This window comes from Littorina saxatilis, linkage group LG7 (genome assembly GCF_037325665.1).
Source record: "Littorina saxatilis isolate snail1 linkage group LG7, US_GU_Lsax_2.0, whole genome shotgun sequence".
NCBI lineage: Eukaryota > Metazoa > Mollusca > Gastropoda > Littorinimorpha > Littorinidae > Littorina > Littorina saxatilis.
The window spans coordinates 39522419-39579918 of NC_090251.1; the positions used below are offsets into that span (position 1 = coordinate 39522419).

Genomic DNA, 57500 nt, shown 5'->3' on the forward strand with positions numbered 1-57500 from the left:
GAAAGACAGAAAGATAGGAGGAAAGAAAGGAAGGAAGAAAGAAAGAAAGAAAAAAAGAAAGAAAGAAAAAAAAGAAAGAAAGAAAGACAGAAAGATAGGAGGAAAGAAAGGAAGGAAGAAAGAAAGAAAGAAAAAAAGAAAGAAAGAAAGAAAGAAAGAAAGAAAAAAGAAAGAAAGAAAAAAAGAAAGAAAGAAAGAAAGAAAGAAAGAAAGAAAGAAAAAAAGAAAGAAAGAAAAAAAGAAAGAAAGAAAGAAAAAAAGAAAGAAAGAAAGAAAGAAAGATAGGAGGAAAGAAAGGAAGGAAGAAAGAAAGAAAGAAAAAAAGAAAGAAAGAAAGAAAAAAAGAAAGAAAGAAAGAAACACACACAAGCAACCATACAAAGCAATAACCAAACAAACTTACGCACTAGTTCCAGTCAGAGGCAGCACGACAAAATAATTCTTGGTGTCGTCTGCCATGTTTCGTCTGCACACACTGCACAGATCTCTCACTCTTACATTATTCAGTTGACACGCACCCCAATAGTTCCTCCATTTAGCAGATACGTCAAGCTTTTAATTAAAACTGCTCAAGAGAAGACATCATCTATGAGCGTTCAGGTCTTTTGTGTACAGGCCCAAATCTTGAATCCAAGCAGATACTCAGTTGAGTCGGTATAAATGGATGTGAAGGTTCACTGACGCTGAATAGAACCCAGTCATACGTGCTGTAAGGGAAGAAGAATGACTGCTATACACCATCTGCAAATAGTTTGCACTCAAAGGTGTTCAAGTATTCCACCTCTGATTCTCGCACGCGCCTTCGAATCTTCGAGCGACTTATTCTATTTATTTTGCGTAACAGACAAAATGTCTGTCTCAACCTCACTTTGCATGCGCAGCTATCCAGTTTCTATTCGTAAATGAATAGCAGGTTCACTGACGCTTAACAGAATCCCGGTCACGTAATGAAAAAAAAAATAAGGTTAAGACTCTGCTGCGAAGAGTTCTACTTGTGATTCTCCTTCACGTCCTAGCAGCTTCAAGCGGCTTAACATAATTATCCACCTTTATTCAAAAGCCGACATTTCCGTCGTTCCATCGCGACTATCCAGTGGAGAAATTGGATATAACAAGTTACATCTGAGCTCAACAGATCTGAACCTAGCTGTCACAGGAAGAGATACAAAAACCGATGTACACCTGCTGCAAACGGTTCGTTCTAAAACAATCAAAACTATTCGACTTCTGAGTCGCTGCTTCACCAAGCAGCTGTGATCGAGTTCAACTAAATGTCAATGTTAGATGCATTTCTTATTCACATATAAACAAAATTCACATTATTTTCCCCATTGTGGCACAAATCAGTAAAACACGTCAATAACCTTTTGCAACTTGAAAGAAGATAACTGCAAATATTGCTATTTCATATGTTACGTGGATTTCCATTGGTCAATTGGGCAAAACTGAGCTCAGTGCAAAAGTGATATCGACGACATTTCCGTCGATATCAGTTTTGATATCGACGACCTCTTTATTGCTTCTCCACTTCAAAAACAAAAACACCAACATTTAAAAACAAACAAATATATATGAAAATGTAATTATCCCAGAATTTAGTTGAGCAAGTGACTAAAGACTTTTTGAAAGAAAAGACATTTTGAAATACTGAAAAGTACAAGAAAAGAGTGAACAAAAAGAAATAATAATCAGAGGGAGGGATATGGAACAGCCAAAACTGAGACAAATACTTTTGTAATTTCTTTACAGTAAATACAAAATGTCCAGAGAATTAGCAATATATCTAACATTGACTGACTGTGTGACGATATCTTCTGCTATTGGTCTGTTTCGACAATGATATCAAAATCTCGACCTCCGGTCTCGATTTTGATATCACTGTCTCAACAGACCATAGCAGAAGATATCATCACATAGTCCGTCAATATTGGGTATAATCTACCAGTGCAGTAAGCCGTAAAACAATACCACGGTGAAGAGTTTTAAAATCGCGACGTATGTCAGGACGATAAACGCTCAAAATGGCTATGAATATTTATGTGAATCAGAATCAGAATCAAATTTCCTTTCACGCGTGGCTAAACAAAATATGGAACAGAAGGGATGTAAAGGGGGCAGGGGGGAGGGGGGGGGGGGTTGATGGAGTGTGCGAGATAAAAAACACAAACCCACACCATTCAGTTACCTGCTGAGGATTAAACGATGCCGAAATCAGTTATGTGTGTGTGTGTGTGTGTGTGTGTGTGTGTGTGTGTGTGTGTGTGTGTGTGTGTGTGTGTGTTAGGGTCTCTACAGGGAATATTTTCTCTCTTAATTCAGCAGTTCTCCCACCTATTATTCCACGCGTATTTTAACAGTGGCCTAAGTTGATTTTTGTCTGTGTTTCACAAAAGGGTCATTCTCAGAGGCATGGTCCAAAAGCGTGACATTCTCATATAGTCATTGATAAATAAAGTTCAAAGAAATCGTTGAAAACGTCATGTGCAATATAATAGGCTGTGATAAAACTATAAGTGGACGAAAAGCTCAGAGAAACTTGTTGGTTTCCCTTATATGGGGAGCGGGGATATAGCTCAGTTGGTAGCGCACTGGATTTGTATTCAGTTGGCCGCTGTCAGCGTGAGTTCGACCCCAGGTTCGGCGGAAATTTATTTCACAGAGTCAACTTTGTGTGCAGACTCTCTTCGGTGTCCGAACCACCCCCCGTGTATACTACATTGGGTGTGCACGTTAAAGATCCCACGATTGACAAAAGGGTCTTTCCTGGCAAAATTGCTTAGGCACAGTTAATAATTGTCTACCATACCCGTGTGACTTGGAATAAGGCCGTGAAAAGTAAATATGCGCCGACATGGCTGCAATCTACTGGCCGTATACAATTTCATCTCACACGGCATCACTGCAGAGCGCCTAGAACTGTACCCACGGAATATGCGCGATATAAGCCTCATTGATTGATTGATATGGAGCGGCAAAGTATGTAACCGTCCAAAACCATGTTCGGTCGAGGCATTGACAATTAGACAGACACGGAAGTAAAACTGCAAGTCTCGCGCTCAATAACCAACCATTTCTACTGTTGTAAGCATTTCTGGTTCCAGGCTCACGACAGGATGAAATTGTGTTCAAGTAGTTTAAAAAAAATTGTGTTCATTATTTAATCAAATGCAAAAACGTCTTGTTCTGAGATTTATGTTGCAATTACCGGCAAACAAAACTATATTATTTAGTAACAAAAGCTGTGTTTGTGTAGCAGTCATGTGTACAAATAAAATGTCCCTGCAAGGTAGATCCAACACATTGTTATTGTGTGCCCATGAGTGGTTATCTGTGCCGGGTAATTCCTGACACGATGCTTCGACCGAACAGCATTTTGGGTCCGGTCAAATAACTGAGTAAAACAACGATTTTTTTTAAAACGGATATTGTGGTCATAAACATGCGCATAATCTCTTTGCACCTAAACACTTTATTTGCACTCTTCATTCTTAGTTTACTGGAGATAAACGTCTGTTTTTTGTCAAGAGAGGAATGTCACAAAATGGCGGCTTTCAATCAGCCGATTTTTAGCAAACTAAAATGTCAAACAAATTAGCAAAGAAAAAGTAGTCAAATTTGGGTTGAAAACATATAAATGTATTCCCTGAGACACAATACAGATACAGCATATAGTTGATTTGATGGAAAATGATGGTTGTATTCCTTTCATGAAGTAGGTCACCCCCCTCTGGGACAGTAATCTGAGAATGACCCTAAAACCAAAACTCAAAAAAGAAGAAAAGAAAAAAGAAGAAAAGAATATGGCGATATCTAAACAGCAATTGAGCTGATTGGTCAGCATAACGCCTAGTGTTGATAATGTGACTGTTTATCATTTTAATCTCTCGAAGTTTGCCATAAGCTGACAAGGAAGGACACTCAATGTGCAGTGTAAGTATCGATGACATGCTTTATTCACACGCACGCTTGTCTCTAAGCCAACAGGCACCTGATAACTGTAAAATGGAACTGCATATTCGGGGAATAAAATCATCAGCAAACCGCGTTATTTTAAACGTCTGCACACACACACACACACACACACACACACACACACACATACACACACACACACACACACACACACACACACACACATACACACACTTTTCCCTCCAGGCCGGTTTTGTAAGGCAATGCATGCAAGTACTTTATCAAAATAAAAGTATAGCTTAAAGACGATGCGGTTTCATACAAATTCAATGCTGCACCAATTTTTGTTTAAAACGCATACAAAAACAAGGCAATGGTCGGAGTTAAATATATATTTAGATAAACCTTAAACCAAAAACGTCTGCACGCTTATGAACCCGTGATTTGACTTCGCTTTTCAATTTTGCGCCTTAAACAAAACGTCTACACATCGTAAACGTACATTGCGCCCAGGCTGCACCGGCCTACATTAGGCACACAACAATAGTCGATGGCTTAAGATCTTAGCCATTCCAATGATATTTAATCCTCATATACTCTTACCTGGTTATTGACATATTCTTTCTTCAAATACTAGTTCGGGTCAAACGCGAATACACGAACAGGTACTCGGAGTACGTTCAGTTTTAAAGTACACCTCGTTTTAGTTTAAGAAGTCTTCTTGTTGTATGATCTTATTGCAATATGCGTTTCTTCTTCTTCTTCTTCTTCTTCTTCTTCTTCTTCTTCTTCTTCTTCTTCTTCTTCTTCTTCTTCTTCTTCTTCTTCTGCTTCTTCTTCTTCTTCTTCTTCTTCTTCTTCTTCTTCTTCTTCTTCTTCTTCTTCTTCTTCTTCTTCTTCTTCTTCTTCTTCTTCTTCTTCTTCTTCTTCTTCTTCTTCTTCTTCTTCTTCTTCTTCTTCTTCTTCTTCTTCTTCTTCTTCTTCTTCTTCTTCTTCTTCTTCTCTTCTTCTTCTTCTTCTTCTTCTTCTTCCATGGGCTTAGACTCCCACGTTCAGTCATGTTTTTAGCACGAGTGGATTTTTACGTGTATGACTGACTGTTTTTACCCCGCCATTCAGGCAGCATACGCCGATTTCGGGGGAGGCATGCTGGGTATTTTCGTGTTTCTATAACCCACCGAACTCTGACATGGATTACAGGATCTTTTCCGTACGCATTTGGTCTTGTGCTTGCGTGTACACACGAAGGGGGTTAAGTCACTAGCAGGTCGGCACATAAGTTGACCTGGAAGATCGGAAAAATCTCCATCAAGCGACCGTGATTCGAACTCACGACCTCCCGATTAGGAGGCCGACGTCTTACCACCACGCCACTGCGCCCGTCCAATAAGCGTTTCAATCGGATTGATGCAGCTACGTTACCGTGCTACCATCGCCACCGCCGTCACACACACACACACCCCCCCCCCCCCCCCCGACCTCTCCTCGATTGCTGCTGATGTCGCGGACTAATAAATTATGAGGTGTCAGAAAACACACACAAAAATGAAATAAAACAAACCTGGCAAACAGAGAGACAAATAGGCAAGTCCACCACACACACATACACACGCGCTTTGACAACACATACAACAAAACAACCATTGAAAGTATTGCTACATAATACAACAACAGAGCCACAAACAACTTCGCGAACACACACACACACACACACACACACACACACACACACACACACACACACACACACGCACACACATACTCACACACACACAGACACACACACACACACACACACACACACACACAAACACACCCACACACACACACACACACACACACACACACACACACACACACACATACTATACCACACACAGAAATCACACACAAAAATCACACACAGAAATCACACCAGACAGAAAGCCCTCGTCTATCTCCAAACATGTGCTTGTTGATGGCCGCAGGAGCGGTCATCTATTGGAATGCATTCGGAGAGGTGACATGTCTCGTTTGTTATTACCGTTCTCACGAGATCAGTTACAGTTTTTTTTCTCTGTATGTATGTCTTTGTGTCTCCCTCTGAGTCTCTCCGCTTCTGTCTTTCTATGTCCGTCTCTGTCTATGTGTATGTGTGTGTGTGTCTCTCTCTCTCGCTCTCGCGCTCTCTCTCAGTCTCTCTCTCTCTCTCATCCGACTCCTGGCACACAGGTCAAAGCAGAGGTTAACTTGAGTGCACGTGTACCCAGCAGGAGGGGGGTGATTCGGGTAAGAAGTTGGGTAAGCACTTTGGTCTTCAGTCTTTGGGTTATAGCTTTCAGTGGAGAAGATGCCAACATGAAATTGCACTATGCTCTACTATTTATTGTCCTTGTCTATCGGACACGAAGAAGGGAAGCTACAATCGCCCCAGACCATACACACTCTTTTGTTTTCCTGAGCCTGGACCATTGAGACGGTTACCTCATAGATCTGTTCATTCTTCAGTTTGTCGGTGTCAAAAGTTATACCCCCATTCCACACAGCCGTTCTAGGTCCCGTTTCCGTACCAACCAACGACTGCTGCCACAACAATGGAACGCTGCGTTTTTGGCATCTTTCAGCAGCGTCTATTAGTCTGACCATAGTGGCAGCCGTCCTTGGTCGGTAAGGGAACGGGACCTAGAACGGATGAATGGTATGACAACTCAGTGTGTGAGAGCGCTACCGTTGCGTTACCGTTGTTTTAAGTTCCTTTAACGATCCAAGCCTTCCGTTACCGATGGGTTGAGGTTCCATTACCGTTCATTCTGATCGGGAGGGGAACGGCTAAAAAATTGAACATGCAGCCCAAACTCAGCCGTCCCTACCGACCCTACCGTTCAAAGCAGTTCCGTTAACGATCAGTTACGTTCATTGCGGTTCTCTCCCGATCCCTCCCGTGCCCGCACCGTTCCTTGGTCGGTACGGGAACGGGACCTAGAACGGTTGTGTGGAAAGGGGGTATTATAGACTCGACCACTTGGGTTATGGTGGAGAAAGATGGAAGATTTCTGGATATAATTGAAGAGGAGTAGTCTTCCTTTTAGAAAATGTGTACTCTGCCTTGCAGATTAGAAATTTGTGCTGTCGGGGCTGGGTAAATGGAGTGAAGGGTAAGGGGGTGGGGGTGGGTAAGCGATAGGTAGGAGAGACGAAAGAGAAAACTGAACAGGGAAAAGCCACTGCCTGAAGTATTCAATAAAGCCACACACAACAAAAAGAAAATACCACATAATGCAGGTTTTCAATTCATATTTTTGCAAAGTATCTGCACAAGCATGTGTGCCTCTGTGAGTATGTTCGTGGCTGCTTTCAAGGGGTGCCGGTATCCTCAGGAATTTGAGGATTTCTTTTATCTCTCTTTTTCTGACACTGTTGATTTAACGTCATTTTTACAGGACAATGTTTTTTCTTTCAGTTATAAGTTGTAGTAGTTTGACCTTATTGTTTTAGGACAAGTATAGCTCGTTCACCAGTAGCAAAGACTCACTCAGTCCGTCAGTGTGCCTGAGTGTGTGTGATGGGGGGGGGGGGGGGGGGGGGCTCTCTCGTGACCGGCCACCTGCAATGTACTGACAGGTTTGCACTGGCCCAAGGGTGTCCGTTCATGAGAGGGACTGCTGTAACAGCAAAACTAGTGTGATACATAAGTAATCAATTTATCCACTTGACTATTTTTATTTTTTTATTTTTTATTTTATTTTATGCTGCTTGTTATCGCGCGCATATTTCAACATACGGATTCAAGGCGCAGGGATTTATTTATGCCGTGTGAGATGGAATTTTTTACACAATACGTCACGCATTCACATCGGCCAGCAGATCGCAGCCATTTCGGCGCATATCCTACTTTTCACGGCCTATTATTCCAAGTCACACGGGTATTTTGGTGGACATTTTTATCTATGCCTATACAATTTTGCCAGGAATGACCCTTTTGTCAATCGTGGGATCTTTAACGTGCACACCCCAATGTAGTGTACACTATATTCACAACAGGGACCTATCACTCTTCTTTGCATGTTTTTATGCCTACGAATTTTGAAATACTCTGCAACACATGTAACCCAAATTCAACATGTGCCCGTACAATACAGCTTCTTTTATGAAAACATTGCTTCGGCCATGTTGATTTTAATCAACCAATTTTCTTGTTTTCTTCTCTTCCTAGGTTAGGTTCTCACAATCATGCATAACATCTTTTAAGTCATCGCTGTATCTTGCCAAACTGCCCGTTGTTTTCGTGGACAGCGTCTGAGCTTTAAAATGTCCAGTAAGGGCTCCTTCTTCCTCTTTCGTCGTTTATCAAAGACATCTTAGCAAAGAACAAATATGGGTTCAGCGCTGCATTTAAAGGTACGACCATTATTGCAGCAAGAACGATCACCTCGTTGGCAACGAGCTCGGAAACGTTCCCAAATCCCATTAGGCCCAGCACCGCTATAGCAAAATGGCTTAAGATTTGTGTTACGATGATGGTGCTTACTCGACGCGTTCTAGCGACCTCAGCTCCCACGCTGCCTGTACTGTCCAAAACAGAGCAGCGACCAGACAAGAAACCCTTGTCCTAAAGCCAACGTATTGCTGATCAGTGTAAGATTTAGCACTGTTCTCACCCCGAAAGCATATCGTCCACTAGGGACATCCCCATCTGTTGCCAGTAGTTTGCGCACAGATATCGATGCCGTTCTGGCTGTAAAACTCTCAGTGTGACGTAGGTGGCAACACCGCGACGGCAACAATGAGGGGTGCCACAGCCCAGACCACGGCTGACTTAACCACAGCAGCGCGTCAATCGACCTTGATCTGTATAACTGAAGAAAAGAGGGAGACAAGTCTCTCCAACAAGAGAAAGCATGTGAGAAAAAGAGACACTTATTCGAACGACAGAAAAGACAAAAAACCATCAAAAATACAAACTGGACTGTACCTCTACATTCCTTTTCCACAGACAAATATCTCCTTGTGTATAGACAGCATCGGCCGCACCGACAATGAACAGCCTGGTGAACCCCCACTAAAAGATCCGCAACGCTAAGATAGGTCAAAACAATGTTAAGCCCAGTCGACTGTGCCGTTTTGCGCACCAAAACCCGAACCGACAGAAACAAAATTGATCTATTTCCCCAATATATCATGGCCAACAGAAACCCGGCAAAGCAGTGTCCGATGACTCTCTGATTAAAGAAGGTTTTCACGGGACGACACCTTGCTAGGGCGGATCCAGGATCTTAAGGAACTTTTTTGCATGACCCCCCGGAATTATTTTTTTCAAGGAAGCAAAATGGGATACGTTTTCAGAGGGTTCCGTCTGATAGCAACGTGAACAATGGCCGGGGGAACTTAAACCCGCCATGATGGACCACGTTAATGTCACTGAAAGACACGTTCAGAGTCTAAATGTTTGGATAGTTAAAAGTGCGAAGACGATTTCGCGAGAGGTCTATAGATCGCAGGTGAATATGTGCTGCGCAGGTGAATATGTGCTGTTCCGAGAATAATCGGCTTTTCGGCTTCGACGAGAAGGAGAGAGTTTCCAGCGAGAACAATCTCCCGCGGATTCTGCAATTTGTGCAATGTATCCATATGAAGGTAGTCACTGCGATCCAACACTCTCAGGTTGGGCAGGTCCAGGCAGCTCACTTATCGTACACGACGCTAGCCTGAGCCACGTCAGATACACGTTGGTGCTGACGTCATCCATCGTCATGCCGGACCCAAGGCAAAAATAGGCGTCAAGGGTAGCGCAGCTGAGGAAAGGAGGGGGCGGGGACAGTGTGTGTCGTCAGTGTGTGTGTGTGTGTGTGTGTGTGTGTGTGTGTGTGTGTGTGTGTGTGTGTGTGTGTGTGTGTGTCAGTGTGCGTGCGTGCGTACGTGCGTGGACGTGTGTGTGTGTGTGTGCGGTTTGACTAGCGTGGTGGGTGTGTGCGTGCGTGTGTGCGTGCGTATGTGTGTGTGTGTGTGTGAGTGTGTGTGTGTGTATGTGTGTGTGTGTGTGTGTGTGTGTGTGGGGGGGGGGGGGGGTTATGCATTTGTGGCTGTACTGTGCGTCACTATTTGGCTAATCATTTCAAAGCTGATCAGTTTTCGTAACGAGCAAGGGAGAAGACTGCATAATAACTACCACTGAAAAGAAACCTCGCTTCTCTCCCTTGCACGTTTCACTGGCAGTGGTCACTGGACCACATCACACATCCACCCCATTGAAGTCGAAAACTAAATCGGGATTTTCATTTAATGGATTTCTTAATTTGAGCATATGTTCATCGCCAAATCCAATAAAACTGTATATTTCTGGAATCAGAAAATGTAAAGGAATAGATCGAAGAGTATTGTGTGAGCCTTTGTTTAAAGATTAAATTAGGTGCAAAATCAGGCAGTTTTCTTTATTTTAAGCAAATTTTCAATCAAACACTACAAAACTGCACATTTTTAGATTAAGAGAGTAATCAAGAATTATAGCAATATACATTTTATAGATTAAATTTTACTAAAAACTTAAAAAAATGGGCAGCATTTTCATCAATATTCCTCATGGACAAATGTTTAATGCACCAAGGTGAAATGCAATAGTCCGAACTGAACCAAAGACTGCTTGGTAAAAATGTTGAAGAAATAGCTTTGAAACTACAGCTGTCACAGTGCCCCCTCAACTTTAAGTAAAACGCACAAATTTTCTCATCAAATAGCGCTATCAAAAATCGGAAGAAAAAGCACCAGTAAACGACCTCGAGAATCAATTTTCTAATTGTTCATACAGATCCATCTAGTAGTTTTTGAGATATGCTTAACACACAAACACACACACACGCACACACACACACACACACACACACACACACGCACACACACACACACACACACACACACACACACACACACACACACATATATACTCACACGTTCTCACATACACACCTCGTTAAATCATTCACTCAAGTATTAACTTAATGAAAAAAACAATAAAAACACAGTTAATTTGCTGCTAAATTGGGGAGAAAAAAACCAGGACCCCCCCCCCCCCCTCCCATGCAGGATGCTATTCCCCCCCCCCCCCATCCCCCCTACCCCCCCCCCCCCCCCCCCCGAAGTCCGGGACACCCGCCCTGTTGTGAACTGTGGTGCTTCTACTATACCCCTGCCCATTTGACCAACAAACAAATTCTTTCTTCTACAACTTAGAACATATTGTTGAAAGGGACATGACATTTTTAAAATAATTATGGTTCTTTTGTTAGTTCACAGCAGCTGCAAAGGAGGGAAATGATAGACACTTGAGCATGTTCTCAGGTTTGGAAATTAAAGTAAGGCAGAACCTGTTCAAAAGTGTGTAATTTTGACAATGAACTGTGAAAATACTATCAGTTCGTGAGGACTGTTCTTTTCGCTCCTGTAGGCTCAGCGGGTATCAAAAAACAGCAGCGACCATGGCATGGTAACATATTTACGCATGAAACAAACTGGTTAGAGATTATCAGAGGCATTCAGGGGAGACCAATCTGGCGAACAGTTCGATGTCCATCCAAAACATGTTGACCTAAGCCGAAGGAGTTAGGTCTGCAATGGTGTAAAACATTTATCACGCTGTTGTTAAGCTGATATTCAATCGAGTATGCACGGCATTTGTCGAACGAGAAGCGATTTGTTGCAATAACTCTAAGGTGCTTGCATTTTGATGGATGAAACTCACAAGAACGAACGACAGAAGCCACAAAACACCCAACCGTGTTCATTTGAACTTGAAAATGTGGTTGTGAAGCCTGCATGGAACACGTTGTGAAGTGTCACACCGGATCTGAAAGTTCCATACAACTCTTTGCTGTTTCTCGAAAAAGAATTCCACAGGCTTCTGTTTCGTCTGTATGTCTGGTGAAACTGATTTTGAGCAGTGGTCGTCTGAAATTTGTGTCGCAGTGTTCCGTCGCAGTATACTAAAACTGCTCATACGTAAGCATGCTGTTTTGTGGGTCACAAGCATCAACAATTGTGTTTTCTACTTTCCATCAATTGATCCTACTTCCATTGCTTTACGTCATTGTGCGTGCCCGTGTTATCAATTTAAAAGCATTTCTTTCTGTGGCCGTACGTGCGTGTAGGGAAATGTCCATGTATCTTTCAAAAGCATACTGTAAATTTATCTTTTGCCGGTTAGGTTTTATCTAATTAAGTCAGTTAACCTGTTGAGCAGAGTGACACAAAGAAAACAAAAACAATAAACACACAAATGCTAGTGACTGTACACAAGTGTAAAAGTCGGCCAATGAATAACTGACTTTGTTTTAATTTCTTATCAGACTTCACTATTTGCATGTGGACCTAGTTTAACCCCCCATTTCGACCCCTCATGATATTGTGTTGTTTACTTGCCTTCTACTTCTAGTAATTACACAAACATGTTTTTAACTTAGGTTAACCTATGAATCAGTATATTAGATCAGTTGCAATTGCAATTTGCATGCAACGTTAACCTCCTTCAAAATTATTAAAGTACAATATACATGTATGTATGCATACACTGATACAGTTGAACTTGTATGAAATTAACCCCTCCTTATATCATATATTAGATTGGTTTTGCTAATTTGTTTTTTAGTACAAGTAAGCACTGGATTACTATTTTGAACATCTAAAGATTTCTTTTTTTTTAACTAGACCAATTACTGTTTTTTTTTCTTTTTTTTTTTTTTACAAGTTTTAGGGGTAAACTGATCTACATTTAATGATTTATGGAACTGCAAGTAAAAACCTCCCCACCATAATGCATATTTAATTTGACATTGTTGTATCTTTGTTCTTTGCAGCATATTTGTGATGTGCATTTATCAGAGTAAAAGTCAGACTGGAGGCCGGTGTGGAAAAACGATTTCCCTCGTCTAGGGAAATCAGTGCAGCTGCTCGAGCCATGGGCACAGGAGGGGGCAGAGATGAGGCAGACAGAGTGGGGGCCCTTCCTGAAGGTGGCAGTAGCAGTAAAAAAACCAATGATTATCTCCACGAGGAACACAAAATCAATCAAAAGGTACTTATACTGTTCAAAAAAAGAAACGCATAGCTTGTAATATTTGGATAATTTAGTTATATGGCTACAAGGATATCCACCAAACTGCAGAAAATGTTTATCTGGTCGTCGACCTTTCGTCCATTGCCACAAGTGAGCTCTGCACGTGACGCATGCGTTCTCAGTGGCTACAATGTCAAAATTGCTCATTTGGCATGACCACTCGTCATGCTTCAGTGTAATCTCGTGAAACTCGGGGAATATTGAGCTCTCACCATGTCTTCCAAAACCCATAAAAGCGGATTGTTCGCCACAAAGAAATCAGACGACAATTCAGCGACGAAAGATGGCCCGATTGAGCAGAGAAGACCGCCAAATTGCATTGGGTCGTTTACAAGCAGGCCAAAGTCAAAGTGCAATCGCCAGGCACTTCCACGTGTCCCAGAGCACCATCAGTAGACTGTGGGTCAGGTTTCAAGCCACTGGCTCCGTTGCTGACTTGCCACGAGCGGGAAGACCAAGGGCGACAACTGCTGCTCACGACCGCTTCATACGGCTCCGCCACCTCCGGAATCGTTTCCTGTCGGCCTCATCTTCTGTCCAGGCTCTCCCCGGGCCACACCGATTATCGGACCAGACCGTGCGGAACCGCCTGCATGAAGCTGGTTTGAGAGCTCGCAGACCTCACAGAGGAGCTGTCCTCACCCGCCGCCATCGCCAGAACCGAGTGCAGTGGGGCAACCAGCACCTTCGCTGGACCGTCCGGAATCACTGGAGACACGTGTGGTTCAGCGACGAGTCCTACTTCCTGCTCCAGCGACATGATGGTCGGAGGAGGGTCTACCGGAGAGTAAACGAACGTTACGCGCCCAACTGTGTGGATGAGGCACCCGTTCATGGTGGTGGAGGCGTCATGGTGTGGGGGGGCGATCAATACCGCTGGAAGGAGCACCCTGGTGCACGTCCAAGGGCGCATAACTGCCCAGCGATACGTGGAGGAAATTCTGCGCCCACACGCCCTTCCTCTTCTGGCTGACCAGGATGCCATATTCCAGCAGGACAACGCTCGCCCGCACACAGCACGACTCACCACCCAGTTCCTCACCGACCACCATGTCCAGGTGCTTCCCTGGCCATCCATGTCGCCAGACATGAACCCGATAGAACACCTCTGGGATGAATTGGACAGACGTGTGCGCAGGCGAGAAGAAGCGCCGGCAAATCACCGCGATCTATTGCAGGCACTTCAGGAGGAGTGGGACACCATCCCACAGCAAGATATCCGGCATCTGATCCAGTCCATGCCCAGAAGGTGCCGGGCAGTTGTTGCTGCTCAAGGCAGTCACACCCCCTACTGACTTGACAGCCTCGGCACCCAATCGTATTGATTGACTGATTGATTTGAAGATGCAAATGAACTGTGTGTGCATTCAACTGTGTCCATACCAAATTTCAAACAAATAATCTAAATATTGGATTTTCTGTTAATTTTTTCGACAAATAAAACAAATTTGGCAAGTAGCAACTATGCGTTTCTTTTTTTGAACAGTATATTAACACATTAACTTTAAGCATGTAGTCATCTTTGAAGATTGTACTTACTTAATTACTGCTCGTTATGCTGGTTGGCAGCAACGAATTCGAAGGACCTAAATCACCCCTGTCTGTTCTGGGCCAGTCTCTGGATTGTAACCCACGTGGTTCAGTTTGAACATTTTTAGAAGTATTTTAAGATTATATCTGAGAAATAAGAGGTTAGACGTAAATGTTTGATCTGTATTTAATTATGATTCTAAGTAATAATAGATTTGTGTTATTCTGCTTTTTGTGACTGAAGTAAAAGTACCCACGTTTCATGTTACTAAAGCTTCGGTAATCAGTACAGAAAATATTTGCTGTGTGTGTGATTTCCCCTGACTAATTAGCATGGAGCCTTGTTCTGTGATTTCACATGGTTGCATTCAGATCCAGACAAGACATCTCTTATTAGGCAAAAAAAAAAAGTCTGTTTACGGTATCCCGACCAACCCTATTTTTTCGCGCGACCCTAGACTTTTTTTTGGCATTGGGGGGGGAGTCTTTGTTTTTTGGCAAAATAACTGAAAAATATGTTTTTTGGGAAGAAAAAAAAAATCCCGACCTACCGACCCTATTTCTTTGGCCTATGTTACCGTAAACAAGACTCTTTTTTTTGTTGGCCTTAATAATATGCTGTCAGTTGATATATATATTACTATTACAACTCGCATGCCAGTTTTAGTTTTAGTTATCCTCATATAGTCCAGCAAAATTAAATTGATTGACCTCATGCATACTCACTGGCTGTTTCTTGGCATTATTTTCAGGTTCCAACCCACAATAAAATCCTGACGTCGTTAGTGGCAGGTGCACTAGCAGGGGCCACCGCAAAAACTGTTATAGCACCGTTAGATCGAACCAAGATCAACTTCCAGAGTAAGCTTTTGAATAAATCCTTTCCATGGTACATAGTCGGCCAACATGGAATTGAAGAGTACCTCAGCTGTTTTATGTCATAGAATCCACTGCAAGTGTATCTTTCGTGATTGTGTGATGCCAAATTTTGATCTGAATTCCACAGTAGGTTACAGTGTCTCTTATTCTTAAGATTGTGTGATGATCATTTTTGATCTGAATTCCACTGTAGGTGTTTCTCTAAAGATTGTGTGATGATCATTTTTGATCTGAATTCCACTATAGGCGTTTCTCTAAAGATTTTGTGATGCTACTTGTTGGTCTGAATTCCATTGTAGTGGTGTCTCTTAAGATTTTGTGATGATCATTTTTGGTCTGAATTCCACTGTAGGTGTGTCTCTGAAGACTAAGTAATGCTAATTGTTTGTCTGAATTTCACTGTAGGTGTGTCTATCATGAAATGCAAATTGCTGGCGTCTGATTGCTGGTGTCTGTTTTTTCCCCAGTTGCCAACAAGCCCTTCTCCTTCAGGTCGGCCCTCAGGTTCCTGTACAAGTCACTGCGAACAGAAGGATTCTTTGCCCTATGGAGGGGAAACTCCGCCACCATGGCGCGTATCGTGCCCTATGCTGCCATACAGTATGCTGCTCACGAGCAGTACAAAATTCTGCTAAATCCCAGTAAAACGATACGGCAAGTCTTTGTGTGGTTATGTAGTTTGTCTGTTTTTGTGTTGTTTTGTTGTTGTTCTGTCGTTTTGTTGTTGTTCAATTGTTTTGTTTGTCATTGAACCTGTTAGTGTGCGTGTGTGTTTTCTTTTCATATCTTCTTCTTCAGCGTTCCAGAAATTCTGGTGACGTGTGAGCTCGTTTGCCCATTTGGGTTCCCCACACTATACTCTGAGAGCATAGTCAGCTTCACTTCGCTTTTGTTGGGTAGGCAATGCTGGGTATTTTTGTGTTTCCATAACCCACCGAACTCCGACATGGATTACAGGATCTTTTCCGTGCGCACTTGGTCTTGTGCTTGTGTGTACACATGAAGGGGGTTAAGTCACTAGCAGGTGTGCACATAAGTTGACCTGGGAGATCGGAAAAATCTCTACTCTTACCCACCAGGCGGCAGCGACCGGGATTCGAACTCACGACCTCCCGATTAGGAGGCTGACGTCTTACCACTGCGCCACTTCGCCCGTCCCTTTTCACATCAGATTTAATACTTAAAAAAACAAATAACGCACACACACACAAAGCCACACACATGCGTGCACATCCACAAGCTGATGAGAGACATACTTCACAATGTACACACACCACCAGTGCACACACATGTATACACGCACACATACATACACGTACACACCCAGACACATGTATACACGTACACACACACACACATACGTACACACACACACCTCTGCAGAACTCTGCTTCTGTCTTCCAGCTTTGTTCACAATGTTCATGCAGCAGGTTATAACTAACAGTTTTATCTGTTTGCAGACACTTACCACCTGCCCGACGCTTCCTGGCAGGATCGTTGGCTGGCGTAACATCTGTGGCCTGTACCTATCCGCTCGACCTAGTACGAGCCAGAATGGCAGTCACAGCAAAAGACATGTGAGCATACTGGCGTTATTGTTGTTGTTACAGTCAAACATGTCTATAACGACCACCCAATGGATGTGGCCGTTATAGATGGGTGGTTGCTATGGAAAGGTAAACAAATCTTGTTGTGGATCGTTGTGGGTAGGTGGCTGTTATTGAGAGCTAGGCGCTAGGGCATGTTCAACTGTATCGCTTAATCCTCCATTTTTACTGTTCTTATCAATGATCACACTTTTTGGTTTATCAACCTGTATAACCTCAAATCTCAAATGTATTTAGAATAATTCCAACAAAATCTGTCACTTTAGTTTAGCATACATGGCACCTGGTCAAAATAAGATTTAGCAACGCAGCAGTAGCTTCCATTTGGATATTAAAAACTGTCGGATGCAATCAAGACTGGTACAACTGACCTGTTGGTGATTTTTTCCCGGTATTTTTACATAAAGATCAGCGACATTTCGTGAATTTTTTGTTTCCGTGAAGACTGTCGCATTTAACTTTGGGATTGTAGAGGAGTGTAGAATGGTTTCTTTTTGAAACTTACTACTAACCTATGGTACCGGTGTGATCTTCCTTTGCTTGGGTAAATCTGTAAGTTCTTGTGACAGGCTTGTGGCAGTGATATTGTGTACAACTACAAGTGCTTTTGGTGTGAAATGAAAAACCTTTCTGCTATATCCATTGACTCCCCATATTCCTTAGACACAGTCTAACCATTTTGCCTACATAGTTTTTTGGTTATGATAGCATCGATGAGTTCTAGCTTGCATTGAATCAAACCTTTGTCAGCCCTGAGAAGCAGACATCAGTGAACAGATATGGGATGGTTGTGTCCCTTGATTTAAGCAAAATTAATTACAACGCATTTAATGATTTATTCTCAATTTCATTTTTGTAGCTATACCACATCTTTAAATTGTTTGATGATGATGATGATGATGATGATGCATTTATTCTGACAATTTCATTTGTGTACAGGTACCATAACATCTTTGAAGTATTCGCCAAGATATATCGCGAGGAGGGTTTGCGGACGCTGTTCAAAGGCTTCACCCCAACCATCTTAGGCTCCATCCCTTACTCAGGAACCAGCTTTTTTACTTATGAAACACTCAAGAAAGTTCACGGAGGTAAACCTTAAATGAAACACTGAATGACTCTCGCATGCACTTTCATATGCGCACTCATAGCAGCACTGCCTATGAATCACTAAAGAACAGGCATGGGAATTGAAAATTGTAAAAAAGGCGGAAAATTTATAACTGAAGACGCGAAGCGTCAAGTCGACGGCGCGAAGCGCCTAGCCTTACTAGGGGGGTCCGGGGGCATGCCCCCCCGGAAATTTTTTTTCTCCAAAGAACCCAGATGGTGCAATCTGGTGTCATCTGAGCTCCAAGTTTGCCATTAAATTCTGTTTTTAGAATCAGAGTTTTTAGTACAAAAATGTACCAAATTTTGCTTACATGTATTATATATGGTTTAAATTTGTAAAAAAATTTATCTGTTGAGACAAACAGGAAAATGTAACTTGTAACACAATCTGTGCAATCTGGTTTACTTTCAAACATAATAGTTCAATAACTGAGGCGGGCGGTAGCAGTGCGTGAACAAAGTACGGAAAGTTTTCGCGGGCTTTTGCGCAAAGGCCAAAGTAACCGGTGCTTTTTTTGTGTGCCTCCCCCCTTTATTTTTTCGGCGGACACTTTTGCATTTTCGGCGGAACAAAAAAAAAAATTCGGCGGAAATCCGCCATTCGGCGGACAATTCCCATGCCTGAAAGAAACTTTTAGGCAAAGTAAAATGAAACGCATCAGGACAAGTTGCATTGAATTACTAATCCTGAATTTGTTGACAAAGAATGCATGAACAAGATAACAATAAAAATGTACTCACCAGAAAACAGCAACATTTTATTTTATTTTATTATTTTAACCGCATTAAACAGAATGCATGGTTAAACAGCTAGAAAGTGTTACTTCTGTAGCCGTGTGTAGACTGCACAGCCGTAAATTGTTTTGTTTTCCTCTTTCACACCCTGCCCCAGATTATCTCCCTTGAGTCACTGATACCTATGTCTTTGACCCTGTCGTTGTTCCTGTGTGCTGAAGGATGTGTCTTAATTAGCTAATTGTTTTAAGAATCCACTCACTGACAAGGTGGTGGGTTGTTGTTTTTGTCGCAAGTCTCCCCTGTGATTTTGTAATGTGAAGATGGTGTGACAGTCTGTCGTGCAGGGATTTTGCTAGTTTTGTAATGCATACGCAAAGGATGAGAAAAATACTCATCTCAAAAGAATTCATAGAAGAGTTGAATGCCAGGAGTTCACAGCGGAAAGGAAAACAATATCGTCGCTGTAATTCACAAACCTCTTATCTCAATATTTTAGGTTTAGGAACCAAAAGAATAGTAAGCTCCCTTATTATGTTGCCCATGTGGTTGTAAAAGCTCGTACATACATGTAGCTCCAACTGCTTTGTAAAGTGAAGAGTTCTTGAGAAGAAAACTCATATCTTCATTTTTTTAAGTGGGCGGCAAAAAACCCCACTGAAGTTAAACTTACGAGGTTTTCGTGCCACACTCTGACGGAAACGATGTCATAATATGAAAGATTCCTGCTGTCGTATTTTTAGCTTGCATAAAACAGGGATCGCGTTTACGCACGATTTTTGCGTATTTGACGCATTTTAAAAGTCGCTGACGCGTTTTTTTCGCCGCGCCGCGTAAGCCATACGCAAAAATATTGTAACTTTTTCTTGTCTTCACGCAGCGCTTTTGCTCTGACTTAATAATCACCCGATCCTGAAACTGACTATAGGGCTCGAGAAGTGATGACACACATGAAATCTGCGCGTCAAAACTAAAGTCCGTTTCTTTTTGCATCGAAGTATCGCAAACGAACGTAACGAGGGTATTACCAGATAATGTCTTGTCGGATAATGAAACAGACATTAGCTGCTCTCCCATCTCGCGCTTCCAAAAGGCGGAAAGTGTGTCTAGTTGTATTAGAGCGGGAAACAAACTCGCAAGGCCCGAAGGTTGGAGACAGCAGGGGTGTTATTCGACAGGCGTGCGCGGAGTTCGACAGGAAAACCTGCCGTATTTAGGTAAGGAGTGTCTTTAAGTCTTTCGTGCGTGTTTTGTTTGTGTCTGTACGTGTTTTCGTAGTACGCAAAAATATTGGTCCGTGACGCGTTTTTTTTGTTTCGTTGCGTATGACTTACGCGTTTTTTAAAAAGCTAGCGCGATCCCTGGTAAAAGAACCTCGTATACCACTTCTGGATGACTCCTTTGGGATAAAAAGCTCTGATATCTCAGTATTTTCTCAATTGAATGGAATATCATTAATAACTGACATTAACACACTGTTTTAAAGAAAATATTGCCCCTGGAGCAAATTTTTGATTAGTGCTTTTGTGAACAAGAAACAATTGACAAGTGGCTCTATCCCATCTCCCCCCTTTCCCCGTCGCGATATAACCTTCGTGGTTGAAAACGACGTTAAACACCAAATAAATAAAGAAAGAAAGAAAATATTAACCTATGAATAGAAGTTATATTTGAAGCAGTAGTTTTGCATAAGTTTTTTTCAAAACAGCAAAAATTGAGATACGAGGTTTGTGAATTACAGCGACGATATATCAACTGCAAAATAGTTTTAAAAAATAACACATTTGGTGCATTTTGTGTGTGCAGAGAAATTCCATGGTCGTGAGCCGTATCCTATTGAACGCCTTGTGTTCGGGGCTTGTGCAGGCGCCTTAGGACAAACAACATCCTACCCTCTGGACATTGTGCGACGACGCATGCAGACTGCTGGTAAGTGAATGAAATGGTACAGTGGAACCTCCTTAAGGACCTCTACAAATCTGAGGACTGAGTCATCATTTACAGAGGTTATGAACAGAAACTCTGAAAAAGCAAATCCCACCCTGTACACACATGGCCTGGCTTCTGTGAAAGTATAGAATAATTGATTGCTTATTTTGTGTGTTTACCAACTTTATGTACCATTTTCATGCTCACAATACATTGTATTCGGATGCACATTTATGAAGAATACATAAAAGCTCTTGGTTGTGGCATCAAAAGCAAAGAAATTATGGGGAAGTTACTGGTAGTGTGGGTGCATTCATCACCCAAAACCATCGATGAAGGTTAAGACCCTTCTACAAGTATAATAATATATATTGATGTACATTAATAGAACAAGCACACGTTCCTTTCCTTTGTAATAATATGTTATTTGTGGGGGGGGGGGGGGGGGGGGGGGAGAAAAAGAAAAAAAAGACCCTTCTAAATGTGACCCTCCACCACGAAATGAGTCGCATGTCACCTCGCGCGGTTCTGCGCTAGGCTTAATATAAATACGGGGAGTGTCTGGTAACAGTGTGAGGCAGGGCCTCACATCCATGAGAGGTAGCATAGGACAAATGTCCTGGCCAATGTAAAAGTGATAGGACATTTGTCCTGAACAAAAACAAATCAATAGGACATTTTTTTCCCGTAACAAAACGTCACAATTAAACTTGACTAGTTTCTTGGCACGAGGGTAAAAGAACAAAAAATACTTTTTTTTGCAAAAAGTGAGCAGCTTTGACTGTCACAGCTGCCCCCTTTTCTTGTTTTGTCAGCTGTCCGGTTTCAACTATCTCCTTGTGTCTCTGGAGAGATGGCACTTGCACACTAACAGCATGGTCTTTGGTTTCTTGATGATCGGCAAGGGCCGATTTGCTAAAGTTCGAACAGCCAACGGTAAAAGTGTTGGACTTCCCTGTGTGCTGACATGAGGTGCAAAACATAAGTTTCCTCTCTGGGTCATGCGACACACACGGGAATGATGTCGCCCAGCTTGAGACGAAGTTACGCGTGGGGGTGAGGGAGGGGGTAGTGTCTTTCTTCGGCTCCGATGTTTGACTATCGCGATCGACATTCTCACCTGGGCGATCGGGCTCTAACTGCTCTGGGGCTGGAGGAAGCTCAGTTTCCGTGCTACTGACAGATGATGAGGGAAGGGACTTGAAGTGTAATTTCTTCTGTCCCTTTTCTGGGATCAGTTTTCGTTTAGGCGGCATGTTTGTTATTTTCAGGGAAAGCGCGAAGGGAGGCAACTCTCAACTGGCTTCGAGCATTCCGAGTTGCGAGCCTTGGAAACTCTTTGGTACAAGAGGCACAAAGTGTCTAATTTCGTCTGCTGCACATTGCTTCGCAATACATCGATAAAATAGCATTCAAACTACTGTAAATTGAGAAGTACTGACGATGTCCGGATCAAATGATAGAATAATCGGACATTGACCACTTTGTGACAAAAACAATAGGACATTTGTCCTCCTGCATGAAAAATGTATAGGACATTTGAAAAAAATATCCTCATATGTCCGATGTCCGACGTGGATGTGAGGCCCTGGTGAGGGTCACCTTAGTCACAGGCATATAACTCAAACAGTTTTCACTCTTTTCTAAAACGGTTTTCACCACTGGATAGAGCATAAAAAACTCTTTAGGAAAATGTAAAAATATGAAAATTATGCAAAGGTGACATGCAACTCATTCCGTTGTGGAGGGTCACAAATCTGATTTTTGACTCACATGCGAAGCAAAAGTGAGTCTATGTACTCACCCGAGTCGTCCGTCCGTCCGTCCGTCCAGTCTCGGACGGACACGGGTCAACTGTATGTGCAGACTCAGAGACGGTATCCATGTTCCACCCTCGTGTCACCACTGTGGCATGTAAACGACCTGGGTTATTCTGCCATAAGTGCAGGTGGCTGATTACACCTAAACATGCATACACCTGGGTAGCGCGACTCTGTTGCTGCTACTTTTTCACTGGGACGAAGTGACCCGAAATTCCCAGCAATGGGACAATATACCAAAAAAAATTAAATCTGATTATCAGATTTTTTATCTATAACCTTTGAAAATTTATCTCCATTTTAAGACACGATTTATGTGGTCGAAAAAGGGGCGGGGGTACCACTATACTCATTCTGAAATACTTTAATATTTGACATGCACACAGGTGTGACAGGCCACGCCCTGGACTACACAACCATCCTGGGCACGGCGCGACAGATCGTGGCGGAAGAAGGCGTCATTCAGGGCCTGTACAAAGGCCTTAGCATGAACTGGATCAAGGGACCCATTGCAGTCGGGGTCAGTTTCATGACCTTCGACCTCACCCAGCGCTGGCTTCGTCGCCTGGCAGTCTTTCACGAAGAGGGAGACTGAGAAGGGGCAATAGCTTAGAAGTTAGCGTTCAGCTTGTGATAATGTATGTATGTGTGCTGAGTTTTGGGTGTGATTTTTTCTCTCTCTGAGCATTGTTTCGATGGGTAGTAGTTTGAGTGCCTGCCAAGCACCGAATGTACGGATGAGACTATATATGGTGATATTCTGCGAAGTGGTCTTTTGTGAGTTTGTTTCTCGTTTGAGATTCTGCTAAATGTTCAGTGTGTGGTTTGAATACAGTGGTGATGAAAGGACGCCCTTGGGACCAGCTAAAAGTGTCCCTACATTGCAGGTGGCCTGTCATGACAGGTATATTTTGGTACAGATAATAGACCGAGGAACCCCAGGATGTGTCCTTTCAAGGGAGGTGTCCTCTCATCGGAGGGGCCACACATGGCAGGTACCACTGTAGAATAAAACCCGAGTGGCTGAATGAAACAGTGGTGAAACTTCTGTCTGTAGTCGTTGACTCTCACATGAATGTGGCATTATGAACATAATATGACCGACTCATGGCCGTTGGCAATTGCCTGAAATGTGAAGTTATTACCTTGAAAGGTACACTCAAGAAAAGAAGCATACGATATTCCACAGCTACCTCACATTGCCTTGTCAGCAAGTTTTCCCCCCTAAGTGTATGGGTGACTTGTAGAGTATTGCAACTGTGTAACTCTCTAGCATAACAAAGGCGGTGTCAGTATTGCAACTGTATAACTCTCTAGCATAACAAAAGCTGTGTCGGATGTTATACATCCTCAGCAAATTAATCCAACTTTTTCTACAACAGTATTACTCTGTAACCTTTCTCTGCATACAATGAAATTGGGGGGTCTTAACAGGGGGGTTCCAGTGTATCTCTAAAGGGGTAGGCAGAAAGTGCACACAGGATTCTTATTTAAGGGGATGGGGAGGTGGTGTTTGGAACATTTCGAGACATACTTAAACTGAAGTAAACAAAATATATGTGAAACTGAAAGGGGGACTATACTACACTGTCACCCTGTTACACTAAAGATACCATTTCACGTTATTGTGTCTGAGCAGTTTGGAGTGCAAATTAGTCTTCATTTTATAGCTTAATTTATAGAAATAATAGTGAATTAATTGATAATAGAACATTTATAAGGGTAGTGTACGTTGTGGTTAATATGTCAACAGTGTGCGTACATGCATAATATTTTAAACATTAGTGAAAATGAAATGTTAACGATTATTTAATGAATTTTGTGCATGTCCAATAAGTTTGGTTGGCAATAAACAGAAAAGACTATACATGTATATGCATCCGGAGACTGTTTTTTCCTGTTGAAATGTGAGATATACTCTTGACAGTTGTTGTCATTTTCATAACACTGTCTTATTCAGTTGGTATTAATTAGACCTTCACCATACTCTTACACATGAAGAATATATTCAATTTTGTGTTATCATCCGTAAGTCCTACCCCTCTCCTTTCCACCCCAACCATCCCCTTCTTGATATTATAACCTTTGCAAATGAAAACATCTTGGTTAGTAGCGTAACAAAATGAGGCAGAGCGTTAAATACAAGAGCTCAAAAACAAAAGGACATAAGCGCTCTGAATACAGACAACAATAAGAGTGTGTGAGAGTTATATGCAGAACTAATGTCCTGGCATCTCAGGATGAGAATTGTATGTTTCTTAAAATCAGGCATGGGAAATGACAAAATTAAAAAAGGCTAAACATTTTTAAGTAATATCAAAGTCGACAGTGCGACCTAAAAAAATAGTCTCCAAAGAACTCAAATTGTGCAATTTGGTGTCATCTGAGCTCCAAGTTTGCCATTAAGTTCAGTTTTCAGAACCATTTTTGCCTCCCCCATTTATTTTTTCGGCGGACACTTTTGCTTTTTTGGCGGAACAAAACAAAATTTCGGCGGAAATTTGCCTTTCGGCGGACAATTACCATACCTGTAAAATGCTGGTTATTTTCTCAGGTGGGGGGGGGGGGGGGGGGGGGGGGGGGGGGAGCCGGTATATATGTCCATTAGTGAAACCTCACAGGACTAAGTGATGTTACCTCACCATATCGCACCATACTATGCCAGTATAAACACATACACTATGCCAGTGTAAAGACATACACTATGCCAGTATAAACACATACACTATGCCATTGTAAAGACATAGCAGCATAACACCTAGCCTGCCCTTGTGCTAACTACGACAGCAGTGAAAGGAGCATATCATTTAAAGAACCCGTATTCTGCTCATCGCACTAACCAGTTGAGGGGCCATAAGTATTGCACCAGCTCTTGAGAAGAAAGTCTTTAAGTTTGCTTTGCTAATGACCAGCCTGAGAAGCTTGAAGTCAAGGCTACCATGCCTTGTGTCTCAGAAAGCAAGGGAGGTCACTGTTACAACCTTCACAGTTGCCTTTGAAGTTTCCAAAGGACACACACATGCATTATATGGTTTAAAATTTGCAGCAGACGCTGATCAAAGTATAAGCCTGTAGGTGTTCACACACTCATATCTCGAAATACGTGCAGGGCAATTTGAGACTTTTTGGTTTGATGTTTTTTTTAGTCAGAAATGTGTTGATTATTCTGTTTCTTTCCTTTTTTTGATCCTTTCATATTGGTGTGAATTGCCATTTGAAATCCATATTCACAACTTTACAAGTATTATCAGGTGTTTGAAATGCAGCAACTACTTAAAATGAGTGCATGGTGTCAGTGGATTCGTTCCCCTGAATCTTATCATCTTCAAATACCTTTTGCTTTGATTTAATCAGTACTGAAATGTTCTCTCCACAAAATATCCACGTTCCAAAGTGTTAGCATGGCACTGTGCGTTTCACAGCTGTAAAGTTTTCACTTCAAACTTTCATATGCATTCATGAGATGACAGACTAAAAGTTGTTTGTGTTTTGTGTGGGATCTTAAATGTGGTCAAGTGAAAACTACAGTTTGTGATCATAATAACAATAACAAATCAGTAACAATTCCATAATGTAAAGTTAAAGGTCCTTGTCTACATTTTTATACCGAAATCGCCATTTGACCATTAAAATGCAGAGTCTATTATCTACAAATATCAACAATACACCCCCTTTCGATCAGGAAAGACGAAGCCAGTGTAGCCGTTTGAAAATTCATTGTAGTATTCCAGCGTAGTACTCATAGTAGGATATCCTTATTTGGAAAATGCCAAGCGCAAAACTCCTCAAATCCTGTGCATTTCATGCGTTTAAAAAAAAGCGTGGACAGCGCTCCAGTGTCAAACTGTTGCTGCACTTGTTTGGGCGTGGCTATAAGCACAGTGACATGAATTTGATTGGTCAGTATTTTTAGGCAAAGCACATGTTCTCAGCAAACAGAAAACAAAATATTGGAAGCGTGAGTCACGCTACCCAAAAATAAAATCTTTTTTTACATATTTTTTTTTTCTATAACTTTTTTCCCCATGGTTCATTCATCATTTGACATAATTTTGTATCGAAATCTAACCATAAGATTATTGAAAAAAAAGCAAAAATGTAGACGACCACCTTCAAGTAATGGCATAAAATATGTGTTAATCTGACGAAACAGATAATTATTGTGTCCATATTTTGGAAAACTTGCAGAAAACTTAATGCCTTATGTTGAAGAATTAAATCACTTGTAGTGAGTGCGCATCCCATGTTGCATTGGTGCTGATTTTGATGTGGTAGGATTGCATTTTTGGCTCACGTAAGTGTAGCCTATGCGGTGCTAACTTTTGTCTGTCTGTGCGTGCGTGCGTATGTATGTATGTGGTAGAAACTTTAACATTTGAAGACGTCATATTACATTGACGTCACATTATGACGTAAAAGGGTTAGACGTCACGCGAAGGAATTACTGAAAGTCTCGGTCTTTGATATTTTGAGCTGGCCGAGACTAGTTGGCAGTCGTGTCCCTGCAAGTTGCAGACAGACAGATCTAGATCTAGTGTCTCGCTTTCTTGCACAGTTTCACCTATGCTCTTTCTGTGTGTGTGTGTGTGTGTGTGTGTGTGTGACGGAGTGATTGAGTTTGTGTTACTGTTTGTCGATTTCTTACGTGAGCCTTGAAGGCTTCGCCTCTTGTTAAGCTAATAAATAAAGATTTAAAGACGTTCATGTTTAAGGAGAAAGTGATGGGAAAGTGTTTCAGGTTCATGATTTTGTTATTCTTTGTGTTTACATAAACAAGCTTTTTTGATTTAGTTATTCTTTATGTTAACCGTAGTAAATGACTTAAACTGAAGAACAGATCTATTGCAAATTAATGCACGGATTCAACCTTACGATCCCCGCGGGTTAGGGGGAAACATTTACCCGATGCTCCCCAGCATGTCGTAAGAGGCGACTTACGGATTCTGTTTCTCCTTTTACCCTTGTTAAATGTTTCTTGTATAGAATATAGTCAATTTTTGTAAAGATTTTAGTCAAGCAGTATGTAAGAAATGTTAAGTCCTTTGTACTGGAAACTTGCATTCTCCCAGTAAGGTAATATATCCGTTGCAAGCCCCTGGAGCAAATTTTTGATTAGTGCTTTTGTGAACAAGAAACAATTGACAAGTGGCTCTATCCCATCTTCCCCGTCGCGATATAACCCTTCGTGGTTGAAAACGACGTTAAACACCAAATAAAGAAAGAAAGAACCTTACGGACGAATGGAAACAGACACAAATCCTGAACAAAACCGATCTTTACAATTAAAATACAGGCAAATCCGGATAAGACGAAATTGAAGGGACCGAATTGTTATTGTGTCCTATCCGAAATTTCGACTTGGTCATAGTACAGTGGAACCCCTCTCTAGCGACCTTGAAAATGTTGACAAAAATCGGTCCTTATGGAGGGGGGTCCTTACAGAGGGAGGGGGCGGGGCCACAAAGAAAGTCACCTCAGATTTTCTTAAAAAAAGAAAACAGAGAAGTTTGAGTTGCTGACGACCGTTTCCTCAAGCAAACTGCTTCGATTTCATGTTTCTTCTTCCATTTAACGCCCAGGGTCAACGTTCTGACTATTAGTGGCTATTAGTTCTGACTATTATATGTTTGACATTGTCGATGGTGTCCACCAGTTCTGGTGCATGTTTCAATGCAAAAAGAGTTAGTTTCTGAGCAAGCATTTCTTTACAGCAGTCCCTGCAATGATGAATGCCCTCCGAGAAAGAGAGTGAAAAATCGGCCACCGTTCTCAGCGTATCTGTGTGTAACCTCTTTCATTGACAAGATACTCTTGTTTCCCTGCAGCCTTGACCAGTGAGTCGGTTACCTAATCTGTGAACCCTTCAGTTGTGTTGCTTTGTCAAAAGTTAGACACAGTCAACTAGTTTTGCTCTGAGTGAACAGTGCAGCTGGCCTCAATTAGCCGGTGACACCTCTCTGGCCACAGCACCAAACAGTACATGGCTGGGGGGAGAGAGAGAGAGAGGGGGGGGGGGGTAGCTGGCTAAACTCAGTGGGGTGTCCGGTGTCACTGAAGTCAGCAGGAAGAGCATTGGAGAGAAATAGAGAGGTGTACTCTTCCAAACAATTTCCAAGGATCAGTTGTCAGGGCTTAGGGTAGTCAGTGAGGGAGGATGAGAGCGGTTTGTGTACAGTCCGACTGAAGAGTGAAAAGTCACTGCCACAAGATCGGCATGCAGTCAATAAAGCCAGACAAGAAGAATGATTATGACATGCGGCTCTATCTGCTGTTTTTTTTAATTCAAACTGGTTTTCAACGCTTATTCTCACAAAGCATCTGCACACCTGCCTCTGCCTCTGTGCTGTGTTTGTGTGGCTGCTTTCGTATGATGTCAGTGCATGGTGAGTGCGTTCACTGCCTTGTCACCACTTCCCCACCTTTTTCAGAATGTTTTCTTGGAGTTGGATAATTCTCCTTACTCCTCGCCCCCTCCTAACTTCAGTTCATACTTTATTGCGTGCCGACTGACCAGTCGGTGTGGCGTCCGTGTAGAGAAGAAGGGAATAAGGTTACACAATGCGCTAGTGTGAGACGCCAAGTTTCGTGTTTCGAGTTGCTGTAGTAAATATAGAGTAAACTTTGTCTTTGGGACTGACTTTCTGTTGTGTGCTATCCGTCTTTCGACTTACGTAAGAGAAATCCCATTTCGAGCTCAGGGTACTTTGTACACATAGATAAAGAGGGATAATTCCGGACCAGAATTTCTTTGTGTGCTAAGCGAATTTTTGACTTAACCGTTTGTGAGTTAGCTGGATTTGCCTGTATCTGATTTTTTTTAAGTCACCTTAGCACTTTTCTTTTAAATATTTTTTGGGGCTCGCTGTTTCGATTGTACAGCTTTCTTTTCTTTATTTGGTGTTTAACGTCGTTTTCAACCACGAAGGTTATATCGCGACGGGCAAAGGGGGGAGATGGGATAGAGCCACTTGTCAATTGTTTCTTGTTCACAAAAGCACTAATCAAAAATTTGCTCCAGGGGCTTGCAACGTAGTACAATATATGACCTTACTGGGAGAATGCTGGGAGAATGCAAGTTTCCAGTACAAAGGACTTAACATGTATACTGCTTGACTAAAATCTTTAACAAAATTGACTATATTCTATACAAGAAACACTTAACAAGGAGAAACAGAATCCGTTAGTCGCCTCTTATGACATGCTGGGGAGCATCGGGTAAATTCTTCCCCCTAACCCACGGGGGGTGATTGTACAGCAATAACTTGGGTTCAACTCAATGAGCTGAGACACTTTTGAACTTCAACCATGTTTGTGTCCATTTTCTGCAGAAGTGCTTTCCAAATATCCTTTGACTAAACGTTACAGACTCATTTGTCTTGAATATTGTTTGCAATTTGGCTGATCCTGACTGATCAATTATTTGAACCATTCTCTCTTTCTTCACTACCTGATAAAATGCTTCTAGCAGCAGATGTCCAAAAAGAGGATTACTGTACATTTATATATAATCAGTTATGAAACAAACTGCGTTATGTCATGCATCATACATTTCAATCATGACAATATCGAATGTTAAACTCACAGTACAGGTGCTTGCTAAAATTAAAATTAAAAAAACCATGAAAATTGACATCAACGAATTGTTGAATCTCTGCATTACTATGTGAAGTCTCTGTGGATTGTCAGGTTTGATGAACGAGTTCTTTTAATTTTGTGACTGACAAATGTTAGTTTCCAAGATTTTTGCTTACATTCTACTCAGTGCAAACATTTGATCATTAACCTTCTTCTTCCTATTTATTTATTTATTAACTTGTTTTGTGTTGGTTTAAAAAAAAAAGGGAGGTATTTTTAGGTTGCTTTTACATTTGTTGTGCTATTTAGCTTTAAAAATGAATACAAAGATTAAGGCACAAGGGCGGATCTGGGGGGGTGTTACACGGGTTACGTAACCCCCCCCCCACCCCCCAAAAAAAGGGGTAATTTATTGGCTCAGGATGCACCAGATAGCTCTATTTTGCTTCTTTGGATAAAAAAATTTCCGGGGGGGCATGCCCCCGGACCCCGCAAGAGGCTTAGGCGCCTTTGGCGCCGTCAACTTGTATCTTCGCAGTCATTTTGTAACTCCCCCCTCCAAAGTGAATTGATCCGCCCTTGAGGCATGTGTAACTATGGCAATCTAAAGAGAATTACATGTTTGATCTGTTGATTTTTGATGCATAAAATCATTAATAAATAATGTAAAGGAAACTGAGAATGTGTGTTTTGGATTGTGTTCACCGATAAACCTCAAACATACATGTACTCAGACACTCAAAGCAATGCCAGAGTCCATAGCAGCAAATTTTATGTACAATTTTTGCAGAACTTAAATAAAATGCTAAAAGTAAGAAAACGCAACGTCTAATTAAACATACTAATACAAGTTGAAAATAAGTCATAGACATGCAGTTAAATAGCAAAGTTTAAAAAACAAGAAGGGCAAAGCCCATACGACTCACATGCTTGACCTTGACATGACCTTGACCTTCAGGGTCAAGGTCAAATAACTAAACCTAGCAATGACATCATACACTAAGAACTGCTTTACACATTTTTCCTACCAAAATACATGTGACCTTGACCCAAGGTCAAGGTCATCCAAGGTCATGCAACACAAAGCTGTTAATTCAAGACATAGGAAGTACAATGGTGCTTATTGGCTCTTTCTACCATGAGATATGGTCACTTTTAGTGGTTCACTACCTTATTTTGGTCACATTTCATAAGGGTCAAAGTGACCTTGACCTTGATCATATGTGACCAAATGTGTCTCATGATGAAAGCATAACATGTGCCCCACATAATTTTTAAGTTTGAAACAGTTATCTTCCATAGTTCAGGGTCAAGGTCACTTCAAAATATGTATACAATCCAACTTTGAAGAGCTCCTGTGACCTTGACCTTGAAGCAAGGTAAACCAAACTGGTATCAAAAGATGGGGCTTACTTTGGCCTATATATCATATATAGGTGAGGTATTGAATCTCAAAAACTTCAGAGAAAATGGGAAAAATAGCTGTTTTTTAGGCAACATTTATGGCCCCTGCGACCTTGACCTTGAAGCAAGGTCAAGATGCTATGTATGTTTTTTTGGGCCTTGTCATCATACACCATCTTGCCAAATTTGGTACTGATAGACTGCATAGTGTCCAAGAAATATCCAACGTTAAAGTTTTCCGGACGGACGGACGACTCGGGTGAGTACATAGACTCACTTTTGCTTCGCATGTGAGTCAAAAAACTAGACTAGAATCTTTGAATGAACAATGAATTCACGACAATGAATTTCAAAATATAAAAAGACCACCTATAGCATTTGCTGATATGTCCAAAATGCAGACATAATCATGTACAGTAACACAAATTGTATGCAATAAACTAGTGACTGATTCACGCCACCATTCTGAACAGTTTTGGTCCTGCAGCTTTCCCATTTTGGCTCAGTAGCACAATGTTACCAGCATTTACTTTAGAAACATTGTATACCTTCTAGTTTTTTTCTCTTTTTTTTAACAACAATTAATGCTTTCTTTCTTTCTTTATTTGGTGTTTAACGTCGTTTTCAACCACGAAGGTTATATCGCGACGGGGGAAGGGGGGAGATGGGATAGAGCCACTTGTCAATTGTTTCTTGTTCACAAAAGCACTAATCAAAAATTTGCTCCAGGGGCTTGCAACGTAGTACAATATATTACCTTACTGGGAGAATGCAAGTTTCCAGTACAAAGGACTTAACATTTCTTACATACTGCTTGACTAAAATCTTTACAAAAATTGACTATATTCTATACAAGAAACACTTAACAAGGGTAAAAGGAGAAACAGAATCCGTTAGTCGCCTCTTACGACATGCTGGGGAGCATCGGGTAAATTCTTTCTCGTCCCAACCAATATGGGACTCCCCCTAACCCGCGGGGGGTAACAACAACAATTAATGCGATTTGAAATTAATCATAGGTATAGTCGTAAATCGATACATATCTGCAAGCACCGATGACATGCAAAATCATGTAATTTGATCATAATTACTAGCCCAAATTTAAACAACCCTGATGACCAGGTTTTCATCATAGCCGCCCTAATTATCAACAGAAACTAAGTTTAGTAATGTATTCGAACCTGCAGTGGCCAGGCTACCGTGCATCTCTTGATAACGACTACCTGTCCACAATAATGACCACAAAAGATCCCAGCTGTTGTTTTTTGTCTGAGCTAGAAGCACAAGGTGCAGGTTTGATTCCTGGTTTTTAGATATTCCGTTTCAGTTTCTTGACAATTCTTTCTTAACAACTACATACAGTCAACCTGTCCATGAGCACCACCCAAGGGACTCAGACCAAAAGTGGTTGTTTCAGACAGGTGGCTGCTATGGAAAGATACGTGTAATAACAAACTAAAAAACAAATTATACCCACCAAAAAATCAAATTGTGTGTGTGGGGGGGGGGGGGGGGGTGGGGTACGTGGTGGTGGTTATTGTGGGCATGTGGTTGTTATCTAGAGGTGGTCACAACGACATGCAGTATATTGTGAATGACACGCTGCAGCATCCTGCCCTGGAAATGTGTGTGTACCGTATTTTCCGGGTTACAAGGCGCTACAGCGCATAAGGCGCACCCCCTTCTTTTAAAACAAAATTGTAATCCAGTCACCCATTGGGCGCAGGGGGCCGATAGGGCGCACCAAAATTGAAAAAGTATACCCCTAACAAACGGTGAAGAATGAAAATAAGCCGCACATCAAAGGAAGAATACAGAGTGGAAATATGTGTGCTCTGTGTGTGGCCAGATCAAAGGCAGGTCCATCTGATGCCTTGTTTATAGACACTGACCTTCTTCCCAGGGGTCAATGACCCAGTTTTAGCTATGAGAGGTGGTTCCATTGTCATATCTGAGAGAGGAAACACTTCCTGCACCGGGGTCAGTGACCGAGTTTAACCTATGGGGCTGTCTCTTTGATGCCTTGAGAGGAAACTTGGCCAGGGTAGTACCTAGTAGCCGAAACATGCATTATCACAAGTTGTTTGACTGGTACTCAGGCGGTCTCTTTGATTTTTTTCTTATTTCATACACGGATTAGGCGCTTCGTTATACAAGGCGCAGGGGTCAAACTCGAAAAAAGTCGCGCCTTATGACCCGGAAAATACGGTACTTAAATTCAATATTGCAACTATCCAAAACATTTCTGATGAAAAAGACATTACTGTACCAATTACTAACACATTTACAATATGGGCCAGTTAGTCTCATTCGATTGCAGAATTTGTTTGGAACTGAATAAGTCTCAGATCGAAGAACCAATGGTTTTTAGCTTTGTTCGAGCACTGTTCATCTTGGAAGACAATTTTTTTCATCATATACATACACAATGTTAAGTAGGTACATAAGTACAGTGCACATACAGGCACATTACATAAGTAACCATGGATACAAATGAATTATGCAAGTACAATTTGTTTTACAAATTCTGCATACACAAAGTTAACATTACACTGTAGATCTGACAGGATTGCCACAGTCTTCATGCTTTGTTTAAAAACATGAAAACCAGAAAGATATTTTAAAGAGTCAACAAAAATGTTGAACTTTATATCATAAACAAACAAACTAACCTGCAAGAATATATCCAAAAGTTAAAGAAAGTATAACAGCTTGTGTAAACTTCATGCGTAGCTAGATCACAACCATAACTAATTAACCAACAGTGCAGGGGCTCGCATCCATGAGAGGTGGCATATGACAAATGTCCTGGACAATGCAAAAGTGATAGGACATTTGTCCTGAACAAAAATAAATCAAAGGACATTCTTTTTTTCTGGCACCAATTTTCGTTTTCGCGGAATGTTGCTTTTTCAGAGAGAAAAACAAGTCGCGTAAGGCGAAAATACAACATTTAGTCAAGCTGTCGAACTCACAGAATGAAACTGAACGCAATGCAATTTTTCAGCAAGACTGTATACTCGTAGCATCGTCAGTCCACCGCTCGTGGCAAAGGCAGTGAAATTGACAAGAAGAGCGGGGTCAGTAGTAGTTGCGCTGAGAAGGATAGCACGCTTTTCTGTACCTCTCTTCGTTTTAACTTTCTGAGCGTGTTTTTAATCCAAACATATCATATCTATATGTTTTTGGAATCAGGAACCGACAAGAAATAAGATGAAAGTGTTTTTAAATTGATTTCGAAAATTTAATTTTGATCATAATTTTTATATGTTTAATTTTCAGAGCTTGTTTTTAATCCAAATATAACATATTTATATGTTTTTGGAATCAGAAAATGATGAAGAATAAGATGAACGTAAATTTAGATCGTTTTATAAAATTTTATATTTTTTTTACAATTTTCAGATTTTTAATGACCAAAGTCATTAATTAATTTTTAAGCCACCAAGCTGAAATGCAATACCGAAGTCCGGCCTTCGTCGAAGATTGCTTGGCCAAAATTTCAATCAATTTGATTGAAAAATGAGGGTGTGACAGTGCCGCCTCAACTTTTACAAAAAGCCGGATATGACGTCAAAGGTATTTATCGAAAAACTGAAAAAAACGTCCGGGGATACATGTATCATTCCCAGGAACTCTCATGTAAAATTTCATAAAGATTGGTCCAGTAGTTTGGTCTGAATCGCTCTACACACACACACGCACAGACAGACAGACAGACAGACACATACACCACGACCCTCGTCTCGATTCCCCCTCTATGTTAAAACATTTAGTCAAAACTTGACTAAATGTAAAAAACGCGAAAGAAGGCAACTGTCAACTGGCTTGGAGTATTCAGAGTTGCGACCCTTAGAAGCTCTTCTCTATCAAAAAAGCACATAAAGTCTCCCCAAGTTTCGTCTGGTTGGAGAGACACATCGCTTTGCAAAACATCGATAAAATAGCAAATCAATTTACTGTAAATTGGAAAGTACTGACAATGTCCGGATCAAATGAAAACATTATCGGACAATGACCACTTTGTGACAAAAACAATGGGACATATGTCCTCTTGCATGAAAAATGTATTGGACATTTGGAAAAAATATCCGTGTATGTCCGATGTCCGACGTGGATGTGAGCCCCTGACAGTGCCCACAAATTTAGAAACAACTATCTGTCAACAATTGACCAAACACCAAGGGCTTCACAGAGGAAAACCTGGTGCTAGTGAAAGGACTAGCTAGGCTATGCATGAGTGACCCTTCAACTAGTGCCACTTGGCATCTTCGTTTGGTTCAACTAAGGTTTCGAGTCAGCTGAGAGTCTGCTAAAAATCTGGACAGCAGATTGTTTGCATTGCAAACTAAGATCTCCGATTTTGCCTAGCCAACTTCCGAGTGACTTCTTGCTGAAAGTCAGTTGAAAATCAGCCACACGAACAGCTCTTAAAAACGGCAAAATGCAAAACGAAAAAAAAAATCCACTACAAAAAAATCTAAATATGGAAGGAAAAAACAACAAAAGGGCATCTGGGATTTCACATATTGCACTGGACATTCTCATGTGAGCTGGTTCTGTACTGCACTTGTACCTTCTGTACAATAATATGAATCAATGTCCCGTCTTCACCAATAATGGTCCATTACTGTTTCTCCAATCAAGATTTTGTCATGTTAACGGTTTGATTGACTTAATGGACACCAACTCCGGTGCTTTGACGAATACCTTGCCATCTCTTACTTCAGTTGGATAGGTCTTCAACTGAAAAATAATGGACAGGACTGATGTTATAAAGATGACAACTAATCTGATTATGTGATCATAAAGAATACAATTAGAAGAAGAATTATGATAATGGTGGAATAATTTTGTTTCTGACCCACTTCGGAAATCAAATTATCTCACTGAATACTTTATGAAATAACAAACTGGCAGGCTGAAAGCTCCCCCTCTGACTCTGGCACACACACACTAATTCATCAAAGACTGTGGTCTGCATGACAAATGAGAAGGGATGGGAGAACTATAGAAGGGTATAACCTAATCCCCTTTTTTTCTAACTGAGCTCTCTCTCTCACACTTACACCAATGTATTCAAAACTGCCGTCTGCAAGAAAACGGATGGGGAAACCACAAGGCTAACTAACTAACCCTTTCTTTTTTTTAACCCAAGCTTCCCCTCTTCTCTCTCCCTATATACCCCCCCAGCAACTTCTCCCCTCAAAAGAAAGATCAGCCATACTACTTGACACCAACCTTCAGTGCCTTGGTGGCAAGGAGCTTGAGCACGACAGCCAAACCTCCTTCTCTAAACAATCTTTAAGTCAGATTAACACCCAGGAACATGCCCCTAATGGTTTTTACGATGAGGTGTTAAACAACATTACAGTGTTCTAGATGAGTGAACGTGTAGCCTAGACCTGTACGCATACAGATATATATATGACATCACAGTGTACACGTTTTGGAGAATTGGTCTATGTGAATGCTCACCCTTCTCCAATATTCCAAATACATACAGTCATCCATTTTGCTATACATTGTTTGCCTCCCAGCAAGACGTGTAGATCTTGGCAAATGCGTGACGTAAAAACTAGATTTGATGACGTTACCCGTACACGTGCTGAAAAGTTCCACATGGTTATCATGGTTACCTTGAGGCCAGTGGTAGACACTCCAGTCTTGAGATCAAACCTGTAGAAATGCGAGGGACAGGTGAGGAGGTAGGTGTCGTTGCCCATGTCTTCTATATCACCTTGGTCCAGTGGCCCACCTGTTGACATGCAAGAATTAAAATACATTTGGAGGAAGCATGATTCACAAGTCCCGCTCACAAGGGGAAATTTTTTTAAATTTTATATATATATATATATTTTTTTTTTTTATAGAGTGTCTGGTTCCCTGACCTACAGCCTTAAGTTTTTCCCCGAACCCTAGAACATGCCTAGGTTTAAAAAATACAACTATAAAAAAAAAATTAAAAATTTAAAAAAACGGAAAACTTGAACAATGAAAAGTTTGATAAAATGACCAAACTGACTAACTTTGCTTTGTTACTAGAATCAATAATTCGTTGTAATGGCCTAATGCATGTAAAGGTTGACAAAAAATATAGTGGAACCCTCATTTTAAGACTGACATGCAGTTTTCTCAGACTTTCTCTTTATCACCTCTGTAAATTTACCCCCATTTTAAGACTCATTTTTTTAAGTCCTCACTTTTGTTGTATTATTGGAGGTCTATAAAGACCGCAACACGGTGGCCTAGTGGTAGGGCGTCCGCCCAGTGAGCGGGAGGTCGTGGGTTCGAACCCTGGCCGGGTCATACCTAAGACTTTAAAATTGGCAATTTAGTGGCTGCTCCGCCTGACGTCTGGCATTATGGTGTTACAAATTGTAGTGCTAGGACTGGTTGGTCCGGTGTCAGAATAATGTGACTGGGTGAGACATGAAGCCTGTGCTGCGACTTCTGTCTTTTGTGTGGCGCACGTTAAATGTCAAAGCAGCACCGCCCTGATATCACCCTTCGTGGTCGGCTGGGCGTTAAGCAAACAAACAAACAAAAAGGTCTATAAAGGGGGTTCCAATGTACTATTGCCCCTCACACTTTTTCATTATGCCTATGTTCACAAAATCTGTAAATGTACCTCCATTGTAAGGCCTGATTTTAATATTTAAATGATTTTTGATGGACTTAAATGGGGTGTATGACCGTGGGAAGACAATTTGAGCAGTGGTTAAACACATGATCCAGTAAAGACAAATTCATTGTAACTCTAAGGCAATGTTTCCAACTGGTAATAACCATAATGACTCACTAGCATGCGGACATTGTGCGCTTGTTGCATAAAACTCGGAACCTTTCACACAGAACAAGGCGAGGTATTGCTTGCTGGGTGTGTACAACCTGAAAGCAACAAAGAGATTGGCATTAAATTACTGATTTAGTGCAGATATCGAGATCTAAGGCATTGAAATTGAAGCACAGTATTAGAAAAAAGGTCACAGATGTCATTCTAACTTCATCTTTGTTTTGAAAACATGCAGGTCAGTTAGATGTATATGATATATTTATACATGTTATAATCATTCATTGTTACAAATCTGCATGATGTATGTGCAGTTCTTGCCTGTAAGGGTAAAACACACACAGTTCGACCGACTCAACTTTTTTCTGCAAAGCTACAAAGAGAAAAAGAAGCACATGTCATGATATAAATGATACAACAGTCGGAATAGAAGGAAATCGCTGTTCAACACTGTTAACTTACCTTCGACACTGTTGACCTTTCAGCTCTTCAACAGTTCCCACCTCAAACCAGCTGAGAGACTCATCTGTGTCAGACATTGTTAAGTTTGAAGTTTCTAGGTTCTTACTGATTTTAAGCTTGAATCAGAATGAACACCTAGAAATCACTGCACCTGTTGATGTCTGCAAAAATAAACAAACAAAATGTTTACAATTTAGTTACCCCGGCAACCTAGCTTTGGGCATGCAGCTAGAAGAGAAAGAAGCGGACATTGTATACTCTGCAATAACCTTAAACACAAACACTAAGTCACAAACATTTAAGTCACTCACACACACACACACACTTCAAAAAAGAAGCATACAATGATACACACACATCTGCTAGGACAGTACCACACAATACTGTGCAGTTTAAAGTGACGCAACTGATTCCTCAAGCATTCAGTCTTGCAAGAGGATCGCACCAACACAGGTTAACAAACCAACTTAAGTTGCCCTTGCATCTGCACTGACTAATCAGTGACACAGAAGGGGTCTAGTTCAGTATTCAATCTAAAGTGGGTGTTTTTCATGCAGGTGGACTGTCTCCATGCATGCAGATACTTTTTTCTGTATGATTTATTGATTTTAAACAAGGAATAAATCTGCGTTGAGTTCCTGGTGGTTTTCTCGGATCTTGTTGGAGGTCTGCTGGTGATCGTTTGCTACACCCTAAGTTTTTGTCCCTTTTTTTTTAAATTTAGAAATGTCCTGACACAAACATTCAATCACCACCAGGAACTCCACCCAATTATACAGAAATAACACACCTACAGATAGTCCACCCACAGGAAATGCATCCACTTTATTAGGGTCGAATAAGACCCCTTCTAGCTTAATGATAGCCAAACGGAACAAAAACAAACGAACATTAATGACAGTGATCAGTAAAGGATGGTGTCCTTGTTTTTTCGTTTTTGTTTTTTTAAAGTGGTCTGACACATATATCAAATACTTCTACTAATGGTGATAATTATATAATATGAAGAAGAGGCGAGGTCGGTCCATTTAACATGAAGCAAACGCCTTTCTTCTGTCGCCTTTGTCTTCGCATAGTTACATAGCAAATTTAAATAAGTCCCCCGGCGTAAAGTGCGGTGAAAAGAAGACTTTCCAAGTACAGTTAATCCCCGGTTTCTCCCTAAAGTCACGTTTTGCACCTTATGATCCTCCGCTAGCTGTCGTCAGCTAAATACAACAGCTGCATGGCCGCTTGGATTTCACAGGGAAGCGAACACAATCGACGCGATAATCGCTGGTACTCAGGGCGCCATTTGTAAACAGATCTGCAGGGGAAGTCACTTGAAAGCAAGAGAGGAGCAAAGATAGCAGAGTTATCGAACTTCCAACACCAGACCGCTGCTTCGGTGGCACTTGACACGCTCGGTCTGCACTCTGGGGGAAGGGCTCCTAATATGGACCACTTTTTGTCTCATGCTGATAACTAGCTTGTTTTTTTGCGGAGAAGTTTCATTTTGTGTCTGGTAGTCCTTCTCTCTTATGTTAACCGTTAGGCCTAGTTAGAGCGAGTTAGCTTTGATAGATATTCAGCAAAAATTAAATATAGAAAAAATCACAAATGGTCCTTGGCGCTCAATTATGGACCAGTGAAGAGGCTTTCACGAATAACTGTTTAAGGTCCCAATACTTCAAAATAACATGATACAACTTAGTGTGCAAGTCATACTATTTAAAATATCCTTTAGATTTATCTGTAGTTCTGCCGTCCAGATTGATGAGAGCATTATTTGAAGCACACCAGGAAACTAAAGAAGCTTATCAAAACCGGAGTGAAAATAAGTGAAATTATCAACTACCACGAAAAGACTATTTGGTATCTTTTTTTGAAATCTCGAGGGCTAGTTATAGGTTATTTTCAGCAAGCCGGCTTCTTAATGAATTAATGAAAATAGCCTTTAGCTTTTATTTTATTTAATTTGTTGAAGGTCGTACATATTAGGGACACACACATACTTTGATATTTTGCTATTATTTTTTGTTTGCCAAACTCGGGGTCAACACTGCTAAAATGTAACAAATACGGTCTTAGCTGACAGATATATATATAGCAATGTTTGTGTGATAACATCTTTGGCTGTGCGGACAGAAACGAGTCCGTTTTAGGCGTCAAATTTAGAGTCAGTGAACGCTGCCAGAAGTGGAAAAACTTGAAAAGAGAAAAAGCCTAACGGTTTTGAGGTTTGTGTTCTACATCTGTTTTGACATGTGCAAGTTATCCAGAGAGGGTGAATACAGCGAATGAAATTGTTTTGAGCGCTCTAGCACCATTAGTTTGTCAGAACAGGAGGTGGTCCATACTTAGGAGCCCTTCCCCTATATAATTATATATATGCGTGTGTGTGTGTGTGTGTGTGTGTGTGTGTGTGCGATGTACGGACGGTGTGTCAAGTTGTGTGGCGTGCGTGTGTCATCGTGTGTGTATTGCTGCTGTGAGTACTCACGGCTTTCACTGTGAAGCAAAACCGATGTATACGGCTGACGGGGGCGGGGGGCCCTTTAACACATTTAACAGTTCAAACCGTAGGCGCGCAGCTTGCCCGACTGAGACTGCTAAAGGGCAGATTATACCTGAGCAGTTTCAGCGGCACTGCCTATTATTTATGCCGCGATAGGGATTATGACGAGTACTTGGCCTGTTTTCCTTTCGTGCAACGCCAGTGTAGCGGGCTGGGATAATATGCAGTGCGTCGTCGGCTGTCCTGCTGAAGTTACATACATGTGTGAGCCGGAGCCCCTAAGGGGGGGGGGGGGGGGGGGGGGGATACCCGGCGCTAATGGTGCGGTCCTTTCCGTATAACGGCGAGTCATTCGAGTCGATCTCAGATTCGTCCAGGCTTTTACATTATATAGGACAATCCCTCCACTTGAACACACACCATAAGTCAACACCCTAAAATCTTCTAGTGAAAATGCTTTTAAAATTAATTTCACTGCGCCGGATTGCCATTATTATCAGTTTAAAATAAATTAGTCCAAAAATTCCCGCCCTGCACTGAAAGCGACTAGACAGCTGATTTGCTGGGTATGTGGTCCAAGTGGAAGGAGGGTCTCATTCCATGTAAAGGCAGATCCGAGATTGTGACCCGTATCGTTCACACGGAAAGGACTGTGTCAAAGAATGAAGCCGAGGTACACGAACCAAAAGTGGGTACCACCTAAACGGGAAAGAAAACCGCGGGTTCTGATTCGTTGAAAATCACAACAAATGATTTTAGTTTTAACCAATCCAACACTGCGGTTGGCTCCCGTTTTGGTGGTCACTTTCTCGTGCATCTCAGCCCAGGACACAATGAAGGAACTTGGTCCCTCATCAATCCCATTTAGAGCTTGTAAATCTTTGTCATATTTCTGATACTACGCAGGCACATCTCCAGTACAGCGAGCACACTTGCATGTTACAGGGACCCGTCGCGATATAACCTTCGTGGTTGAAAACGACGTTAAACGCCAAATAAAGAAAGAAAGATGTCACAGGGAGGAGGGGGCGGCGGGGGGGGGGTGGGGGGGGGGGTGGGTGGTCATTGGTGCGATGATGGTGGTACTGTATTAGTGGGGTAAGGGGTCAAATAGAAGGCTAGGGGGGGGGGGGGGGGGGGGTTAAGGTTGGGATAGTATTATGTAGAGAGAATGAATTAAAGGCAGAGTAAGCCTCCCGTAAACCATCACAGATACGGTCAGGCTTTTACACACAGTACAAACACCATTTCATTTAAACACTCACCAATTGAGAACATCCTAGGTGCCCTCCGTAAAGAGCGAACAATTTTCAAAGAATTTATTTTTGCGTGGTTTATCTTACTCCTGAGCCATCGTGAACCCGTGTGATCCAGTTTTCCCTTTTCACAATACAGTCGTCATAGTTAGTCATTTGAATGCGACTCGACGTGAGATTATCTACAATAGCACGTTTTTTTTATGCACGAAACAACGGCTGTGGTTCACAAGAACTCTAGCGATGGCTTTTGACTGTTTAAGAGGAACGGCGATTTGCACTGATAAACCGGCCGTCGTCTGCTACGACCCTTGCGTGACCCTGCTTCCGGGCTTTTCTTTTTTTTAAACTTTCACAACTTCGAATTGTTCTGATCTTGTCTTGATGAAAAACGAATTCTTTTATGATTAAAAGAATGTTTGTGTAACAAGCTGTCAATTTATTATTTAGATTTTAAAAGTTAGGTCTAGCGCAAAAACGAGGCGCCGTTGTTGTTAACGGAACAAGTCTACGAAAATAAATTCTTTGAAAATGTCTCACGCTCGACAGAAAGCAGCCAGGATGTTCCCGTTCGGTGAGCGTTCAAATGGAAGTATGCTTGTACTGTATTTAGACGCTCGGGGAGCTCTGTGATGGTTTACGGGAGGCTTACTGTGCCTTTAAGCCCATGGGAGGAAGGTACGAAGGAGTTGAATTGATGAAGGGTATTGTATGAAGGTGAAGAGACGTCACGTGTTACGTGTGTGTGCGTGCGTGTGCGTGCTTGTAGGTGTGAGTTTTTGATGTCTTTTAGACTTTGGTGGAGATGGCCGATTTTCTTTTGCTGGGGGTATGCAGTGCTATTTTTCTGGTGGACGATTGAACTCTACTTAATTATTATTATTAGTATAATCATTGTACGCAACAGTCATAGCGGACAGTGCACGTGGCCTTAGCCGCTGTCTGTGTCATTGTGTGAGTGCGTGCGTCAGTGCATGCCTCTGAGAGAGAGAGAGAGAGAGAGAGAGAGAGAGAGAGAGAGAGAGAGAGAGAGAGAGAGAGAGAGAGAGTGTGTGTGAGAGAAAAAAGAAAACGAATCTGAAGTTTTGTTTGACAGTGTGTCTGTGTGTCTATATACGTGTGTGCGGCATGTGTGTGTGTGTGTGTGTGTGTGTGTGTGTGTCTGTGTGTGCGTCTATACGTGTGTGTGTCTGTGTCTAAGTGTGTGTGTGAGAAGAAAAAGCATCTGCTTGCAAAAGTTTTGTTTGACAGAAAACTTTGAAGACGAAAAGGAACGTGTGATGTAGATGACTAGACTGCATCAGCCAGGGAGATTGGATGGGCTTGCATGCGGTCAATCTGTGCACGCTCTTTTAACATCCAGATCTATTTTATTTGCTTAGTACACACTTTCCAACCCAAAACTCAAAACCAAACGCTTCGTTCCCAATAAACCTATCGTACCGTGCAAATATTACACGCTGCCCAAAGATTAATCTCGTAAAAGTGTTCACGTAAAGCGATCATGCAGATATGAATTATATCAGCTACCGTCATCGTTATAGCTGCTGGTGCAACCTTTTGCATTCATGATAGTGAATGTAGATGGAGTAAAAGAAAAACTGAAAAGAATCAGAAAAACGAGGATACTGTCTTGCGTGCACAAAAATTAACATAACAAGTCGCGTAAGGCGAAATTACCACATTTAGTCAAGCTGTGGAACTCAAAGAATGAAACTGAACGCACTGCATTTTTTTTTTGTACAATGACCGTAGTCCGCTTGTGCAAAACGGAGTGAAACTGACGAGCCTGTTTAGCGCGGTAGTGGTTTCGCTGTGCTGCATAGCACGCTTTTCTGTGCCTCTCTTCGTTTTAACTTTCTGAGCGTGTTTTTAATCCAAACATATCATATCTATATGTTTTTGGAATCAGGAACCGACAAGGAATAAGATGAAATTGTTTTTAAATCGATTTCGGAAATTTAATTTTGATTAATTCTAAAAAGGAAGGAAGTAAGGAATACATAAATAAATAAATAAAAAGCAAGACGAATATATATACCGAGCAACAAAAGAAACGCGAATTATTTTTCGATATTTTGATTTTAAAAAACGCAGTTAAATCTGAGTGACAATGTTTGGGATATGAGATGCCCTATGCAGTCGCGTGTAACAAAGCTGTTGTGTGAATATTTTCCCATTGCTGCTGTCTCAACGCACGGGACAAGCAGTTTCCACGTGAAACACATGATGCGCGCTTACAGCACGTGCAAGCGGAGTAGGGGAAACCTCATGTGTGAGATGTGTTCACTGATGCATTAGTAATAAAAAGAGACCATGGCACGCTTACTGCCAGTCTAACTTTTGACAGAGTCAAGATGCCAAGATTGACACCAGAACAACGCGAGAGGGCAGTGGGTCGATTATCGGCTGGTGATGACCAAGAAGCGGTAGCAGTCGCTTTCAATGTGCATCTGTCAACAGTATATCGCCTTCAGCAACGTTTTGTCAACACTGGAAGCACTGCTGATACACAACGAAGTGGAAGACCTCGCGTTACCACACAGAGACAAGATCGCCAGATCCTGCGTCATCATTTGAGAAACCGATTCCATACAGCCAATGAAACAGCCAGGAACACCGCCGGTAACCACCAGAGACCCATCAGTGGCCAGACAGTACGCCGAAGACTTGCTGAGCGAGACCTCCAACACTGCCGTCCAGCTAGAGGACCAGTCCTCCCTCAAAGACATCGCATGGCGCGCCAGCAGTGAGCCCAGGATCACATCAACTGGAACTGGAGACAATGGCGAAACATTCTGTTCACCGATGAGAGCCGTTACTGCATTAGTCATGTTGATGGACGTGTCAGAGTGTGGCGAAGAAGAGGTGAACGCTATGCTGGTGACTGCGTCATGGAACACAATGCCCAGGGTGGACCAAACGTCATGGTCTGGGGTGGAATCGGCCTCAACCAATCCCTGGGACCTGTGTTTTTCAACAATCTTGGTCCTGGTCGGGTAAACGGCATCACAGCACAGCGTTATATTGACCAGCTCCTATACAGCCTCATGTTGTGCCCTTTTTCCAGGCGCGCAGAAACTGTGTTCTGCAGCAAGATAACGCTCGCCCGCACACAGCCAGGGTCACCCAGGCCTTCCCGCAGCACAATAATATCGACATCATGGCCTGGCCCGCCCTCAGCCCAGATATAGATTTGAATCCCATTGAACATTTCTGGGACCAACTTCAAAGAAAGCTCAACCAGTTACGCCCATGACCAAGAACTGCCGCAGAACTGCGTCAGGCCCTTGTCCATGCCTGGTGCAACATCCCGAGAGACGCCATCAACCGACTCATCCACTCCATGGCCCGTATGCATGAACTAGAAGGAAGAAACACTGGAAGTAGAGGTCTCTTTTTGAAGTGGGAACTCCCGAAGTTAACTTCCTTACTGTTCACTATGCATGAACTGACTTCAACGCCGAAGTAGTGACATCGAGAGTATAAAGGTCAAGGTCGCGGAAATTGAGGGAATCCCTAGTAATACGCATGCGCACGTTTCTGTAAACATGGCAGTCAACAGAAAAGGCAAGGCACGTGTGCCCGAAATGAAAGTAGCTACGGAGGGACGTTCTGCATCATTTACTGACAGTGAAATTGCTGTGCTGTTGACAGAAGTTTTTAACAAAAGAAATATTATTCTGAGCAAATGTCAGAGCAGCCTTAATTACTACAAAACATAAAGACACTGTCTGTGTATATATAGCAGACCAAGTGCGCGTGAAATGGCGCGACCTAAAAATAAACGTACACGTGCAGGACTTATCGGCGATGGCGACAGGGGGTGGGCCACCATCTCTCTCTCTCTCTCAGTCTCTCTCTCAGTCTCTCTCTGTCTCAATCCTCCACAGTATGGGGACTACAGAACCAGTTAAACCTTCTCTTCGAGTCCTCTCAAAGACTAGGACTAAAAGTAAACACTGAAAAGACCAAGGTGGTAGTTTTTCGCAAAGGTGGCCACCTGTCAGCAAGGGAAAAATGGACTTTGGGAAATGAGAAAGTGGAGGTTGTTGGAAAATACAAGTACCTGGGACTAAACTTTTCAACAATGCTAAGTTATAATATTGGTACTGAGGACTTCGTATGCAGGGCGAAGAAAGGCACTATTGAAATTCTCAAGGCCCTTAAAACCAATGGGTGTCATTCGTGCACGTATTCTTTAAGTTGTTCGATACACAGATCGTTCCATCATTATTGTATGCAGCAGAAATATGGCCAGTGATAGGGGCACCAGAACAATAAACAGATTGAGAAAGTTCACCCCTTTGCCTGTAAGTTGTTTATTAACGTACCCCCGTCGACCCCCATCGATACGATATACGGCGAGCAAGGAAGATATCCACTTTACGTTGATGCTGCTGCAAAATGGGGGTCGGCCCGCTATTACGCGGGCCGCTATTGCGCGGGGCCGCTATTGCGCGAATCTTTAGGGTTAGGGTTAGGGTTAGGGTTAGATTCGCGCAATTGTAGTATGCGTTGGAGGTTTCTTTTGGATGGGTAAGGACCCTTAAAGAAGCGATATCGTCGTATATTGATGTTAAGTGAGAGACCCTGCAAATTAACATTGAAAGTGGGAACTTCGGAAGCAAAGTTGCCAGCTACTCGGTATGCAAGAGCTAAATTGAAAGCCGAAGTAGTGGCTTCGAGAGTTCTGAGGTCAAGGTCGAGGAAATTGGGGGAATCCCAATTAGTGCGCATGCGTTTGTAAACGGCAGGCTTGGTGACCAGAGGAAACAAATCTCATCGCGAGTTCGCAAATGGGCGAACGTTGATCGCGCTGTAGCTTTTACTATGGTTGTTACTTCTGACTGGTTGCACGAAAGGGTCGGTTCAAAGCTGTGATAATTGTCTTGAAATTGAATGACTGTCTATAATAATGATTTTGTTGACCAGAATGTTGGGGAGAATAAAACATTTTTTGTTTATGTGGTAGCGAAGTCGGTTATGTTAAACTTTTTTTTTTAATGATTGTGTATCGGTAAAACTGTTTTGGACAAAATAGGTTGGTTTGAGCGAACGTTTGGGTTACTGGTAAATTTGAAAAGGCAGAAATCAATCAGTGTTTGGCCTTTGGGGAATCAAGATATAAGGTGTAGTAAAAAGAAGATAAGTTCAGTGACTTTCATATTAATTGGGAAAATGTGTGTCCGAATTTTTACAAAAGATAAATTGTTGTACTTGGGTATTTGTAAATTATGTTTGTCCTCGTTAATTGTGAACAGGATGTATGTTTATATAAAGTTGAAAGTCAAGATTGGATTTGTTTAGCCTACGCGCGTGTGTGCATGTGTGTTCGACATAGACATAGACATACTTGGCCAAACAAATTTTGCAACAAATTTCAAACCCAAATTAAAGCATTAATCCCCGTGTCATTTCATTAAAACTGTATATGCCAGTTAAGACCGTTCACTTAACCTCCAGGATCACCATATGGATTAAAAATTTTTTTGACAGGGATCACGTGACCGCCGCTGAAGTAAGGGTACCCTCAAAATCGACCAGACAAAAACGGAAGAGCCGAATGAAAAATTGACAAGAAATCACAATAGGCAAAACTTTGCAACTTTGACATACGAGAAGAAAGTCAAACCAATTATCTACCCCGAATAGATTGTTTTGTTTTGCTACCTTGCGTATTTCGCGTAGCTATGCTATTCCTATAGATGCAGGTGTCGATCGCAAGAGCGGTCAAAAACGGGACTTTTTGCGTCATTTTTTAGGGGTATCATGACAAAAAAGTCTGCACTTTAGCTATGATTTGGTGGATTGCTTTGAAACTTTCGGAATAATTTACCAACATACGAGAGATACTTCGAGCGAAATTATGGATTGTTACATGCGTTTGATAAAATGTAATGCAATTTTTCAAAAGAAGTTTTTAATCTCATCATAGGATTGTTCCCTTGGGTCCAAAAAATTCATGACTTTGCATGTCTTTAAAAAAATGATTGATACACACACTGCTAAAGTTTTAAGTGCGTGTAAGCACTGACGCAAATTTGTTGGGCCTGTAAACACGCTACATATTTAAGCGATGATTCTGGTGCCACAGCGATGCCCAGCAAATTAACGCCAGCGGCTACACACAAATGAAACTTAGAATCTGTATCAATCATTTATCTGCGGATATACAAAGTCATGAATTTTTTGAAGACAAGTGAACAATCCTATGACAAGTTTAACAACATTTTCCGAAACATTGCGTCACATCTGGATAAACAACCGTAACGATCCAAACTTTCGCATGAAGTATCTCCAGTATGTTGGTAATATATTCCGAAAGTGTCAATGAAATCCACCAAGTCATTTCTAAAATGTAGCGCTTTTTGACATACCCTTGAAAATTGACGTAAAACGTTCCGTTTTTGAGCGCTCTTGCGATCGACACCTGCATCAGTAGGAATAGCATAGCACGCGAAATACGCAAGGTAGCAAAACAATCTGTTCAGGATAGATAATTGGTTTGACTTTCTTCTCGTATGTCAAAGTTGCAAAGATTTGCCAATTATGATTTCTTGTAAATTTTTCATTCGGGTCTTCCATTTTTGTCTGGTCGATTTTGAGGGTACCCTTACTCTAATATAGGTCTATGCCTTACTTGAGCGGCGGTCACGTGATCCCTGTAAAAGAAATATTTAATCCAAAAGGTGATCCTGAAGGTTAAGTGAACGGTCTTAACTGGCATATACAGTTTTAATGAAATGACAGGAATTAATGCTTTAATTTGGGTTTGAAATGTGTTGCAATAATTTTTAGGCCAACTTTAGAACACTGTATTATCTCAATTACGAGAAACTCAGGTGTATGAATCATATTAAACATAAAACGTAAGAAAATAGAATATCGAGGCACAAATACTCAACTCATAATAGAGTGTGGTAGGGGTGGATGGGGGGGTGGGGGTGCGTACACACACACCCCTCCCCCCCACAAAACACATGTGCGCGCGTGCACGCAAACAAACGAATGAATAAACAGACGCACAACTACACACGCACGCACGCACGCACGCACGCACACACACACTCTCTCTCACACAGACTCTTACACACACACACACACACACACACACTCACACAAACATCGACGCCCATTTACATAGAAACACCCCCTCGTATAAGCGGGGATGAAAGAGTGGTGGCCAGAACGAACAAAAGTCAAAGCTGGCTGGTTTGTATTCAGGGAAATTTGCACGAAATGCACGCACGAGATACGACTTTTCCTTCTATTTTCTCTTTTTGGGACTTTCATTTGCGTTAGCTCGGTTTGATATGAAAAACCGAAGAAAAGCCCTGCCTTTTTTTTTTTTTTATTATGGAAAGCTTATATAGCGCGAACCACAACTGTGCTCTCCGCGCTTTACATATTAATTTTGCACTGAGAAACTTTGGAAGTAGCGTTTGTACTACTATGTCTCGCTGTAGTACAATTACCCTCACTTACTTCCTGGTTTGCTTCCAAAGTAAACTCTTTTTTTCGTCCCATGCATGCGAAAGTAAGGATGTACTTCCGATGTCGCTCAAAACTTTGGAAGTAGTCAAAAACTACCCTCAGTTACTTCCTCGCTTTGCCTCGAAGTAAGCCCTTCTTCCGGCCCATGCATACGAAAGTGAGGCAAGTACTTCCGATGTCACTCAAAACTTCGGGAGTTGTCGCGTACTTCCTCCATAAGCATACGGGTCCATGAGGCGCCGCTGCCAGGCCGTCATCAACGTCCATGGGGGTCACACACCGTACTGACCATCTGCAGAGGCTTCCTTTGCCCGTGGCAGCGAAAGACTATGCCATAGCCAAGAACAGTGTGCAAAGAACATACCACCATTATTGATTCGTTTCGATGTTACGTTTATATTCCCTGCAGTTTTCCAATTCTTTTCTTGTCTTATTTCAACCTGACTGGATCCATCACCTTTATTTCACTTACCAAAAGTCTTCTTTTCCACATCCTTATTTCTCTGCACCCCGTATGTCGTATGAGGCGACTAACGGATTCTGTTTCTCCTTTTACCCTTGTTGAGTGGTTCTTGTATAGAATATAGTCAATGTTTGTAAAGATTTTAGTCAAGCAGTATGTAAGAAATGTTTAGTCCTTTGTACTGGAAACTTGCATTCTCCCAGTAAGGTCATATATTGTACTACGTTGCAAGCCCCTGGAGCAATTTTTTGATTAGTGCTTTTGTGAACAAGAAACACTTAACAAGTGGCTCTATCCCATCTCCCCCCCCCCCTTCCCCTATCCCATCTCCCCCCTTTCCCTCGTCGCGATATAACCTTCGTGGTTGAAAACGACGTTAAACACCAAATAAAGAAAGAAAGATGTTACGATTATATGAGAAACGACATTTTTAAATTGTGATTAAACGTTTTTCTGGAGAAAATTCGCGTTTCTTTTGTTGCTCAGTATATATCTATCAAGAAAGACAAAGAGTGTTAAGAAAAGGAAAAAAACTAAATACAAAATAATTTTTAAAATGATTTGAGTTATCTTCAAAAGGACTTTCACGAGAACTTCGACCTGTCGGTCTTTTATGTGAATAAACAAGATGCACACAAGACAAAAAGCGATGATAAATAATGTTAGTTTATTGTTGCTTTTTGAGTCCAGCGGATCCATATAGGCCAAATCAGCGATGATAAATGTTAGTGACTTTTCTGTGACAGTTGTCGCTTCCACAATTCACGGAAGACAGCACCATTTCTCATCGCTGTTCGTCTTCCGTGGATATTTTATTTGTCCATATTACAGACCTACAGGTCGATTTTTCTTCACGTTTCGTTGTGCCTATAATTAAACGTCCGAGGAAATAATCCGTTTTTGCTATTGTTCGTTTTTGTTTAAAGCAATAAGGCAACAAACAGTTCCATCAAACCCCTATATATCACACAGGAGGCATGCTCATCAACAAGTTTCCGACATTTTATAGCTTCCAATATGGAACAGCAAAGGAACAGTTTAACAAAAAACAAAAAAACACGTTGACCTTTCTTTCTTTATTTGGTGTTTAACGTCGACCTACAATTGATGTTTAAGTTTCTAGTCCCATTTATGAAACCGTAAAGTAACGAAAAATGTGGCAGTTTTTATCATTCTGCATTCTGTGGCAAACTAACCGAACAATAATTTATTCGAAAACTCTTTTTCGAGGCACCACCTTGTTGCGATGGCCATTCCAAGCGAAGTTAATATTGAGGTTGCGACAAAAACGACCGAATACTCGGCATGGAACCGAGTCAAAGATGACGTCATTTTGCTCGTTTCACTGAGAGAGTGCCGGTTTAGCATCCTGTTTGATTATATCAGTTGAATGGAAGGCAGCACGATTATTTTACTAGTTGAGCGAGACGCGAATGATGACAGCATCTTAATTGTCTCGCTTCCGTACAAAGTATTCAGACGTTTCCCCCCCGCAATCTCCATAAAACAGATCACGGCTCTGCAATGCCTGGCAATATTCTGTGCAAAGTGTGCCATTCGTATGATCAGAAAAGATGTAATTTACCGCTGCGTGTGTTGTAAATCACCTCATAACGGATCACGACGCTAGGGTTTGTGCAAACACAGGAATCGGCGCAGAAACAATGTGCAGTGGTGCGCAAGAATGAGTTCTTCGGTGTTACGTGGAAAGTTGCAAGATTTTTGTGGTGCACAATCGTTTTTGAATGTACATACACGTACCTCACAGCAAGTACATTTCTTTACATGTTATTGAAGGTATATTATGTACTTATTCCCGCATAGACCGTCTACATTCGTTCGTCCAGACTGGCTTTCGGCTAGGATGTGAACTGCCGCTTGTGGAGGAAGGAGGGCTCGCGGTCCGAGTCGAATCCTTTCTTTGTTGAACGAACCTTTTGCTTCCAAAGAGCAATTGCCAGACTTGCTAACGGCGGAAGATATTGTGCTGTGTACATTTCATCGCAACCAGGATGTGGTATAGAATAATTGCATTTTGTTTTGTTTTGCGTATTAGTTAGTTAGCTGTTGCTTTTCGGGTCCAGCGGACCATAATAGGCCAAATCAGGACCCCTGTTTTGCTTATGTTCAATGCGTTTGTCCGACTTGTTTATTGCGCAATGCAAACAGGTCGTTTTTCAAAATGGTTGAATGTATTGTGTACGTTTATGCAACTTTTCTTAAACGGTATCAAGTTTCTCGGTCCTTTGAAAAAAGATTTTGTGTGGCATTACTGGGCGTAATTTTTCTGGTGAAAATGTAAATAACCTCGACAGTTTCACGACTTTGTTTATGGAAGGAAATTGTGTTATTGTATGCTGTGGACATTGCGCTTAGCGGAAATGATTTCATTAGTTGATTAGCAGGTCTGCGTGGGTATACAAGAGGCTGCAAGTGGAAGAAATAATGTCCATTTTATTCTGCATTTAGTGGTTCTATTTATAAGGACGGGTGGGCGATGCAACCGTTGCTGTAAACCAAATATAGCCTTCATCATTCCAGGTTGCTTTAACCGTTCCGACTTTTGTTTTCTACAACAAAGAAAAAAGTTAAGCTTAATTCAAAATATAAAATATATTTTAAAAGAATTGTAAATTGGTGCTGATACTTATTTTTAATGATAGTTAATTGTTTTGTTTCCGCAATGATACGTACAAATGAAGTCATAAACCGTGAATTTCTATTTTTTGAGTAATGACATTTTTTTTCTTCATCGGAACGAGTTGAGGCAGTTTGCATTTTTTGGGGTCTGGTTCTTGTCTTTTTGTTTTGTTTTGTCATGTACCTCCATGGGGTTTCTGGAATAAATTCTTTGCCTTGCCTTGATGTGACGTCATCGGCGCTTACCTTCGCTTCGCCACCACATCGTCGACTCAAGTTCTCAGACGCTTACGGTTCTGCCAGAGGATAACAGTGATATACCACTGTCATACAAACAAGCACACACAATCTGCAGCGCTTCTCAACACTGTCAGACAAACGAACACACAGCAATTGGGAGTACTTTTCAGCACTGTCAGACAACGAACACACAGCAATTGGGAGTACTTTTCAGCACTGTCAGACAACGAACACACAAAAATTGGGAGTACTTTTCAGCACTGTCAGACAACACACAGCAATTGGGAGTACTTTTCAACACTGTCAGACAAACGAACACACAGCAATTGGGAGTACTTTTCAGCACTGTCAGACAAACGAACACACAGCAATTGGGAGTACTTTTCAACACTGTCAGACAAACGAACACACAGCAATTGGGAGTACTTTTCAACACTGTCAGACAAACGAACACACAGCAATTGGGAGTACTTTTCAACACTGTCAGACAAACGAACACACAGCAATTGGGAGTACTTTTCAGCACTGTCCGACAAACGAACACACTTCACAGTACTGTCAACAAATAACATGCATCATTTGCATTACTTTTCACCACTCAGATAAACGACGTTAAAAATGTGCAGCACTTTCAGCATTGACGGAAAAGTGAACACACAGAATTTGTCAACCAAACAAGCACACAACATTTGCAATATTTTTCAGTTCTGTCGAGAAGCGAACATGCAACATTTGCAGAACTTTTTCAGCACCGTCAGACTAACGAAAACACATTTAAAGCACTTATTTACAACAATCAAAGAATACGAACATACATCATTTGCAGCACTTTTAACCACTCTCAGACAAACGCCGTGCAACATTTGCAGAACTGTCAGCACCGATGGACAAGAGAATACACACAATTTGCAGCATTGTCAAATAAGCAAGCACACAACATTATTTTGCAGCACTTCATAATACTATCAGACAAACACGAAGCATTATCAGCAGTTTTTAACCCTGTCAGACAAACAAGCACACAACATTTGTAGCACTTTCAACAAGAAACGCACAACACTTCTTGGTAAAAACATTGAACCTTGGCAGCACTTGTCAGCACAGTCAGTCAAACGAAAACACACCATTTGCAGCATGCATCTCTCAGCACTGTCAGAAAAACGAACATGCAACACTTTTTAGCACTGTTGGAAAAAACACCTATGAGGCAAATGAACACACATAGTTTGCAGTACATTTCAGCATTGTCATATAAACGAACACAATTTTTTGCAGCACTTCAAAGCATTGTCAGACAAAGCATATAATACAAAACATTTGCAGCCCTTTGAACAAGAAACACACAACACTTCTTGGTAACGACATTAAACATTGAACACTTGCAGCACTTTTAGAAAAAACAAACCTGCAACATTTGCAACACTTCTCAGCACTGCCAGAAAAACGAACATTCAACATTATCATACATGTGTATTCCGATTTTTTTCACAAATATAATATTTACTAATTTAGTATAGCTGAAACACTCTAAAATGTAACTCAAAGATGATCGTATTTAGGGCAGTTAAACAAATTCTGAGTTAGTTGTTGCTTTTTGGGTCCAGCGGACCATATAGGCCAAATCAGGACCCCACAAGTTTAACATTACACGTATTGAACAAAATTAGGAACGTCTTTCTTTCTTTATTATGGTGTTTAACGTCGTTTTCAACCACGAAGGTTATATCGCGACGGGGGAAGGGGGGAGATGGGATAGAGCCACTTGTCAATTGTTTCTTGTTCACAAAAGCACTAATCAAAAATTTGCTCCAGGGGCTTGAAACGTAGTACAATATATTATCTTACTGGGAGAATGCAAGTTTCCAGTACAAAGGACTTAACATTTCTTACATACTGCTTGACTATAATCTTTACAAAAATTGACTATATTCTATACAAGAAACACTTAACAAGGGTAAAAAGAGAAACAGAATCCGTTAGTCGCCTCTTACGACATGCTGGGGAGCATCGGGTAAATTCTTCCCCCTAACCCGCGGGGGGTACCTGGCACATAATTGTTGGCATATTCATCTTATTGCTATCGGTAAGCTTTGGCACAATCATCCAATTCCTATCAAGATGTGTTGGCACAATCATAATTGCTATCAGTAAATGTTGGCACAATTAACTAATTGCTATCAAGATGGCCTTTACCATTACCGTTTACACTGAGAATTTGTGTGAGCACATAAAGTTCAACAAATACACACAAGCTTTGCTGTTCGAAAAAAAGAACCGGATCTGAGGACTTATTGGAAGGAGAACAACATGCCGAAGTGATAGCTGCCTTTTTTTGTAATCTGTATCTTCAAGCGATGACATAACACCGACATGTTGAGATATTGTAACAAATGACTAAACCAAAAATAAATTCACAACTACAGTTTCTGTTTCTTTGAGTAACAATTTTAGTTTCCCTTAGGTCTGAAAATTTTGTTTAAGTCTGTCTACGGACAAAATTAATCGATTCTCATATTCTCCATTCATTAGAATTCCATCTGATATTCGAATCCTCAGCATTGATAATTCCTTCCAATTTGCAGCTGAACATAATTCAAAGAAAGACAAAGCTATGAGGTGCAGCTAACTCCATATCACCAAACGCTGAGCAAAATTCATCCCAAAAGATAAAGGTGAAAAAGATTACAAGTTTTACCATTACACAAGACTTGCTGATCCGAGTCCGATAGACTAACTACATCCAACGACACTGTGCAACAGTTCTATCAAGTAATACACTGAATGTACGGACAGGCAACCCCCCCCCCCCCCTAATGCTCTACTTACGAAATACACAAAGCATAATTTTATTAAAAAAAAACTTTAGCGGCGACTAGAGTTATAAAAATAAGATAATTACTATTCAAATGATAATTTCTGATATTTAAATCACTAACAATTTCATCAACGCTGACTTGAGCTAAAATATGTTTCTTTTTAAAGATGCAAAAAATGTCAGAAAGCAAAGTCCCTGGCGAGAAAAAGAAACACCCATCAAAACAGAAAAACCCACCTTTTCTCAAAATAGAAAAAAAAACATAGAACCTATAGAAACCTGGTCTCCGCACCTTTCGCCCGCGACGTCGGGTACGATGCCAGACCCGGGTATCTGGCAGACTCTCCCGGCAGTCCAACTCAGCACAGCACGCTGAGGACAAAACGAAAAGGCAAGGATTAGACAAGCGAAACCAAAACGGTGGAGATTAAGCCAATTAATACCTACGAAAGTCACAGTTTTCAATTGCTTTGTGCATCTTTGTTTCTTGACCAGTGCTCTTGCTTTTGGTACCATTGTGTTCCTAAGACGCTGCACTTTCCTTTGACATCAGGCTCACTGTGTATAACTGGATCAAACACATGATAACCGCTAATGAATAAAGTAATTAGTTTTTTCCGATTAAGGTACATACAGCGACTAATTGGAACCTGGCAGTAAGGATAGTATCACCGCAACAGTTGGTCTTCATTCTATGTACTCGTCTACGTATGTTTGGTTTTAATAATTTGCAAGAGGATGCACATATTTAGGAAAATATGAAATGCAAATGGCCGCCATAATTAATATTTTGTCGATATCTACTTATATATGCATACCAGCGCTCATTGGTCTAAAACATATGTAAATATTGTGCAGCAAAGGGAAGCTACCCACGGGAAAATAATCATCGAATATCCTGTTATTAACCAATGAGCGCTGGTATGCATATTCGGTGCGGATGCATAATTAGACGCCAAGTGAATATTAGCGGCTCGCAAACGAAAATTCGTCCAAATGATGGTTAAAAACAACCTGCAGCGAACGGAAGCTGAAAACTAAAGGTGCATATAGTTCAAACAATCATTCAACTGTATTTATTTGACCTTACACAGACTGTAGGAAGAGGCAAACCGTCTTGAACAATATTTTTCCCCAGGAAGCGACTCCAAGAACACAGAAGACTCGAAGGTGAGTGACGTACCTTGTAGTCTTTCTGTGATAGTAGTCATCCAGTGGACGATACCTTCCGCCTGTGGTCTGACCCAGAAG

The 57500-nt window shown here is 41.5% G+C and overlaps 2 protein-coding genes and 2 long non-coding RNA genes across 5 annotated transcripts in view; 2 read left to right on the plus strand and 2 right to left on the minus strand.

Annotated features, from left to right (window-relative positions):
• Positions 1-1317, minus strand: part of LOC138971435 (uncharacterized) — a 7720-nt gene extending 6403 nt beyond the window's left edge. The window contains exon 1 of one of the 2 annotated variants that reach the window (XR_011457254.1): positions 404-1317. This is a non-coding gene — a long non-coding RNA (uncharacterized lncRNA). The remainder of the gene's footprint in view (positions 1-403) is intronic. The other variant, XR_011457253.1, reaches the window with a different exon arrangement.
• A 10114-nt stretch (positions 1318-11431) lies between these two features.
• Positions 11432-24474, plus strand: LOC138971436 (mitochondrial coenzyme A transporter SLC25A42-like). The gene is made up of 8 exons (XM_070344166.1): positions 11432-11880; positions 12735-12952; positions 15277-15385; positions 15871-16057; positions 16864-16980; positions 17950-18101; positions 20665-20787; positions 22994-24474. Exons 2-8 carry the CDS (start codon positions 12836-12838, stop codon positions 23200-23202), a joined length of 1014 nt encoding a protein of 337 aa, XP_070200267.1. The 5' UTR covers positions 11432-11880; positions 12735-12835; the 3' UTR covers positions 23203-24474.
• Positions 24475-29407: 4933 nt separating this feature from the next.
• LOC138971446 (uncharacterized) lies at positions 29408-30857 on the plus strand. Its single transcript, XR_011457255.1, has 2 exons — positions 29408-30517; positions 30767-30857. It is a non-coding gene; the product is annotated as an uncharacterized lncRNA (long non-coding RNA).
• Positions 30858-30937: 80 nt separating this feature from the next.
• On the minus strand, positions 30938-40143 carry LOC138971445 (3-phenylpropionate/cinnamic acid dioxygenase ferredoxin subunit-like). The gene is made up of 5 exons (XM_070344177.1): positions 40022-40143; positions 38842-39002; positions 38389-38477; positions 37226-37344; positions 30938-36332 (listed from the first exon to the last, which is right to left on the minus strand). Exons 2-5 carry the CDS (start codon positions 38916-38918, stop codon positions 36240-36242), a joined length of 378 nt encoding a protein of 125 aa, XP_070200278.1. The 5' UTR covers positions 38919-39002; positions 40022-40143; the 3' UTR covers positions 30938-36239.
• Positions 40144-57500: the final 17357 nt, after the last annotated feature.

Excerpts from the sequence above, each read along its gene's own strand:
- LOC138971445 (XM_070344177.1), bottom strand. The coding sequence starts at position 38,918 with ATGTCTGACACAGATGAGTCTCTCAGCTGGTTTGAGGTGGGAACTGTT. Across the intron at positions 37,345-38,388 it reads CGCACAATGTCCGCATGCTA|GTGGGCCACTGGACCAAGGT; the intron begins GTGAGTCATTAT and ends GCATGTCAACAG. Across the intron at positions 36,333-37,225 it reads TGTCTACCACTGGCCTCAAG|TTGAAGACCTATCCAACTGA; the intron begins GTAACCATGATA and ends ATTATTTTTCAG.
- LOC138971436 (XM_070344166.1), top strand. The coding sequence starts at position 12,836 with ATGGGCACAGGAGGGGGCAGAGATGAGGCAGACAGAGTGGGGGCCCTT. Across the intron at positions 12,953-15,276 it reads AACACAAAATCAATCAAAAG|GTTCCAACCCACAATAAAAT; the intron begins GTACTTATACTG and ends CATTATTTTCAG. Across the intron at positions 18,102-20,664 it reads ACTCAAGAAAGTTCACGGAG|AGAAATTCCATGGTCGTGAG; the intron begins GTAAACCTTAAA and ends TTGTGTGTGCAG.